This window comes from Poecile atricapillus, chromosome Z (assembly GCF_030490865.1).
Source record: "Poecile atricapillus isolate bPoeAtr1 chromosome Z, bPoeAtr1.hap1, whole genome shotgun sequence".
NCBI classification, from domain to species: Eukaryota; Metazoa; Chordata; class Aves; order Passeriformes; family Paridae; genus Poecile; species Poecile atricapillus.
In genome coordinates this window covers 21,795,812-21,866,829 of record NC_081289.1, presented here as the reverse complement: position 1 = coordinate 21,866,829, position 71,018 = coordinate 21,795,812, and the positions used below count along the sequence as shown (strand labels likewise).

General features: G+C 45.1%; 2 protein-coding genes across 2 annotated transcripts; one reads left to right on the top strand and one right to left on the bottom strand.

The window, feature by feature from the left end:
* Positions 1–25,152: 25,152 nt before the first annotated feature.
* On the bottom strand, positions 25,153–26,224 carry LOC131572862 (achaete-scute homolog 1-like). The gene is made up of 2 exons (XM_058826268.1): positions 25,474–26,224; positions 25,153–25,251 (listed from the first exon to the last, which is right to left on the bottom strand). Exon 1 carries the CDS (start codon positions 26,144–26,146, stop codon positions 25,496–25,498), a length of 651 nt encoding a protein of 216 aa, XP_058682251.1. The 5' UTR covers positions 26,147–26,224; the 3' UTR covers positions 25,153–25,251; positions 25,474–25,495.
* Positions 26,225–35,078: 8,854 nt separating this feature from the next.
* On the top strand, positions 35,079–69,658 carry LOC131573234 (phenylalanine-4-hydroxylase-like). Its single transcript, XM_058826982.1, has 13 exons — positions 35,079–35,224; positions 39,274–39,381; positions 49,151–49,334; positions 54,671–54,759; positions 56,922–56,989; positions 59,301–59,497; positions 59,873–60,008; positions 60,925–60,994; positions 62,467–62,523; positions 63,536–63,631; positions 63,953–64,086; positions 66,169–66,284; positions 66,851–69,658. The coding sequence occupies exons 1-13, from the start codon at positions 35,183–35,185 to the stop codon at positions 66,892–66,894; spliced, it is 1,341 nt and encodes a 446-aa protein (XP_058682965.1). The 5' UTR covers positions 35,079–35,182; the 3' UTR covers positions 66,895–69,658.
* The last annotated feature ends 1,360 nt before the right edge of the window (positions 69,659–71,018 follow it).

Below are 71,018 nucleotides of genomic sequence, written 5' to 3'. Positions count from 1 at the left end.
ACTGTACACAGTATCTGGCACTGTGTTTGTCGTGGAGGATGATTGCAAAGAAATGTAAGAAGTTAGGATGGGTAATAATTGATAGGAGTGTCCTTCCCTGGCTCACATTATACCTCACAAAACAACCAGAAAGCACAAAGGGGAGGGATAGTGGAGGGTCTTTTACTCTGCATGCTTGGCTGAGCCTCAGACAGGGTGAGAGAGATCTTGGCTGCATTGTCAGGGAGTTCAGTGAAAAGACCCTGTTGGCTCTGAATTTGCTAGTTCAAGGCCATGCATGTGTTGACAGGGTGCTGAGCTGAGCCCAAGCGAATACTCCTTGGCTGAGAGGAAAAGCCCATGTGTGTGTCAGGCTGATAAAGCCACTCATCCTGCTGCAAGTGTGTCTGCATGGCAGCATGCTCTCCCACAGAGGGACAGTCCCCCTGAGCACTGTGCTCCGCTGGGCTCTGCCCCCACTTCAAACTGATTTGGGAAAGGGACAATTTGCTTGCTGCAAAAAGGTGGCTGCAAAGCTTTCTTTCTCCCACCTGGTGCCCATTTAAACTGTCAGGTCTATTACAGCTGTGATGGGGTTGTACCTTGGCACATCTACACCCTTATTTCTCATAAGCATTGCTAATTCAAGAAATTCTGGAGGTGTTTATGGATGGCTGAACACCACAGAGCACTCTGAAGGGTCTCATGGTCATTGGACAAAATCCATGCTCTGCACAGCACATTCACAGAAATTCAGAACACCCTTTCTATTGGATGTGTTTTAAAAATCCTAGAGGAATGACCACACAAGGTATCTGAGAATCACAGTTGAACTGTTCCTTTAGTCCCACATCCGCAGTTCTACAAAGCTCAAGGCTTGGCTGGGTGAATACTGCTGTGTAGCACCCAAAATCTGTATTTTCTGGTATCATGAAAGGGGGTGTTGATCAAAAAAAGATATTGACTTGGCACTGAAGATGTTAGATTAGGCTTTCACCTGAGCTCTGTGAACCTTGCAGTACATCTAGACCAATGCAGTGTGAGCAGAGCCTACAGCCAGTGGCTCTCAGGGTGCTGGTGTCACTCAGATCTGCCTGCTGGTCACAGAGTTAATTTCTACATATAGACTGTATGTCATCCGTCTATGAATCTTCTTTTCTAAATATCACCAGACTATCCAATCTTGGTGCTGAAATGGCCTCTTTTGTGCCCAAGTAGTGAGCACTAAGGCTGGAGAACCCCAGCTGTTGTGTCCCAATAACATCAAACGTGCTTTTACCATTACATGTTCATCAAGAACAACAGCCACATTCACCTCAAAGCTAGGAGTGTCATCTCAGCCAGGCCATTGCTTCTGAAGTCTTCACTGGCAAAGGGAGAAGCTGTTTTGTGGGTTCATGCAGGAGCATGAGGAGGTGCAGTGCTGTTATGCCTCATATCACTATGCTGCATGCAAAGTATTAGAAATGTACCTGACAACACTTGGCCATGGCAGGCAAAATGCCTGTGCCTTTGCTGTCCAGAGATGCAGCATGGAAATAAAGCTTTTCTTGATGTGCTCGGCCATAGGAATGTTTTCTAGGTAGGCATGTTTCCTCAGCATTATATATAATTATATACATATATATATATATATATAATATATATATATAAATTATATATAATTATATACATATATATATTATATATATATATATATATATAATAATTATGTATAATATATATAACCATGTGATTATAAAAATATTCCCTTTGAAACCAAAGGGACTTGGCAGGGATTTCGGCTGGTGGATTTTGCGGGAACTGGAAGCATTTCCAGCGTGGTTTTTGCTGTCGCTCCCAGAAGAGTGCGAGCGCGGCGGGCCGGGCGCTGTCCGTGGTGCTGCCCGGCGGAGGCGCGGGGGTGCCCGGGTGGGAGGCGTGAGCGCCTGGGCACGCTTGAGAGCGCACAGGTGTGAGAGTGAGAGAGAGTAGAGGGGCGTGCAGACTGCTCCTGCTGGTGGTGATGTGTTAGATGCATCATGGAATCACAGAATGGGTCGGGCTGGAAGGGACCTCAACGATCATTTAGCAAACACCTTGCCATGGGCGGGGATGCCTCCTGCTAGACCAAATTACTCCAAGGTGCATCCATCCTGGCCTTGGACACTGAGAGGGATGGAACATTCACAACTTCTTTTATAAAACTGGTCCAGTGGCTCACTAGTCTCCTTTTTACAATAAAAATTAAAAATTGTGTCATTTTAACATGATTACACACAGGATCTCAGTTCAACAGTCACAAGTTCCTTAGAGGCCTGCAGTTTTCAAACCTTTCACAAGACAGATAAATCAGTATGGACCAGGGAAAACTGTATGAGTTAGTATTGTCTTCATATCCTTTTACTTCCCCTGCTAGAAATACCACACAGAGACCATCTTAAGAGATTGAAATATTTCAGAAACTTTTGAGTGATTCTGCTGATTATTATTTTTTTTTCTCTGCTTGATTCTGGTAGAGAGCAGGATGTGTCCCATTAGTTATTGTAGTATTTCTGTCATATGATAGTAATGCTGCTGGTTATTTTGACTCTTGCTTTAAAAAAACACCCCTTTTTGCTACAGTCTGCCAAGCTTGATTCTTTCATGTGATTATGGGAATAGGCACCTCCGCCATTTGCAGCCCAGGTATGGAAATTCATATTTAATATTTCTGGGGTACCAGAGAAATCAGTAAAATTGTTGGGCAAAAGCTGTCTTGCAGATGATGAGATATGTTCCATTGCTTCATTTCTGAGCAGCATTTCTTTTGATGCTCATCAGGTAGAAAACTATTCTGGATCTATTCAAGAGGCATGACCTCTTCATTCTGTCATGTTCTGCTGGTGGCAGGTACTTCTTGATGCTCATTCTCTCTTATAGTAGGTAACCTGTGAAGAATACCATTTAGCCCAGAAGGCTTTTCACTGGCAGCAGAATAATGCTCCCCACTGTTAGAATATACAAATGTGGGTTTGAAATTCCATCCCTCCTTGGAGTGGTGGGATGGTTCTTTGTGCAGACCTCATGATTCACAATGTTACTTTGCAACTCGCCCCAGGCAGCAGAGTTACTCAAATGCAATCCCAGCTAAGCCTCAGTGGAGAAGCCCAAACCTTTTTCTGTGTCTCTCTCCATGCGTTTTGATGGTGTCCTATGGTACCAAATCCTTTCCCAGGATCTTAGAGTAAGAAATGTGACAGAACCACTAGGGGCTATTTTGGCTCACAGGATGCCCACAGCAGCTGCTCCAGCTCTGGCCAGCTCTGGAGCACCACAGAGGCAGCTGCTTTGCACTCACTGAGTATCTGGGGGATGTTTTTTCCATTGCCTCGTGCTCTTGGTTTGAACCTTTCAGTGTCTGTAGGCTGACCTTTGCGTACTTACCCTCCTCTTACTGGAGTGAAAGGAACAAGTAGTTCTTGCCCCTTTGTTTCAGAGAGCAGTTCATTGTCCACTCTGTTTTCTAACACAAAATAAATAAGGAAATAATTTCATCATTACTTGTTAGTTTGGCTGTTTTTTAATAGGGATGTAGGGCAGCTGCACGGAGCTTTGAGAGTTTCCTTAGAAAACCCCAGGCCTTAAATAACAGAAGCAAACTCTTGGAGAGGGTAGAGAATGACAATGTACTTCTCCCTCTGTTTGGCAGGACTGGCAAATGGATATATAATGTGCTTCCTAATCACAAGGAATTCTGTCCTGTGATCAATTATTCTTTAATGTCATCACTTTAATAATATGTCATCTTGAATTTGTGACACTGTTGGGCAACACAAATGACCAATGAGGGGGATTTGGCCTGTGTCAGTGAACAGCATCTGCTTAGCCCCATGCCTGCAGAAATGCCTGAGGGAAGGTGTGAGTTTAACTTTGTTCCCTTCCTCGGCAGATTCCTGTTTCTAGGCTGAAAACAAGTACAGGATGTAAGGAAAATCATAAACAACTGAAAAATCCATTCTAATTTACAATTTAATTCAGTTGGGTTTTGTTTTTGTTGGAAAACCAGAAAAAAACCTACCAAAACAAAAGAACAACAAAAAGTCCCAGCCCTTCTAGGATCCCTGAATGCACGAAAGGTATTAATTTAGCTACTTACCTGGCCCATTGCCTAGAAACCTCACACTCCAGTGTTTTCTTCTCCACCACCACCACATCACAAAATGGGTGATTATCCTTACTTTACCAATGGAATCTGAAATAAAAGGAGGCAAACTGTAGGGTCAAATTGCAGGCCAAGGCCCCATCTACTTGGCTTTTCCAGCTTGCCTTTCACTGTAACACACCTCAGTTTATGCCAACAGGACTCTCTTAGCTTCCCCCTTTTCCCCTTCCAGCTGCAACTTTTGTCAAAGTTTAGTAATCAGGGTATGAAAGGTAAATAAGGCTTTCCACCAAAGATCTCTGTCGAGATAAATGCCTCTCCATGAATCAGCCTGACATCAGGAAAACAGCTGAAGACACATTCTGAAGCCTCAGCCCCACAGGATCGTTAGGAATATTACTGTCCCGACCTAATGAGCTACCACTGATCCTAAACAATGTCTAGGACAAAAGACTAGAGGGGGATTGGCTCCCCTCACCCTGCTGCCTGCAGACTTCTGACAACCCATTAAGGTTATAGCTATTCAGCTCTGTTCAGACAGCCCTTTTTTTCTTCTTTTTTTTCCCCCTAACAACTCCCAGCTAATGAGCAGACAGCGTTACTTTTATTTTGTGCAGGGAATGTATGGCTAAATAGGTGTCTGTGCATGGCTCTGGAAATTGGAACGAGATGAGGAAAGCAGAGGAAGAGAGACTGGAGGTCTTTTAGAAATGTCCCCGTCGCCTTCATCTGTCAGGCAGAGACCCTTGGCTGAGGAGTCGTCCCCGCAGGGATGGGTTAGGATTTGAGGCTGAGGCTGTGACATCGGGCTAGCAGAGAGACAGCAGCCCAGTCCTGCTGATCCCTGGTTTTGCAGAAATGGGCAGGGGAGGCAAAGCCAAAAGGCATCTTGGCATGTGCCATCGGCTCTAGACGCTCCTTGGACGCTGCCCTTGCCGTGCGCCTCCATCTACTTTTACTATAAAAATTGCCGAAGGTGCAGCTCTCCCTGTGCCTGCCCCCCCTTTCCCTCCTACTTTACTAAGTGATTGGAGTTGCCCTCTTCCTTTTGCGCCTTCCCACCTCCTTCAAGCTCCCTCTTCAGCGACAAGCAGCATCACTAATTGCTTTTTAGGGTCTCTTTTCTGCTCTCTGTTCAAAATTCATGGGGCATTCCCTGGCCCCATTATGCTCCTTTCTGAACCTTTTCAGCTTCTTTTACAAACTTAGCACTTTCTGTTCTTCTCTTAGCCTTTGCAAAAAAAAAAAAAAAAAAAAAAAAAAAAAAAATTTGGATTTTTTTTTTTTTTTGGCAAGCAGGCCCCCTCCCTCTGCAGCCCCCCCTCCCTGCCAGAAAAGCACACGCACGGGCCCACCTCCCATTGAATGGTGGGCTTTGTGCAGGGAATTTCCGGAACACAGCCCAGGGCTGGAGGCGCAGTGTGAGTGGAGGGGCTTTGGGCAAGGAGCCTCCCTAAGCCCACCCCATTACCACGGTCACTGTTTGCCCATGGCTCTCTAAAAGGACTATTGTTGCCTGTTGCCAGGTATTCCCTAGCAACACTTAAGCCAAGCTGCCTCCTCTATTTATGGCAGAAACTTTTCAATGGTCTCCAAAACACGTGCTTGTCAACTTCAGAGAATACCTTCAAACAGACACAGAGGGGGAAAAAATAATCCCAAGCACTTGCTTTAGTTGAAATATGTGTGTTGGGGGTGTTTTTCGATTTCTTGTCATTTACCTTGGATCAGAAACCCAAACAATTGCAATTTGAAAAAAAAAAAAAATCCCTCCCCATCACCTTCTCCCAGCCCCTGTCCCCTGCACTGCTGAGCCTTTCCACTGGCAGGTGGGTGGGGGTCATTTATTAGATGGACGAGCTTTTGCTACACTTTGAATCTTTTTGCACAAAAGATTGCTTCATTATTTTAAGACAGATTTTCATTTCTTTGTGTGTGCCAGAGCCCTAACAAGAGCCACCATAGTTCTTGTGTTGTCTAGCAGCAAATGACCAATTACCAAGGGGGATGTAGGGTGGGAAGGGGGTCACTAATATACCTGTACAGCATAGACATGGCACCAGCAAGTCACACCGCCAAAGGGTTGAGGTAATCCCGTGTGGTGGATGCACACATCTGTGGATTTATTTCAGGATCTGCATATTCCTATGCCTGCATATCTGCAGTCATTTTGTCCGCTACAGACAGTCAGTGCTTCAGGCAAGTTCAAAGAGGGAACCAAGCTGTTGCATCTCCAAAAAGCTGCATACTATTTTGGTGATCAAATAATGATGTGAGAGAAAAGCTTTTTACAGCAAGTCTCACTTGATAGAAATAGTCTTTGTTCCTTGTGTGATGTCATACGAAGAGTTCCAGCATAAATTGGTGTCTTTTCTTCTATCACATTACTTGCAGATTGTTACTGCTAAAAAGCACTGAAGTCATTGTCACTTTTGGGAAAACCTTATCCGATAAGGCCAAGGTTTACAACGACAGCTGAAGCAATGTGGCATCCAACTCATCCCGAATTTCAATGGACCATGAGCACCTCTGAGCTACCCACCCACGTGTCCATGAAAGCAGTGGCTGCACTCCCAGTGCCATAGAGGACAACACACTGGTGCACTGTCAGCACCATGTCTGGAGTAATAATCTGAAATTTTCCCATCTGCAAATTCACATTGTGTTTCCTGACATGTCCTTTAAAGCTTCAGTATGTTAACATGTCATCCTGGGCCTGGGACCTTTTTCTTAGCCATACCCTCCACGCTGCTGTGGTGGCCCCAAGAGCTGAGCTTTCCAGAGCCATGCAGGAAGGCAGCCTGAGGCAGCTCCCTGTGGAGGGAGCACCATGGAGGCCTTCAGAGCTGAAGCAAAGCCCCAGGAGTGAGATGGGAATTGACAGGGAAATGCTGTGCTGCCGTTTGCTGCTCTCTCTCCCCAATAGATGGCCAGGGTCACAGTTGCCTTTCTTGTTCTGAGCAAGAATCTGAAAATATTGCATAGATGTGACTCATTTTGTATATGACTTTGGGTTGTGACTCTCTGATGAGCAGTGTCAGGTTTTTAGAAAGATTAGAGCACATGACTATATGGTAGTTCTCTTTTATGACCTATAAGTACGGAAGCTACTCAGTCAATGAGAATGCATACTTATTCCAAAATTACATGTGGGTTTTATGATAATACATCTTTTCCCAGACGTGTCTGCCAGTGCCTCTGCAGAGAAGTGAAATATACTATACCATCTTTCTGCACTGGTGCTTCTGCATCTGCCATGGAATAGCTCCTGCTCTCAGCTCAACCTTCAAAACTCAGTTTTGTTTCTGTTTCATAGAAGTACTGTAATTAGAAGATGCTAGATTTCCTCTGTTAACATATTCCCCTGAGGAGTTTGACATTACAGTGAATGTAAATGGTTTCATGAAGTGCAAGATTAGGGCTGTTTAAATAATTGTTGTAATTGGAAATATGTGTATTATTATCTCTCAAGATGTTTTAGATTAAATTAATGAAGTTCACATCTGGAAGAGCAGATATTAACCCTTTCTGTGTTTCTGATCCCTTATCTAGGTAATATGAAGCTCAGATTTCTGGTCCAGCCCCTATAACACAACTGTTCTTAGCTTTGAGAAGTACTGTGTTTTAGCCCTAGATATTTATTCTATTCTATTTTGTCTGGATTACACTGCTTGTCTTAGAGCAAATACATCAAAACCTACCAGCTTGGTCTGTGGAAAGTCTGTCCCATAGTTCCTATTAAACCCAATGGAGTACACAAGACATAATAGAAATTTCTGCCTTGCACTGCATTTAGTTAGCAATTATATAGCAAAATATTTCAGAAGGCCAAGATTTTTATTTCTGGAGCATTCACTGTTGTCCTACTGCTTGTCTAGAGGCAGTGTAGGAAAGAGGCATTCATATTCCTTCTCCAAGTCTCTCCAAAGTTCTTTAGCCCTATGACCCCATTTAACCTATCTGTAGCACATAAAGGTGCTCAAATAACTTTAAAAAAGGCATGGAGAAAGGGATTCTCTATAGAGGGACTGATCACTCAATACTTTCTTCTTGTTTAAAAGGGTTAACTTCTAGCTCTTGCCTTTGCAACTGGCTGACATGCATCCTAAATGTGATTCTGTAAGCTGGGAAAAAAAATTATGGTTCCCAAGTGAACAGAGGGATACAACAACTCTGGGCAAGCTATTCTGTGGACAGGCTTACCTAGGAATAGCTGTGGTCATCCCTGCTTGCCTGTCTCAAATGATACAATTTTCACTTTAAAAGCAACCCATAAAAATGGTGTTTGCAATTGTCAGCCGCTGTTTGCCAATAGCCAGCACAACTGTCTGTTACACCCATTTTGAATAAATGATCTACTAGCTGAGATAGTCACTGTGTGTTAGTTTGGAAACTACTCATTGATATATATGCCAGTGCTTGAAGTGATTCTGGGTGATTCTGGGGCAGATTTCTCAGCTTCTGATGGAATTAAGTTTTCTTGTCTCACTTACATGTGTAAAATTACACACTTGTCCACATTCTTGAGGGTACAAAATATTCTTTCACCAAAGGAGAAGTACGACTTAAGTCACTCTCAGATTCCAAAACACATCAGTTTGCACCTTGAAGACTCCTGCAAAAGTTTCTAACTTCCCTAAGACTTAAATCCCAGCACTTGAACTCTGGCCCTCCAGGAATACTGAGCCATCACTGAAGACCACAGACTTTCCTTCTGAAGCATCTGGACTACAAAAAGATGCCATGAGCAAAGCTCATGCTTATTTCTCCTCTGTCCGTATACAAGTCATTCTTAGAATATAAGGTTTGTCTTTTGCATACCCAGACACCATGGTCTTCAGCCACCCAGACCTCCTCTGGAAAACTCTATCCAGTTCACCTTTAAGCAACAGTTCAAATTAAGGTAACTAAAGAAACAGAGAGGGTGAGAGGTGTGAAATAAGGTTGAGGTCATCACACTGCTCAGCAGGCAGTTGGCTATCTCACAGGAAGCACATCCCACATCTCTAACAGCTGGTTCCAGTAGAAAAGCCAAGGACATGGCTCTAGTGAAGACACTGTGTCTTTTTTAGTGCCATCCTGTACAGAGGATGGTGAAAGTCTGATGCCAGTGGGGACCCTTGCCTTATTCCCATCCAAGTTATTCATATGGACGTGAACATCCCGAGGAAGCAAGCAAAGATGCTTCTAAATTCGAATTAATTTTTTGTTGATTTTTTCGTCTTTCTCAGAATCACCTGTGGGCTCCCAGACAAAATATTTCCTCTGTATAGGCCTGCTCTGACCCTATTTTTATTGTATGAAATTTGCATACTTTTGTTGCTTCCTGACTTCAGTGAAGTCAAAGGAGTCCCAAACAGACTTGGAGACAGCATCTACCCGAGAGGACAGTCACTGATTTTCAGAGGCACAGGCAAGGCTGAGAGCCAGAGGCTATGGTATGCTGAGAGTGAAAGGGCTCCCTGCTGCTGCCTTTGCTTTATCCCCTGAGTCAGGAGGGTGGTTGTCTCACACAGGCCAATGATCCCACTGCAGCAGCCTTTTACCTCTCTGTGGCAGTATCTTCCAGCTAACAGTGGTCTCTGTCCTGCCTAACCCCTACTTTGGGGCTGATAAACCACAGACTAGAAGAGCATCACTAAAAGGTTGTTGACCCTCATCTAGTCCAATCCTTTGCCCTGAAGGCAGTGTCAGCTACACAACCATTCAGAGATTAATAGACTTATATGCACAGCAACACTATCATGGCTGTACAGCAGTCTGCTCACAGCTAATTTTATTTATTTATGTACATATTTGAGGCAAAGATTAGTTTAAAACCTATAAAACGGTAGGGCATCCACAGTGCATAGCTGTGGGTTGACTCATGGCATAAGGATGAAATTCTGGATAAAAAGAGGGTAAATGCTGCTTTGCTTGCTTACATTCATAGCTGGATGTTTCTTACTCCTCTCCCCTATCAGTAGGAAAGGAATGAGAAACTGTAACTGCTCTGAGTCTTCAAGCTGCATATTGTATTTTTCTTGTTTTTGTTACAGTGTTAAAAATGTTGGGTTTTTTTTTAACAGGTGTTCTCCAATACATTGGGCTCTGAGGTTTGTTACCTACAGTGGAATCTAAAAGGCTTTCTTCACAAAGGCTTGGGGACTTCTCTGTCTTCACTCTGGACATAAAGTAAACCCTGATTAATTTGCTTAAGCCTGGATGCAGAGAATCACACTTGTACTTAAATCTGAGACCACGAAGCCTCTCTGCATTCAGGGTCTCAGGGCACTATGTACTTGGACTAGGAGACAAAGTTCTTTGTGGGACTCAATGTTGTTATGAGGCTTCAATACTAGCACAGTGTTTAAAGCTCCCAATCACTTTAATAATAATAATAAAAACAACTGCAACAGTAGCAATAGCATGGACATGGATGGACATGGGTGCATGGACATGCTATATTGCCCCTCTAGTCCTCAATCCCTCTTGCCCACAAAAAAGACAGACAGAAACTAAAACTAGATGAATTATTAAACTGTATGTGACTGCAACCCAGCTAATATGAGAACTCTTTTTGGTCATGGCGGAATTATTTGGGTTTCATGTAATAACTGACAATAGAAACAGGAACATATTTATATTATCCTAAAATTATTTTTTGGAAGATAACTTATGTCTGAAAGACAGACTCCATTAGTAGTTGTCTTCAATTTTCCTTTCTATATTTACTTTTATTCAAAACAACCTTATAAACAGAAGTTAGATTTTCCAAAATCATTATTATTATCAAGGCCTATGCTTTGAAAAAAAGTTTGTAGAGCAGTTTTCTACAGACAGTTTTTAACTGGATACAGATCCAGTTGAAGTCTATAAATAAAACCCATAGCCTATTTCTGAAACTGAAATGGAGACAAAGCTTTCACTTCAAAATCTGCTTAGATTTTCAGATTTCATTTATAGCATGGGTTTCCAAAGATAAACTTTTTTGCTTTCAAACTGCATTAATAGCATTAGGCATCAATTAATCAGATTCAAAATTTGGAAACAAAGAAAGTATTTTGTCTGTATAATCACTGAGAGGCCATATACCAGGATCTTTTCTTACCAGCCTTTTTAATGATTATTTCAGTCCAGGTTTTTGTTTTTTTTTTTTTTTTTTTTAAAGGAACCGCTAAAATCTAGGCTTTGAATTTTGTAAATGAGCCCGCTGCCCAACGCACTTCTCAGCAAGATAAGGGCAGAATGGCATTTGCAGAAATGTTTAGCTATCTCTCTAACAATCCTGCTTGGTTGTGGGCCCCTTGGTAACAGCTTGGCAAATCTGCAAAAGGAATGCGACTATATAGTTTGTGTGTGGATTGTTGAGTCATTATAGCCTCCAAATTGCACAGCAGATCATTAATCATAGGCCAAGATAGGCAATCACTGCAGAAACCTGATGAAAAGGCTCCAGAATAATGCCTGCTAAATCATGTTTAACATGCAGACCTTGCCTGCGCAGATATGGAAAGGGGGAGGTAAGGAAAAAAAATTATTCCCCTTTTAGGAAAGAAAACTTCTACTTATCTTTGATTTGCATTCAGCCCTCCCTCAATAGTCCTTAAGCCTGTTATTTAATTCATTTTGGTGCCAGGTCCCATCACAAAGCGAAAACCCTAACCAGGACCTATGCAGTCTATGACCTCCAAACCCCCTGTCTTTTCTTGTCAGTTCTATGTCATTTGTGCAGTTGAACTCCACCAATTTGAAATGCTGACCTCTTCCATAGACAACCTTATTCTCCTTGAGTGAAAGAAAGGGCCAAGGCCTACAAACCACTCAAGCGAGAGATGGCAAGAAAAGAGAAAAGTGGTTGACTCGTAAATCAATTTCCACAGCCCACCCAAAACCCACATGAACAATAACAATGGTATTTTTAAAAAGTTGTGCTGTTGTGGTTTTCTTAATTGAGCTTATTCTTTTTAGAAAAATTTTTGAGCAAAGCAAAATTGTTTGTTCAGGGTGGAAAATTAGGCCAGATCTTGCTCCCGATCCACTTCAGACCAGGGTATATTTATATCAAACCTCCTTTCCCACCTGTCATCTGCACAAAAAAGGAGAATAGCCTCACAACAGGTCTTTGTCTGCACTGGAAGAGGTGGCAATATCTAAAGAAAGGGAAACATTTGGGGCATAAATATGTCTGTGCAGCACCAGTATGCAGGCAGAGCGATGGTACCTGTCTTTGTGCCACACAGCCTGCCCACATGGAGATAGCTGCGCAGTTCTGTCTTTGGGCCCTGCCAGCCCCAAGTGTGTGTCTGTGGCCTGTCCCAAGCCCCTGGTGTCCTGTGAACAAGAAGAACATGCACATGTAAGGGCTGCATCACACCAAGTGCACGCACTGCCAGTACAGACACGCAGGCGGGCGTGCAGGCAAAGAAGCCAGGGAGAAATCTACCATCACACAGTGAGGCAAAGTTTTAAAGACCCATATTACACTCCCTGGGGGTCTGATTCTGCCTGTGTTGCTCTCTCAGGAAGGTTTCCTACTCCTCAGGTGGTCTCATTGGATTCAATAGCTGTATCTTTGAAGAGCAGATGCAGAAATTGCCTGGAGCATACCATGCCCCAGGCCCCCATCCCATTAGCATCTTTACGCTTTTCAGAGGCCTGAATCTGGCTGTGCTGTTTCTTACTGCAAAGTCACATCTCTGAGTTTAAGTCTGGGACAGCCTTAAAAAAGCATTTCTCATCTTCTCAGAGGGAAATAGACCCTCTTCCCTTCCGGACCTGCATTTCTCACTCCTGCTCTCCCAAGATCATAATCTTCTGTAGCATGGGATGACTTGTTAGTGTCTCAGCAGAGGCAGATCCAGCCCTTAGGCTGAACATAAAAAATGAATCTTTTAAATTTTCTCATTGATTTGGTTTAGTTTTATATACATCCAAAGCTTAGAGTCACTTACAGCAGGTTTATGGCATGGCAGGAAAGATCTCTGGGAGGAATTAAATACAGTATCACTGCCTTGGCTCCTCACATCCTTGAGCTGAACTACACTGAAGGTAGCATCACCATGTGCTTCCCTTTTGTTATTTTTTTCCTTCTACCTCTGGCATTGACCCTTTCTGGGCTATTCAAACCTTCCCTTCAGCCTCGCTTTCTTGAAACAGAATGATGGAACTTTATGATCTGAACATGCTTGATACCTTACAAGCAAAATACAGTGTGATGTGTTGTTATGAAAGTTGGAAAGTTACTCCATCAGAAAAGAAATACCTACAATGGCAGACTAACTCCTCCAAGGAACCTGGCCTATTGCATTGGATTTTCTCAAAATTTCTGTGAAAATGCTGGTGGGATGTGGTCAATGGGAGGAATTCCTCATCTGGGAGAGCAGATGCTCCGAAGGAATCTGCCTGTGGAGCCTGCTCAGCCAACATGCCCCCATCAGGTCTGTGCCTGCTTGCCCTGGGGCTTACCAGCTCCGAGCCCTTGGGCAGAAGGGAGATTTGGAGCTGTTTATCCCACTTGACCCTCCATACAGATGACCTTCCATCATCTGGGGCCAGCTAATGCTAAGCAGTAAATTAAATTCAGTGGCATGCTGTCTCGGTTCTCAATGGCGTTTTAGTGCAAGTGTCGGAGCCCATAGAGCAGGGCTCATTACACGCTGCTGCAGCAGCTGGAGCTGGGGGGTGTCAAGCTCATTACCTTTTATAATATGCCCACCGATGGAGCTAGGTGTGCTCTAGATGGATTTGTCAGAGGCCAGCACTTTTGTCTGGGGGTGAAGCATTGCGTTAATCTGACAGGCAAGGCTCCACATTATGCAAAAGGAAGAATTCAACAGGAAACAGATGCGTCTGGATAAAAATTAATCAATGTTTTTGCAACCTGCACCTCTGAATGCAGCATCTGTAGCACTAGGAAGAATTTATTCTCTCCTCCCTCAAATCTTTTCCTCAGCAAACCAAAGCTTATGGTAAGCAGTTTGCAAAGTTTGACTCCAGTTCTGTGAAATCCTTATGTGTTACTGAAGTTTTCAGCAATAATATTGTTGATTTTCTTTGTCAGCCTTGTGTACATCATTGTCATGCCCAACAATTCAGAGATTATTTTGTTCCTGGATTTTTGAAGTAATGCACCAAAATCTTTATTTTACTGCTCTTCTTACTATTCTAGCATACACTTCCGTTCCAAGCTTACCTTCCAACAGTGTTTTGGTTGGAATGCATTACAACATGTTTCAGTAGTCAATGTGCATTCAACTAATTTGCTATACTCCAGAAAAAAATGTGACATGTCTGTAAGGAAGAGAAAAAGGCAAAATCAATGAAGATAACTGGTGGTGCCCAGACTCCCTGGATAGATAAGGCATATCTTGTATCCATTCATTAAAATCTAGATCTTTGGGGGAAAAGAACCTCAGATGTATAACAACAAAGTCAGAAGAACAGGGCCTGCAGAGAGTCCCTTGCTGTGGCTACTGTCCATACGGCACCACAGCGGAGAGCTGAACTGGAAAATTTGAGTATAACACATTTGTCATTGCAGACTGTCTTCCTGGGAGCTTTGTTTCTTAAGATTTTTAAGGATAAAAAGCTCTTTCTGAAATTCGGAGCTCGTTAGTACTTATTGATTACAGCCACTGGGTTACTGATGGTGTACAATGTCTCTACTAGAGGAGTAAGAAAAGTTTACAGAGCTAGGAGGAGGTGAGCTCAAGGGAATGCACTGACATTGTACACCTTGTCCTTCCAGTGCCCCCTGATTCACATTTCTCACATCCCTGTTAGAAGAGGTGGGCTGCTGTATCATAGGGGGGAATTTTACACAGGCCCAACACTAGGGCAGACCATTTTAATTTCCTGTTTTCTTAGAAAGGGAGATGGCAAGGATATCTGTGAGTGGTCTCAATTACAGCAGCAGCAGCTAGCAGGAGTGCAGCATGCATTTAACAGTGGTGTTAATAAGGCACATGCTCCTGGTTGTGTCTCACACAAGTAGTTGCTCAGCCCCTGCTTCTTTTCATGCTGTGGTGTCATCTGGCACAGCTAGATCCTTGTTTGGGTTATTTAATTGCTTCTTTGCCTGCCTTATGCAAACTCCATTTGTAGCTGGGCTTTTGGGCACTCGGACCCATGACTGCACTGCATTTAGTAAGCACTCTGCTCTGTCTGTAGGCAGTATTTCACACAGTCACCCAGTGACTTTATTCAGTTTGCTGGTCCCCAAAGTTATTGTCACTCTGCATCATTTACCAATGCAATTTTCACAAACAAAATTAGTCATTGCAATGTATAGGTGTATGGAAGCTGTCCCACTCTGGAAGAATTCATTAAAATTCCCATAATAGTCTCCTTGTCAGGACTCTTGCCTGCTGTCTGGGAAGTATTTCAACAAGTCTGTCCTACTGTTGTGTTAATTAAACATTGTTCTATTTATAAATGCTCTGTTGGTCAGTAGCAGCTCCCCACACAGAGAGAGAGGCTTAGTGGTAACTAAAAGTGAAGTGCCAAGAAGACGGGGGTTGGCCATGCAGGGAAGCCAAGGGACAACCCAGACTGAGCAAAGTGCCCCTCTTGGATTTGTCATTGTCACCTGCCCTGGGGCTGCAGTGGTCTTCTGACATTTAACTTGGAGTAGGGGAGGAGGGAAGGAGGTTTGCTCACTGCTTTCTCCAGGAGCTATTTATTTCTGTTTGTCTGTACATTATAATTTCTTCATAGTGATTGCCACAGGGTCTTGGAGAAGGCGAAAATATATTGAAAATACACCTGCCTTCAGAAAGAGACCAAGTAGCTGAATTAAGGATAAAGCCATTATCCTCCTGTGTTTGTTTCACACTCCTGAAAGTCCTCTCTACAAGCTTTTCTGCTTGCACAAACACATTTCTACTGACATATACATGAACACGAGAAGAGGGACCTGCAAGAGCCCTGGGGTGCCGCTGGCTGCTATGGAATAGTCTGGGGCTGGCAGTGCCTGGTGTCAGGAGGATCTTCTCAGCATTGCTCTTTCTATATGCTCCCATTTTACACATCAGAACCCTGCCCTGTGCTGTACACAGCACTGCAGTTTGCTAGGGCCCCCTCTCCCTGTCATGATTTCTCTGACTTTCCACCACAGCATCTTACACTGCATCCTCTGACACTGCAGGTTCATGCCATCCTCCTTTCTGCACTTGTAGAAACAATTGTCAGCATTTGTACCCAGCATTATTTTCTACAGGTTTGCTGGCCTCAGAGGCAGAATTTGGCCACCATCCTCACCAGTAAATCCCTAAGGGGCAGAAGCCAAATCTTGGTGAAGACCAGGGGGATTTGGGATTCAGGTAGGTAGTACCTGTTATTAGATATTTCTGAAGGCTTCATCTGTGCTTTCTTCTTGGTTTCCTGGTCTCCTTCCAACCCACAGTTGTTCTCAATATACAGTGCTAGTGAGAGATGTGGGAATGCCTACATGAAGATGTTTACAAATGGGTATTTACCCTGGAAGCCGTTTCAAGCATAACTCTTAATCTCCCAGATATGAGAAGTGGGAGGTCAAAGAGGTAGAAGAGAAGGAAGCAAAAAATTGAGAGCAGAAAGTATAAAGTTCTGCCAGGCTTATCCATGGATATACATCTGTCTAGAACCTTAATTGGCTGCTGAATTCCAACTTCAAATCATCGAGCATGCAAAATCTGTGAGAACCACGCAAAGCTCTGGAGTTCATCTGAGCAGCAACACAGTTGGGAAGAGGTGGAAGTATGGAGGTTGTGCCTCTTTGGTTTTTGGTTTTTTTTCAATACCTCCTGCTTGACAGGATAGTTACTGAAATTGTCCTTTCTAAGTCAGGGCTCATAACCAGGCAGGCCCACATGATGTGCATTAGAGCAACCTAAAATGAGATTTGCTGTGAAACATAAAACAAGATGAAGCAAAATGTGTCCCACTGCCTGTTGTACCAGACTTCTGGATCAGCTGCTCCAAATGGAGTCTGTATGGCACAGAGGAATATATACACGTTTATATGTGCAAGTAAAAGAAACTGCAAGTAAAATCTTGGGTCTTCAAAGAATGCCCTTCATCTGAAAGTCTCAAAGGGCTGGTTATTAGTGGGTAAAGTGACCCTTTGCTTGTAAACCAACTGTCTAATACTTTTCCATTTATTCTCTTAAAGCTAGTGATATCCCACAGAGACACAGTAGTGGATGTAGGCAGGACTGTAGGTTTTGTGTCCTACCATCATTTGCTGCTGAATCCCCTGAGAAGCAAAAGCAAAGATCTCCTGCACAGAGAGAGACTAAAGTAGGTCCTTAAATGTGACTGCCACTTGAGAGGCAGGCTGGCTTCCTGCCCTGCTCAGGGAAACCTCCATTACCCTCTTGCAGGGTGGGGAACCTCTCTGTCCTGTTGCCCAGTCTGTGTTTGTCCTGGATGTGATGCAGGACTTCGCTCTCCAGCACTGCCAGGCGGGTGCCTTTCAGGAGCACTGTGTTCACATCTACAAGTGCACACATGAATTATTGTTTACTCAATAACAAATCAAACAAATTCTTTCCTATTCAGAGCAGACCACAATGATAAAGAGAGCTGATTTCCACTATTATGAGTACCGATTGATGTCTTCCCTTCTCTTGACTGTCTTTATTTCACATACAGGTGGCTTTTCTTTTTCTTTTTTTCTTTTTCATTTGAATATGTCATCACCACTTAATTAGCAATGCGTTGTTACCTGAAAGTAAGAACAAACCTATCTTAGGCCATATGGCAGGGTTTTAATCTGCACTGTCACGGTATAATCATGTCAAAATGGCTTCCTTTTTCAGTCAAAACTGCATTTCACACTTTACTAATATGGGGCTTTTCCTTTCCTGTTCCAGACTAATATAGCCCTACCAGTCCAGCAAGTGCAAATTAAAATAGATCCAAGCTGTGACCAGTAGCAGGAGGGGAGAGTGAGCAAGAGCGTGGTGTGACTGATGGGGAGGGAGGAGGACCCCATCCCAGAACTGGAACCTGTACTCTTTCTGTGATCTGCTTCTGTGAAATTGGACCAAATGAGTTTGAGCTCCATTTAGGAAGACAATTCCCCTCCCCTAGAGCCAAGGCCTGGATTATGCCACTGGGGCCAGTTGCAGGGGGTCTTTGTGAAATTTACCTTTCCTTCCCCTGTGCTATTGGGAATATATAGAAGCAGAAAGCAAGAAAGCTACGTGTTTGTGCAAAGCAGCAGTGACCAGCAGAAAACTTTGCAACTGACTGCTGTAGCTGTTTACAGGGTCTAAGAGAAGACTGAAATACATAGTTCGGTGGGTGGCATTTTCAAAGGAATTATACTCCTAAACAACTTACAGGTAGCATATTGGACAACACATGGATATTTACTCTGATGTTTTAGGATACTTAGCTGTCCTTTTCTGGGTAGTAGACAAAGACCAAAAACTGCACTGAATCCTGCTTGCAGTGGGATGAAAGGAAACACAGGTTGTTTGTTTCCCAGAAAAATGAAGCAGACTATTAGTGTGCATGGGCTCTCCCCACAGCACCTTGCACAAAGCAGGGTCTGGGTCAGATGCCCCCTTGCTCTTGCCAGTTTTCTCATGTTCTCCCAATGCTGCATATCCCCAGGCATCTGTGAGGAGCTACTTATGATCTCTGTTTAGCACTTGCAGATCTCAGGTTAAAATGGATTAGTCAGGACAAAGTCATAGCCAGCAATGAATCTAGATAGCTTCAGTCCATAATCAACGCCCTTAGCTTCCCATGACTGCATTTTTACCCATATTATACCTCTGTAATTAGAATAGTAGGTAATAGGTAGCCAGATAAAGGGAGAAAAAGTATCTCTTGAAACTTCTCCCCTCTCCTACCAGTTGCTTGTGTTTCTCCAAGACAGAAGTGTCAGAGCCAGTGAAAGACTCAGCGCCCTGTGAGGCTTTTCTTCCATGTACATCCTTCAAGGGACATATCTGGCTCCAAAGCCAAAGGAGATCCCTGCCTTCTCTGAAGGACACCAGCAAGTAGTACCATTTCACCTGGATGTACTGTGCTGCTCCAGGGTGTGTATGGGATGGAGGGCTGGGGTTCCTGTCCCCAAGGTTAGAGTTTCCTCCCCACAGGATGTATAGGAATCACACATCTCTCTAACCATGGACAATCTGATGTCTTTCACATGCTGTCTGAACTGTGTTGCTGAATCCCTTTAGAGATATAATCCCTGGAACACCTCAGATTGGATGGTTGGAGGTACTCCTTTGCTTCAGTCACTTTGTATACTGCTGGAATTTCATTTTTTTCAACCCCCATATGAATACTACAATGCATAGCAGCAATCTCCCCCATTCTATCCCACCCAGCAGAAGGCTGAATAGAGAAGCTGCTCAGTGCTGATCTGCTCCTTATCAGTTATTAACATATACATGTATTTGCAATGAGACAACAAAGGCAAAAAGGGCAAAAGAAAAAAAAAAAGAATTTAAGTGATGGTCTGAGGTTTTGCTCACAGTAAGAGATGAACCAGAGCTCTCTTGTTATTTAAATGACTGGTAAAACTCTGTGCTTTGGCCAGGAAAGTCAAAGTCTAGATGTTCACTTACGGAAATCAACATCAGTGCAGGGGAAGATTTAAATATTTTAGTGTCCTTGTCAGTAGGTATTTAACTAGGGAAAAGGACTCGAGCATATGGGTAGTTGATCTGTCTAGTCAAAACTGTACATTTGAAACACATTTTCCCAAAAAATTCTAAAGAGTGAGACAGCTCTGGTGCTATACATAAGCACAGCTCTGACATGAGGTCCTTCAGCCCAGCTGCAGGCTGGTTGCACCATGCATCTGCACGATTACAGACATGGAAGCTCAGAAATGCGGCTGGAGGGAGAAGAAAGCACAAAGTGGTAACAGCTCTGCTGGGCTGCTGTTTCACCAGGTACCTCGTGCTTTGCAGGAAAGAGTTGAAGGTGTAAAGGGATGGTGTGAGTGCGTGCACGTGTGTGTGTATGTGTGTGCAGTGGTCCTGAGAACAAATCTAATTCTGGAGCATGAAACAGAAGGATGAATATCAAGCTGCAGGTCCTTTCCCCTTCTTTTTCCAGCTTTTGGATGAACTGCAAAGCCGAGGGGGACTGTTAACTGCCTGGGCCTGTCCATTTGTCTCTCTCTCTTTACTTCTCTGTCTCTAACCCCGCCTCCCTCTCCCTCCTGCAGCTCCGGAGGGTGGAGGTGCGATTCGCTATGCCCGTTTTTTATTTCCAGCACGCTTGACAGGCTGGGCGAGGAAGGCGTTAATGTTTTCTGACAGGCCCCCTCTAATTGTTGGAGCTTTTCTTCTCTGCCTTTTCTGTGAAATTCTGACTTAGGCGAGCAGCATAACAAAATGCTCTGGCATTGAAATGTGCGCTTGCACTATACTGGGCTCGGGGAAACAGCATTATTCATGAAGATTTTCAGCTGTTTTTGTCTTTTAACTAACCTTTGAGTTTGATCAGAGGCTAGCCGGGCTCCCTTTCTCAAAAGGCGGTCTTGGCAACCCGACAATGGAGCCAAACTGTTTTCCCTGTTAAAGAGATAACTATGCCGTTGAGTTGGTACATGGGGGAAATTAATCTTCAGGCGCATACAAATGATAGCTTTACCTCGGTCTGCAATCGCCTGCATGGGATTATTAATAGGACGGGGGTAAGGAGCAGGAGAAACTCAGACTGGGGCAGGGAACTTAAAAAAAAAAAAAAAAAAGAAAATTCGCAACCCCAAGCCCATCATCCCTTTTGATTGTATAAAGCCTGCGATTGATTCTTCACCACTTGCCTTTTGCAGCAGGAATTAGCCCCGCATTGTGCGGCCTGACACGCTAAGAACTCGCTCGCTTGGGAGCTCGAAGTTGCTGCGCTCTGGGATGAACCGGGAGGGGGACGGGGTAGGGGTGCGACCGTGGGGGCGCTTCTCCCCTCTCCCCTTTCCAAGAGGCGAGGAGCAGGGAGACGCAGAATCGCCCCACACTTCAAGTCGAGCTAATCCCTGAATGCACTGAGTAATACGCGCTGCATTACGGAGCGGCGAGCCAGGGCGTCCCGTGTGTGCCCCCCTCCCCCGTTCCCCTCCCGGCCGCGCCCGCCTTTCCTTGGGCAGGTGCCCGCTCCCCTCGCGTGCTGCCGGCCGCAGCCGCCGGCGGGCCGGGGCAGCGCGGAGCGGCGCGGGGCGGGCAGCGCGGGCGGGCGGGCGGCAGCTGCGGCGGGCGCACGCCGCCCCCGAGCCCCGCGGGCCCCCGCCGAGCCGCCGCCGCCGGGATAAAGGCTGAGGCACGACACGCGCGGGGACAGCGCTGCCCGCTGCCTGCCCGGCCCCCGCCGCCCCCCCGCCTGCCCCTGCGAGCCCGCACACAAAAGGCAGGACCTGCGCCGTGGGGAGGGGCAGGAAAGAAAAAAGGAAGAAGGAGGGGGGACAAACAAACAAATTAAAAAGGGGAAAAAAAAAAAAAAAAAGGGAAAAGGAAAAAGAGAGAGAGGGGGAAAAAAAAGGATTTTTAGAACAGGGAAAGGACCCCCGGGCTCCCCAAAAGCCAGTGCTAGCGGAGCTGGGTGCGGGTCGGCGCCTCTCTCTGAGGGGAAGGTGAGAGAAGGGCTGGGGACAAGAGGAGGCTCAAAGGGGGCCCCACATCCCTTCCCGGGGACAGGGCCTGGGGGGCTTCCCCCTCCATTCTTACCCGTGCGGGAGGGCTGGAGGGTGCGGAGGCTCCGCGGGACCGGCCCTGCTCCCGCGTGCGGGAAAAAGTTTGGGCATGAGATGGCATCACGGGGGCGGGGGGCAGCGGCCGAGCAGGAATGGGGAGTGAGGGCAAACCACCCCACGGCACGGGGAGGCTCCTCCGGCCCCCGCCCGGCTCCGCGGATCCCGCGGGCCGTGGTGTGGGGAGGCGGGGGCAGCGCTGCCTACCTCCGCGGGCCTCGCCTGCTACCCGAGGGTCTTGGCTTGGAGGAGGGCACACGCTCTGCCAGAGGCATTTGTCACCGGGACGCTTTTCGTGCCTTACAATAAATAAACACACAGGTAGATTAATAAATCCGTGGCCAAGCGACCTTCGTCTGCACGCATATCCCCTCTCTGCTCCTCTTCCCCCACCCCCCACCAAATCCTGAGTAGTTCTAAAACTTATACTGCGCCCAAAGAAGTCCCTGATTTATGGAGTTTACTAATGCTAACTGAATACTGTCTGTCAGGCAGCGCTGAAAGGCTCTCCGCGCTAATACAAGAAAAGGCTTTGTGTTGCTAAGCGATTAGAGCAGATGTAATGAGATTTACCCCAATCCTGCTTTGCCCTTTCCCTATCTTCAGTAAAATTGTGTGTGTGTGTTTTCTTTCTTTCTTTCTTTCTGGAGGGGGCTGAGGGGAAAAGGGAGGGAGGAGGTGGTGAATTTCTGAGCCTGTCTTATACATTGTAGCGAACAACAGCGTAACTTTGCCTTTAGTTTAATGAGTCTGGATATTTACTATTCAGAAGTGAGCAAAAAAGAACACCTGTCTACACAAGGAAGAGAAATTTCGCCTTTGTAACAGAATGAAACATTATCCTAATGTTATATTCATAGCTATAAATTACTCGCTACACTTTCTTTGCATACCTTATCTGTACACTTGCAAAAGTGGGTAAATAAAAAGGGAGATGCTGTAAAGGGACAGCGGATGGCGGCATATAACGGTTATTATTTTCATAACTAAACATTAGTTCCACGAGCGGTTAAAACAATGAGTGTTTGTGCTAAAGTAATGAGGGATTTCGTGACCCCAGCGTGTCCCGTCCTCCCGTCCCGTCCTCCCCCTCCCCTCCCCCTCCCCCCGCGATTAAATCACGTATTGATCATTTCAGGGCGTGGGGGGAGGAGGCGAAGGGCCAAACGTGTGTATACTTTTAAAGCAATGCAGGAAGGACTGTGCACTGACATACACACGTATAAATGTCCATGTGTGCATATATATGCTTGTATATTTAACTAGCTCTTGTTACACACACATAGAGGGAAAATTCCGGGCTCCTCCACCCGAGTTTTTTCCTCTTCTTTCTTAAAAATAGCGCATCCCTCGCAACTCGACGGCACATTTGTAGCGGAGTGGACTAGTTTTTTTTTTTTCTTTGTAACTCCGTACGGCACACTGGCTCTCCCCGGTCTTTGTTGGTTTTCTTTTTTTTTTTTTTTTTTTTTTTTTTTTTGTAAAATGCATTTTGAGCTTTGCTTTCCGCTTGGCTTGGTGCACGCAAACTGAATTTGCAAGTGATGCAGGAGCCAGGCGAAAAGAAGGCGAATTCTGGTCACGTCCTTGCTAACTGACAACAAGCAGGCTAGCCAAAAAAAAAAAAAAAAAGAAGCGGAGAATAGGGGGAAGAGTCCAATTTCTTTTTGAGTCTTGGTAATTGGCTACTTTTACAGGCGGATCACGCTATTTAGGCAGAATAACAAGTTTGGAAAGACTAATATCTCTACGCTTCCACCGATTTCTACTACTTCATTTATTTATTTAATTTTATCTCCCTTCTCCTCTCGCTTCCCGTCTTCTCCGCGACGGTTTTATTTCCCCAGCCAGTGTGTTCGCAGCGCCCCGTGTTTTGGGTGGCGGCGGCTGTGCCATCCCCCGCGTTTTCCTGCCCCGTTGGGTCAGAGGCGCGGAGGAGGACAGGGTCACGCCGCCGAAACGCGGGATGGAGCGCCCTCTTTTTTTAAGACTTGGGCTTTTGGGGGAATTCTGTAATGTGCAGTGATTTCAGGAAGGACAATGCAATCATTAATCATCCCCCCGCCTTTTGATTTGGATACACATTTGCAACACAGAAGGGCAAGAAAACAATGGTGATAGCGCTAGATCTTTGCATTTTTATATAGAGATAAAGATATATATGTTACATCCATCAGATACAAACACTTCATATGCAACTTAGCTCCGGTATAACATCGGTTAACATTCTGTCCTTACATTCATCGTTGCCAATGGCAGAAAGAAAAAAAAAAATTGCATGCGGTAGGCAGCTGATCATTTTAATTAAAAAAAAGTTTTATTATGAAACTAGATTGTATAAAATAGGGTTATACAGGACCTTTGTAAGTTTGTAATAAAACAGTAAGAAAAGGCAGTGGTGTGGGGGGGGCTTGTTTGTTGCTTGTCTGGTTTTTCTTTTTTTCTCCTTTTTTTTCCTTTTTCTCCCAAAAGGCAGCATATGAAAACAGCTACCGTTTTGCGTTTGGACAATAGCTGCATAAACTTTGTTCACTTTGAACATTGTTTAATGACATTATTAATACATTAACAAAGTTTCTATAAAGTAAGACACATTGGTGCTAAAGTACATCTGGAGGAAATCCAAGTCCTTTACAAAACCACATACAAAAATGGCAGTTGTAAGGTAACGTTGACTACGAGTCTAAACATGAGGAGGTAATAAGCATTACATATTAAAAAAAGTATCAAGATATACACATTTTAAACCATTTGTACAAAACCTCTATAAATCTCTCTCTCTCTTATGTACAAAAATAGCTTAATATATCCCCAACCGGGTTAGGATAGATACAAATAGATTTTCTCATCATAAAAAAATTCACAAAAAAAAAGATTGGAAGCATTCTATGATGGAAACGAGAGGAAAAGCTTGGATCGAGGGGAGGGAGAGGCACGGGGAGATGGGGGGCTGACGGGGATCCAGGGACTTCTTTGAGTACAGCATAGCTTAACTTCAGCATCACCACAGACATCGGTAAACTAACTTTGTCCACAGGTGATGAACGCCAGTGTCTGAAGGGCCGCGGCGGCGGCGAGGTGCGAAGATGGGCCGCCTCTCTGCTGAGGAGGAGGAAGAGGAAGAGCTCCTCCGCCGGCCGAGGAGCGCAGCGCCCTTTCCCGCTTCCCGGGGCTCCCTCGCCGGACACACCCGCTCCTCCGGGGCGCAGTCCGTGGCAGTGCGACGGAGTGCAAAGGCCGGCCGGTCTCCGGGGCCGGGGCCGACCGCCCCGACCGCCCCCGCTGCGCGCAGCGCTGTGCCCGCCCGCCGAGAGACGTGCCCGCACCGCCCTCCGACGGCAGGGGAGCTGGAGCGCAACAGGTTCTTTTCCTGCGTGGATTTTTGTCTCTCTGTGTGTGACCTGTTTTTGTGGGGGTGGTTTTTTTTTTTTTGGTTTTTGTTTGTTTGTTTCTTTTCCCTTTTGCAACTGTCCTGTAACAATAAAAGAGAGAAGAGATGAGAGCTGCGCCGGGAGCAGTGCAGCGTCGGGCCGCAGAGCCGCTCGTAAGTACCGCGGGACAAGCGGCGCCCGCCCGAGGGGCAGCCCCGGCTGCGGCCCCTGCCCCTGCCCCGGCGGCTGCGGCCCCGCCGCCCCGAGTCCGTCCCCCCGCTATCCGCCCCGGCCTCCCCCGGGCCTCCGCGGCGCCTACCCACCTGCCGGGAGGGCGGCCGGCCTTCAGAACCAGCTTGTGAAGTCGAGAAGCTCCTGCTCCTCGGGGCTGAGCGGGTCGTAGGAGCCCTCGTCGGAGGAGTAGGAGGAGACGGGGGAGCCCGCCATGGAGTTCATGTCGTGGGAGTAGCTGGGCGAGATGGTGGGCGAGAGGACGCCTGCCTGGAAGGCGGCGCTGACGGCGTCATGCTCGTCGAGCAGCTGCTGCAGGGCGCGGATGTACTCGACGGCGGAGCGGAGCGTCTCCACCTTGCTCATCTTCTTGTTGGCAGCGCCGTTGGGGACGTGCTCCCGCAGCGTGGCGAAGCCCAGGTTCACCAGCTTCACCCGGTTGCGCTCCCGCTCGTTGCGCCGCGCCACGGCGGCCGGCTGCTGCTGCGGCAGGCTGTACCCGAAGCCGCTGAAGTTGAGCCTCCTCTTGCAGCGCATCAGCTCCGGCGAGGCCGAGCGCTGCCGCTTGGCCGCCCGCGGCGCCGAGGGCTTGCCGCCCGGGGAGGGCTGCCCGCCCGCCGGGCTGAGCTGCGGCGGTGGCGCTCCCGGGGGCGGCCCCGGAGGGGCGGCGGCGGCGGCCACCGCCGCGGCGAAGAAGCACGCCGGCTGCAGGAAGGGCGGCTGCCCGGCGGCGCTGGACATCCTGGCGGGGCTGCCGCTGGCCATAGGCGAGGGGGAGTCCTGCGAGGCGGGGGCGCCCGAGTGACGGTCGGTCCCCGTCCCCCCACCACCACCACAAAAAAAACCCAAAAAACAAACAAGCAAACAAACAAACAAAAAAAAAAAAAACCCAAAAAAGAAAACAGAAAGAAAAAATCGAAAAAGAGAAAAAGAAAAAACTTTAAATTTAAAATTTAAAAAAAAAAAAAAATGAGCTAGGCAACAGACGACAGGGGAAAGGGGAAGCGGAGACTAACGGGAGCGGACGGCAGAGCCGGGCGGGCGGCGGGGACGGCGGGCGGCTCTGCCCGCCCCCCTCCCTCTCGCCCTCCGTGCGGCGGCCGCGGGGAGGCTCGTGGCGCTCGCGTGTGCGCAGGCTGCTTTGCAAAGCCCCTTTTGCAAAAAAGTGGCTGAGGATTGTGTCTCTTATAAGGGGCGGACGGGGCTCGCCCCCCCCTTCTCCTACACACACACACACACGCACACACACACACACACACACACGCACGCACACAGAGACAAACCTCCCCCCGCCACCCCCCGCGCTCACACACACACACACACCCTGCACCTTGCGCTTTCCACGCTCCCCAGCTTTGCCGGCCGCGATGCGCGGAGCGCCGCCGCCTTTTCAGCGCGGGACACGCACACCCACACAGACAGACAGACAGACAGACAGACACACACGCACACACACACACACACACGAGCCCCCACGCCCCCCGCCGCACACGCGCTGGCTGCCGCGCGGCCCCGCCTCCCCCCGCCGCCCCCGCCCCGCGCGCCGCCCCCGCCGCTCGCGGGTTTGTTGTCGCAAGTGCGTGCGCCCGGCGCGTGCCGCGCTCCCGGCCCTGAGCAAACACCCGCGCCGGGGCGCCGCGCGGGCCGGGGGCGGGGCGGGGGCGGCGCGCGTGGGCGCCGCGGGGGGGGGGGGGGGGGGGCGGTGCAGGGGCGGGAAAGCGTGAGGGAGAAAGGGAAAGGGGGGAGCCCTGCCCGCCGAGGGGTGTCCGAGACGGGGTGCGGAGCCGGCTGAGGGAGAGGCAGCGGGTGACTCCCGGCGGAGCCCCCGCGTGTGCGGGGCATCCCCTGCTGGGGCCACCTCAGCGGCACCTGCCGGGGTTTGGAGGGGAGGGAGAGCCGCGCTGCGGGATGTGTAGGCACGGAGATGTCCCGTGGCGTGGGCAGGCAAAGCGGTGCTCGCCCGCGGGAGGAGCGCCCCTGCCATTGCGAGATGCGGCGCGTTCGGGGAAACTTCGTGTGCGGGACATCGGCTTCTGCTTGTCCCTAGAGAGCACCGGGATGCCTGGTATCGCTCCCTTCGCTCACCGAGCGCTGCCAGGCTGGACTCCGTGAGTGTCCGAGCCCCACCGCCGGAGGCTGTCGTCTCCTCCCGCTTCCAGCGGCCGGAGCCGCGTGTGCCCGGCGCCGCGCACGCCCCGGACGGGCTGATGGCTCTATTAGCCAGCGACAACGGCGGGTGAGCCGCGCTGGGTGATAGGAGGGCGGCTGAGAGCAGAGCAGGGTAGAGGCTTCTCGGGAGAAGTCACCTCGAATTACTCCTCTGGAATGTTGAGCGCCACAGGATGAGCCTTCAGGAGAGAAAGGACAAGCCGCTCTTGGGCACGTCCGACGCGCAGGGTCCAGCACGGGGAGGGAGGAGGCTTGCCTCATAAAGTAAGGGTGTTTCGGGCAGAGCTGGCAGGTGTGGGGTCAGCCCGCCGTTCTGCCAGATCCCATTTCCCAGGTCACACAGTCTGCTTGTTGGGCCCGGGGAAGCCACAGAGCCCCCGCTCCTCCTGCAGCACCCTGCAAAGTGAAAGTATGTCACCAGCTTTCCAAGCAAGCAATGGCATTGGCCTGTAACTGGGGAGCCAGGCTATACGTGGCCTATTTTCCAGGGGAAATTATTGCTGCTCCCAGGTGAAGTCTCAGTTGTGGTTCAGGACTAAATGAGGAAAAGCAGCACTGAGGTGCTGGGAGTTTGAGGCTGGTGTGCTTTGGGGTCACACTGACCCTTGGGGCTGCAAGGATGAAGGCAGCCTGGGGAGTCATGGACAGGCTCAGCACTGGGAGAATGCTGATCAGGGCATTCTGTCCCTGTCCTCCTGCCTTTCAGGGATCCATGTATTTCTGAATTCTTTAGCACATTTTCTGCCTTCTACTCTGTCTCATTTCCACTTCTCTCTGCACCTTTCCATCCTGTAAAGTTAGATGTGTGTGCTCTCTAACCCACTAAAAAGAGCAGAGCCATGGTACGACAGCCTTGCCATGGTGATATGTCTCTAGAAAGTCCCTGGCAGGTGGCTTTAATCCCTGGTATGAGTACCAGCTCCTAAAGCTTCCAAAGCATGGAACGAGGTGACCTGCACAGTCCATGTTAAAGTTTCAGTGGAAATGACTGCAAAAGTAATCCCTGTGCTGTTGTTGACCTCGATTACAGCAGCCTGGAGCTGCAGAAATGATTTCTCATCTGCCCCTGGATCTCTGACACTGGCTGTGTGTGTGAGTTTAAGAAGTGCTAATCAGAAACATAGGACAGGAGAGCCTCAATGTGCACCTGCTAGCTAGAATTTTTATGATTTTTTTTAACATGTCAGCTTTAAAGGTGCTTGTGATGAAAAATGTGAAGTAGTTCTGTGTGGTCATATTTATTTTGGGGCCTCTTCACTGATCGCTGACCTGTTTCTGACTTCTAGCCTACTGGGAAAGGAGAAATTACATGGGAAATGTTTTAACTTATTTTATCCACTCCTGGGCACAACAGCCAGACCCTAGCAGGATAAAATGTTTGCTTGTATTTCCTGTTTGGGGAACTCTCCTTGTTCAGTACCAGGTCTCCTGGATGGTTTTTTCAACATCCCTTGTCTGATGTCAGAACGGACTGCACTGGAAGCAGTTGTTGCATCACCAGCTCTGCATTGTGACTTTGGGAAGCGCGAACAGAAATATCAAAGTAATTGCAGCCCTGTAAACTATATATACATATATATATTTAAACAGAGTAATTCTTCTTGGGGCAGCCCACTTCCAGAACTGGTATAGAAACACCGTATAGGGACATTCCTGCCCCTTTTCCTGGAAGAGGCAGAATGAGATTGGAGTTTCTGGGTCCCTTCTTCTCCAGTTTCAGAGGGCTCTTAAAAAGGCAAAGCCTGTGATTCCCAGAGGTCACCGAGTGTAACTCACGTAATTGTGCCTCTGTGGTCCTGTGGCCATTTGGCTACCCTGGGTCATGGTATGTGTTTGTGTGGGGGGATGGATGAGGGGGTCAGAGCCTTTTCCTCCCTTGTCTCTTTCCTCCCACTGCCAGTGGGAAACAAACTCACCCGTCATTTCTGAGGTAATTCCAATCTCAGCAGCTCCTCTGTGTGCTCACTGCACAGAGTAAGGGCTCTGGGGCTCTGCTCACTGTGCAGAGTAAGGGACCAGATTCCTAGATAATAAATATCGTTCCAAGGTCCCCCACCTTCACCCACTCCTATGCACAGTCCTGCACCTGCGCCTTAAAATTCTTAATTCTAATATAATGATAAATAACCCTTGCTCTTTTCATTTGCCACTTTTATTTCTGTCTTATTTATTTATTTATTTATTAATCTTGAACTGTCGTTATTTTCTAGTGACTTTTTGTGTGCTTAAATTGTAGCCACACTCATGAGGTCTTTTGAAGTCCTTGCTTTTTTTTTTTTTTTTTTTTTTTTAAAAAAAAAAAAACAACAACCAAACTCTAGTATGCTTTTTTTTTTTTTTTTCTTGCCACTTCTTTTCTGTTTTAAAGGCCATTTACGTTATGATTAAATGCTGTCTTGGAAAAGCAGAACGAAAGTCGTTAATCTATATAGATCTTCAAAGAATTGATACATTCGGGACTTCTGTAGGATTTGTTACACTCCATTTTGTTACAGTAGGCAGCTCGTCTGGATTTGGGCACATGTGTTTCTCTCCCTCCCCTCGCCCTCCCCCTCGCCTTTCCAGCTTCCCCCCCAAGAGTGAAAATAAAGTAAAAGGTCTTTCATGGTAAACAAAACCAGCTTATTCTCCACATAGAACACATGAATAGCTGGAAAAAAAAACTTACAATAAATGGTGCATTTTTTTCTCTGCTGGGTATAGCATTCAAGATCAGTCCAGTATTCAAGAAGCAGTCCATTTTTTGCTCAGCAAGAGAGTTTAGAAAAGAAGCGTGGGGTCTATTCAAGGATCTTTTCCCCCTTCACAATTGCTGGGCTTTATGAAACCTATCTTCCATGCCTTGTCAGAGTATTTCTGGGGACCAATTAGTGCTTTGTTGCAAGGCTTCTTTGCTGAATCTTTGAGCAGCAAGAAAAAGCTCTCTTGAGTCTCCCCTTATTTTGACTATTTCAGTCATTACTCAGTGTAATAATTAATATGACAACTGGACGCTGAAGTTTGTATAGAAACACCTCGGCTGCAGGAGAGAGCGTGCAGTGGGTGGTAACAAGCTACAGATCAGACCGAGAAGCCACACACACAAGGAAGGGGGAAAAAAGAGAGGGAGAGAGAATAATGAATGAAAAGAAAGAGAGAAAGAATAAAGATAAATAAATAGTTGGTGCGGCCTGAAGAAACATAATACAGACTTGTAAAGAAAAAAAAAAAAGGCACTTAGAATGGAGTGGGGCAGGGGGAGTTGTCAACCCCAGAGAGGTAAACTTATTTTGAAGCAGTTTCCATGTGAATAGAATTTTCAAAATTTGCTACTTTCAGAAGTTAGAAAAGTGATTTTCTCCTGAAAAGGCAAGATGTTCCTTCGGATAAATAATTTTTACAGACCGTTTTGTTTGAACTTTTGCATACTTGATAAAGTCTAATGCCTCTTCCTAAGCATCCCTTTATGAAAATAAGAACTGAACCGTGAAACCTTATTCTTGAGTAATTGTTGCCCATCCTGCCCAGGGTGGAGAAGGCTGGTTATCCGGGTAGCAAGTTCGAGTTTTCTTGGTGTTGTATCATCTAAGAGAGGAATAAAGCCTGCGCCCCAATGAAGAATTAAAAATGACGTTTGATCAGGGACACTCCTGAATTCTCCTCGAAAGGCGTCTTGGGATAAACACTCATCACTTTGCAGACATTTCTTGGGCTGCCAATTAGTGCATAATAAATAATTAGAAGTTTTAAGCATATTAGATACAGCTCATGCTAATGAGCTACATCAGGTCTTGTGCTAACCTGAAGTGACAGTTTGCATATAGGGCTGAAAAAAAAAAAAAAAAACAAACTGGAAAAAAGAAAAAAAAAAAACCCAAAACAAAAACCCAAAACCAAACCAGCCACCGAGGCAGCTTTTCCCCCGCGGTCCCGTCCCGCTCGCCCCTCAGCAGCTCCCGCGGGTCCAGCCGGGCGGTGCCGCCCGCTCTCCCCTGCCCTCCTCGCCCGCCGGGTGGCCCCATTGTGCGGCCACGAGTTGTGCGTCCGTCACAGCCCCGGGGGATAAATCACACCGAGCTGCCCTCCCGCACACCCCCCAGCGCCGCTTTTTGGAGAGCCGAGTTTCTTGGGTGGGAGGTGGTTTGTTCCCGGCTCCTCCGAGGCGGTGATCCCTGGCAGGAGGGACAGGAGAGGGTTTGGGTGATGCCTGCGCGGGCTGGGAAGCCGATCCCCCGCTGGTCCCGGCGAGGGCAGGCAGAGGGGACAGGGGGGTCCCCGCTCCCGCCAGCCGCCTCTGCCGTGAGGACACAGTGCCACCTCCCGGCCACCAGCGCCCAGCAGTGAAGAAGCCAGGGAGATCCGGGGGGGGGATTGTAGCCTGGAGGTGTCAGGGAGCCCGGCTCTGCAGTAAGAGGGGATACGGCTGCGCGGCTTTGCCCGCACGATGCAGGGGGAAGTGCGAGGAAATGCTGCTTGTTTGTGGTGTAAACGAGAGCTACAGCACCCTGAGACCTCTGGTAAATGCACGCACGATATTGATAAGGGAGATGTGCCCCTGACATGCACACACACACAAACTACCTAAGATACTCGTGAATCCTCATCTGGAAACTTTTTCCACAAGCTTCTCTTTTCGCTAGAAAATCCCCCTTCCACTGCTCACTGCTCCCTCACTGCTCCCTCACATGCACTGGGACATCCTGAACCAGCAGGGAAGGCAGGGAGCCTCCGGCCAAGGATAGGCCCAGTGTCCTGGCAGGAGAAGGGACATCCTCACCCAGACACAGAGACTCACAGCTCCAGGGAAGCTGCCACTCTGCAAACGGGCGGCAAAGAGCAGTCTGAAGAGCAGCCAAAGTCCATGGCCCCTTGAACTCGCATCGTGCTGGCCAGGGGAGACTGCCAACTTCAGTGCAAAGAGCTCTGTGAGCTGTGGCTGAGAGCACAGCCAGAAAGGACTACACATGGTGTGTGCATACACAAAGAAAGTGCGTTTTGGAGGGAGAACACATGTTTTTAGGCAAAGGCAAGGTGGGACATCAGTGCATATCTTCATATGGTTGAAAGGAGAGGGAGTGCACGGTGCTGCAGCAGAAGTCAGGACTAAGACTTAAAGCTGAGGTGCTCACATTTGCTCGGGAATCAGGCACATGAGGGAACCTGAAACACAAGTGGGAAAACCTGTTTGGCAGTGTCACTGCAGGGGGATGAACGCATGCTTGGCGTGCTGAAGTAGTACTTCAAAGAGGACAGGGAAGACCCAGCAGTTTGGACTCTGAAAGGGCCCAAGGTAACAGCTGCTGATGCAACTGCATATTCCTAGAGTAACATCACTGGGCTCACACATACTCACACACCCCTGTGTACCACTTTGCTCCAAAACAAGAGAATTTGGGAATTCCTCCTGGCAGGATGGAGCCTTGTTTCCTCCAGCCAGTGTCTTTTGTGACCAGGCAACCTCTGACAGAGCAGACTGATTAAACAGTGAACTGGTGGCAATATACCGGTGGTATTATTATGATTGTGTAACAACAGGGTTAAGAGATAGTCCTGCAAAATAAATACAAAAAGCAGGGGGTAGGAGGCAAAATAGATAATGACAAAGATTTGGCATGAGTAGTATTTTGGGTATTTGATATTTCACTTTGTCTTGCCACTACCATTGGGTAGAGAGCGAACAGGTATAAGAAAAGGGATGGAGAAAGGGAAGGAACAAAGACCCAAAGCATGTAAAAGCCACAAAGAAGTAAAAGAGATATAAAAGACTAGTGTAAAGAGAAGGAATAAGGAAAGAAAGAGGAAGGCACAGAGGAAAGAATAGTTTATCTCACTGAAAAATACATCAGGTGGCAAGGCATGGTGTGTGGGGAAAGTAAACAAGACTAGTTGCTGGAGTCTGTCTTGTCCTGCACATGGGCTCTAATCAGAGTTGTCACCATTCTCATCTCGTTGTTTTTTTTTCCAATGTAGCCTTCATGTATCTGTGTCATGGATAGGGCTGTGCCTTGTGCCGCACAAACACAGGACACAAAAGACTGGCTATTTAATGAATTCACTGGCTGAGTAGTTAAAAAAAACAGTAGTTTTTCTACTCCTGGCAATTACTGAGGATACTTTCTCCTACTGCTCTGTCTTTCCTTGCCCCATCCTACTGTCATATGAGCAGTGTCCAGTGTGTTTAGTGTGCATCATATTTGGCTATCTTGACCTGCCAGTCCATAACACAGGCTTGCTGATCACTTCAGAAATAACTTTCTATCCCTACAGGCAGTTTCAGGATGCACAAAGAAGTAGTTCTTCTGAAAACGGTATGTATTTGTACCCAAAGCACTGAGTTACTGCAGATGCATATTATATAATTGATAATTTCAGTGGGATGAGTTCTGACTCCACAGTCATGGGATCCAACACAGATTTGGACTGAGAACCGTGGAAATGGCTCCACTCAGTTTCCCCACTGTAAGGCTGCTGGGTTTTTTTCATATGAACAATTTACAGTAAGTCTTTGCTAGTGTTCACCACTAGCACATGCAGAGGTGTGTGTAGTAGAGCTTCCCTCAAGGAAAAAATAACTGTAAAGAGAATTTGTCTTCATCATGAAAATACAGCAAGATTACCCACCTTGGCACAATTTGTCTCAGTAAGACTTCACCTTCCCAAATAGCAAGATACTTGTCTAGTTGCTTCATTTTTTCACCTGCCTTCTGATCCTGGGCTACAGTTTTCTAATTTCCTTTACCCCCTTTGGTGATTCTTATTAAGCCAAATCTGGGCTCTTCCATATCAGTACTGTACTCACCTGAAATCATTTATATGTCCGACACCCTATGCAAGCACGTGTACATCATCTGCAGTCCTTCCACGCCTTCCTGCCCTGGAGCTCTCACCTACTCTTTCTTTCTCCTTTTCCTCCTTTACCTTCTTTCCTTTCCCCATGCTCAGGCTCATATCCCAGTGTGAGGTTCATGCAGCTAACTCCTAATTCATGTTTCCCTTGTACTGGGTGTCTCACTCCAGTGTCTGGTGAGCGGGGTGGTGGCTGCTGCTCTCTAACCTCTTTGGAAGCAGTCCCAGAGGCCCTATTAAAGGACAAATCCCTCAGCTGCTGTGCCTTGTCAGAGCCTTCCATGGCTGATGTTTGACATCCAAAGAACACATCCTGGAGAATATCTGATGTCTGTCCAAGGGAAGTGACTCCGATGGGAAACCCACCTGAGGCTGAACACGCAGCTGCAGTCGGAAGGAACGGGCTGGAGGCTGAACTGAAAACGATGTGTTGACGTGAAAAAATGAAAACAGCTGATGTTGATCAGGAGGAGGAAGGCTGTTAATTCAGAGCATGCTGCTCCTCCACGTTGGGTGCAGATAGAAACAATCTGCTGTAGGGCTGCTGCAGGCAGGCGTGGGGCTCACAGGGGATGGCCAGCGTGGAGCGGCGGGTTGGTGTGCCAGGGGTGGGTGGGGGGGGCGTGCAGGGAGAACGCCCCCTTGGCACGCTGTCCAGGGGAGGGAGCTGGGGAAGGGGGTGGTTTTGCCTTGCTTGCTCCACTTTAAATACCTTTGCACAGATTTCTGGCCACTGCAGTTAGGTTTGAAGGCTTCACCTGCTGTATTGAAGGGGCCTCCTGCTGTGGGCATTGCTGGCTCTGCAACATGGACTCACAGCACTGCAAAATGAATGGTGACTCTTTCCTGGTAAGTGAGGGGGTCTGTGCCTGCTTTACGTAGAGGTGGAGGGATGTCCTGCCTCACTCCTGCACTCCTATGCTTGTCCTCCACTGTCTGAGAGGCAGTGTGACCCAAGAGGGGAAGAATCAAGGTGGCCTCTTGTGATGCTTTGCTATACCTGAACAGTTTTGGCAGCCCCCATACTCGTCTGCTGTTAATTGTGCTCACAGAAAGGCAGTGAGAATGCAAACAAACATTGCAACAGTATCCTTGCATACATGGCAAAAAACCAAAGCATCAGAAAAGACCAGAAGCTTACTGGAGGTCTTAAACGTGTGTGATGTAAGAAAGCTGTCTTATTTTGTTAAAGGAAAATAGATAAAGTTATGTGTTCTTCTGGTGGAGCTTTTTGTTAAATTTTGGGACTCTCTTGTCCTCTTTTTAAGTGGTTACTGACTGACTTTGAACTCTTTACTTTGGGAAATACAGGAAAGACCTGAAGTTCATGCCTTTGAATACAGGCATTGATGTTACTGCAGGGGCAAGTGATGTAACCTGAGGCCAGCATAGTTAATTATTAGGATAAAATTCTGCACTTGTGTGTCCTAGCTGAAGCTAGAGACAAGCTGCATCAGATATGCAAAAAAAGTGGCTTCTATTTTTTTATAAGAGCAGAGATGCCTCTATTCCTACTGCTTTGTGTGCTGAGGCTGAACTCCCACAATATTTCTCTAGGGTCTCACCTTGCTGCTTAGCCAAGCTGTGTAATTGCTTGGTTCCAATGAACTGCAGTGATCAGCATTTAAATGCCTGAAGAAATCTGACTTGGAAAGTAGTTCTATGTTCATAAGTAACTTGGAAATCTTTTAATTTGAAGTATTCCCCCCCCACCCCCTCCCCCATGTTGCATATCTAGTAAGTTTGAAATGTACAGCAGACTGATGAAAATTTGTGATCCTGCAAATTACAAGAAAAGCTTTCTCAGGCTTTATCAGTGTTGGAATTCACTCTAAAGGGCTTTAGCTAAATATCTCAGCAATGGATTAGAAGGCTGACAAGATTGTGTTATTGACCCCTAATACTGCCACCTGTGTCACAATGGCAATACCAGTCTATGTGCAAAGTGGCTAACTAAAATGCAGGCTTGTTGTGAGGTAAATTGCATCTACATAACACTTTCTTTGAGATTGTATTAGGTCCAGGGATGGTTGTTCATGCTCATTAACTAGTTATCATTTTATTTCCTGGAAAAAAACAGAGCTGGAAGAAAATCAGAGCTGAATTTACTGCACACTATAAAGCACATATACATATCACAGAAGCAATGTTTCTACTATATTTCTTCAACTCTAAATCATAATCACAATAGTAACAGAAGAGTAGTACTACCCCAAAGCTGCAATTCCTCCATGTATGTTGAGGAATGAGAAGTTAAAGTCCAAAATAAGAATGGAAAAACTGATCAACAGTTAAAATATGCATAAGTACTACAAAAAGCTCAACAATAATGTGAGTTGGCTGTGCTTTTGCTGCTATCACCTCCAGTGCATGTGCTGAGGTTTATTGTCTGCAGTGTGTATTGATGCAGGCTGCCTCCTTATATACTGACAAGAACTGGGTACCAAGAAAACAATCATTTTAGTCTTCTCCCCCTTTGCAATTAAAGATGTCACCTCTGTGACAGGCTCAGGCATGGACTGATGCTTGTTAAAAGGTCTTCCAGGGAACTGAGTGCATATGCAGATGTGCAAGAAGTTGAGCAAGTATGAGGCTGTTTACAGCACTAGTGCCTACTCCCTACTACAGTGTGCCTTTCTCTTGAGCACCAATATAAATCAATTTACAAGAATGGGAAAATGACTGAGGACAGATTGAAAGCAGCTGATCTCAACAAATCAAGGCTAGTGACCAATGAGTTTTGAAAGGTTTTTTTAAGGCTATTTTTGTGTAGTCTCATTGTACAAGGAGATCAGAATTACCTTGCAGGACTTCAACTTTGCATTATATCTCTTGCAAGTATCCAAACCACAAATTCCTCATTTGTCACACACATTCAAGTCAAGCTGTCATATAAGTTGGTCCTCACAGCATGACTTGGCAAGAATATGTTAAATATATAACTGCATGATTTTTAGAGCAGTTTCATTGCAGACAGTGAAAACCAAAATCTCGATCCATTGAACAGACAGTGGTGGAGCCAGTTCTGTCCTTAAGATCAGTTTTGGCTGTGGTGGGTGAAAACAGAAGGAAAAATCAATGCACGGACAGTATTTGAGATGACAGCTTTGGTCACGCTAACATAAAATTTCAGTACTACAGACATTTGTTTTGACTTTTGCCAGACTCCTGTCATCGTTTTCCCTTGTGGTTGCTTGAGGTGTAAATGGGTTTCATTAGCCAGCTGACACATCACTTCCAGCTGCTTTTCCTCTTGGTCCTCCCCATGTAGGAGCTGGGCTGACTCCCTGGCTGGATGAGGACTCAGGAGACACACAGATGCTGCAGGAAGTGTCACAACTGAACAGGTGGCAATCTTCCTTCTGGTGCATAAAGCCAGCACTTCTACTACAGTTCCCACTAGAGGTCCCTCATAAAGCTGGAAGACATTTGGAAAACCTTTTCAGCCTCTGGAAACAAAGCTGGATAGAAAAATGTGTGGCCAGTCTGTTAGCAGCTTCCTTGGAGATAGCTTGAAGAATCAGCATTATTTACTTTACAAAAGAGGGCAGCTCTTCATAGCTCTGCCTCAGGAAATGTAGGCCCACCAAGAACTTTATGGCTTCAGGGCAGCTGGGTTTGATTATTAATTTGTCTTCTGAAAAGGCTATCTCTACTGAGGACAATATTTTGGAACTGGGACTCTTTTTACTCTGATTTATATGTTTAATTGTGTAATAGCCATAATGAGGGCAAGCTCTGCCCAAAAATACAGATCTTTATAAGGAATATTTGAATGAGTACCTTGAATCAAGCTTTAGTCCAGGACTTGTTACACCAGGACTCAATCTGTGTTGCAGATGTCTGGTGTGATCTTTGAAATGCCAACCACAAGCAATCTGTCCAAGGCCAGTAAAAGTTTTTTTTTAAAAATGAAATAAACAAGCAAATGAGATATTAATGTGGCCTCCAAAAGTTTGTGGTGGTTGTGCATCAAATTTTCTCTGATATCAGAAAAATTAAGTACCATGCCAAGTACCCAGCTTTTAAGATCTGCCTCTACTCCAGGGCTCAGTTTAATCTTTCTGAAGTGGTGAAATAGCTCTTCCCTGCTTAACAGGGCTTTTGTGAAAAGAAACACATGTAGAGACATGCAAAAACATTCTAGTAATGAGAACCATGAAAATAACAAAAATAAACCTTTGAGAGTACTGGAAATTTCCTTTTGGAATTTGCACAGCAGAAAATCAATAAGAAAAAGGGAACAAATATAAATGAAAACACATCTTGGCCTAATTGAATCTTTACTCATTATGGGATTTAGGGAAGGTCTGTTTGCTCCAATAATTTTTTTTTTTCCCTTTGGTTTTCTTTGCTTGATGCTGTTATTTTGTTTTAAAAATCACCTTCCATCCTTCCTGTGACTACTGCCTCTCTCTTGGGGGTACCTGGAAGGAACAAGCAGAACTGAAGGGAAACACAGATCATGGTCTGCATCTCTGCACAGAGCACATCTACATTACTCTGCTTAACCCTGAGTGCTGATGGAAGGGAAGCCTGAGGGAAGGACTCTGCACTGTAGCTGAAACTGAAATGCAGTAATATTTTCAATCCTCCCTGAGGGGTGAAGTGAGGCAAGGATGGTATTAGGCTTATTTGCGTGTTCTTTTTGACTACCTTGCTCTCATGAGGGCTTCAGTTTGAGGGAAGGGATTTGTGTCCCTGCCACCATAAATCAGAGCAGCCCCACAGCTGCTCTGCTTCTCGCAGCAACAGTTGCCTTGATTCCCACTTAGAGCTGTTTTATACCCTCTTTACCTCACTGGTGCTGTGCAAGAGGGAAACGGAGAAAGGCAAAACTGACTCCTAGGGTGAATGGTAGTAATTTTTATTTGTGTATTTTTTTCCTTTCCTTTCAGGAATCTAGGTACATTGAAGACTCCCCCAATAAAAATGGTGTGATTTCTTTGATTTTCTCTCTGAAAGAAGAAGTCGGGGCATTGGCTAAAGTCCTGCGAACATTTGAGGTAAAGATTTTCCTTCAGGTCTTTACAATTGTGCATTGCAACCACATTTTCTTGGGGTCTTGGAGATTTGGTTTGTGGTTCTATTTCATTGCTATTACAGGGGAAAGTAGCTTGCATTTCTTTTCTGGGCTTAAAATCCCTTAAAGTCTTGGAGAAGAGGTAGCTTTTTTAAACTAAAATCTCTACTTTTAACTGACACAAGAGTGGGAAAAATGCATTTTTTCCGCTTAAGAGGGAAATATTTAATTATAACTGCTGTAGTAAGAGGTAGGAGTAAGTTGGGCTGTGACCTAAGATTGACTTAAAACAAAATAATTTGCCTTTGAACTTGTAAGGCAAACATAACCTGCATGTGAGCCATGCAGCTCACATTGCACAAGGTGATTCTGCTGGGGGCAGCTCTTAGCTCTTGTCCACCTCAATAAATCTGATATAAAAATTTCTACCATCTCCCACTTTCAGTACTTCTACAGAGTGGGTAGAGGGTGCCTACAGAACAGCATAAAATGACAATGTTTTTTTTTACACCAGTGGGACTCAGTAACTTATGCTGAGTGATTTGAAAAGCTTTAGGGGAAAAAAGGAGCCATTTACCTTTCAGGACATTGTGTGCCTATTTATTCTTGCAGAAATATTTCCCAGATGTCATGAATATTGTTTGAAAAGCACGAAACCCTTGCAATTCAGGATGGTTGTGTTGCAACACATACAACTGTGTACTCTGTGCTCCCAAGCAAATACACTTTTATATTGGTTCTGTGGCTTTTTTTTTTGTTTTTTTTTTTTTTGTTTTTTTTGCGTAATAGTTGTGCCTGAAAACAGAAATTTCTTTCTAAAAAGTTGTGGCCTGCATATTTTCCATTCTTAAATTGAATTTACCAGGAAATGAAAGGTTATGTGTTATGGGTACAAAAGAAAAATAGGCCATATTTGATTCACTAAGATAAAAGGAAAGTCACACTAACAACAGAAGAGCAAGTCTAAATCTACGAACTGACCAGTAAAGTCCTGCAAAATGTCCATGTCAGTGATGTGCATGTCTGTAAGTGAATTAATGAGACCAGATAGTCTCTCATTAAATGCATTGCTGTCTACTAACTAAATTGCTGCCAGCTCTAAAGAAAAAAATTGTAGAGGAGCTAGTATAGGAAAGAGAGAAGTAACCAATTCTTGGATGTGACTTTTCTTGCCCCAAAGCAGATACCTAAACTAGGCCATCTGAGTCATGTTTTTTCCCAGTGACCCTGATTGCAGCTGAGAGGTTGGGACTCAGTTGGTTTTCCATCCCAACAAAGCCAGTTCTTTCTGTGCTAAATTGCAGCCTCCTCCAGCATCAGGACTTGACAAGAGACCTGGCATAGCTGCTCTTATATCAGTTTTACATTTGGCATTGCAGTGGGGAAACGGATGGGTGGGTGGATGGGATTTAATGGTATGAGAACATCTCCTCAGGGCTGTTGTTAGCGAATTCCTGGTGTGAACCAGCTGCCTTTGGGCTCTTGTAACTCCATTCCAAGGACTGCACAGAGGTGTAGTCCTTACATGCCCAGCTGTCCACATACATGCCCAGCTGAGATAACCTTCCCCCTTTTCCACCCGGGCCATAGCTATGGTGCCTCAGAGAAACAGACTTTGTGCCCAGTGACATCCACAGCACAGACACAGAAAGTGGTGATATGCAGGTGAAGAGTGGAAACAAACAGAACTTCAGGGAATTGTTTTGTCTTGTACTCCTTCACTGCATAATAACATTAACTGTGAGATGCTACAGGAGTTAGCTCAGATTCTCTGTGGGTGGGCTCCTTGGGCAGGGAGATACCCAGCCTTGTCCCCTGGTTTGTGCCATCAGCTTGTTGCTGGCTTGTGGAAATGCAGTGGGTTTGTCTCAGAGGGGCCCCACAGGAGGAGATGTGAGGATGAGCTCCAGCTGTCATTGACTCACACAGCCACATGCAGAAGGAAAAGGGAAAACTGACAAGCCACAAATAGGATCAGACTGTTTCCAGGAGCAGCTGTGGTGCTGCAATTATTGACTTCGTGGAGGGGGTCCACACCTTGTGCAGCTGCTGGTGCTGATGGCCACGTGTTGCATGTCTGTAAACTTTCTGCTCCTTGTTGAGGCTGGGAGCTGCCCAGACTCTTGGTACCTCCCTGGGCACTCATGCATGGGAATGCAGGGAGTGAGCGCAGCTCAACTCTCTTCTCCCAGTTCGGATTTGGGAGTGATTAAGGGACACTGCCTCCAGCAGTGGCTTTGACAATTTTGCCTCTTTTCTAGACAGTCTGTAAAACTAGTCTGGAATATTATGGGGAGAGGAGGAGTGTTGAATGAGCTGTAAATATAAAAGACTTGAAAATTTGCCCTCTCTCCCAGGGAAGGAATCATGGAAGTAAGATCCAGGCTGAGTCATAGGGAATTAAGGGGATATCTAAAGGAAGGAGTGATCTTGAGCTGCCATCAGCACACAGGATGTCTTTCTGTAGAGAAGGTTTCTGTATGGACCTGGGAAGGTTCATCCCCTCTTTGGTTTATGAAGTGGAAAAAAAAAAATCTGGGACTATTGTTCAGCCACTCTTGAGTCCCTTCCTGGGATGCACATCCTGCCCATGTCCCACTCCTGTGCAGGGGTGAAATTGCCCAGATTTAGCCCATCACAGCTTGTTCTCCATGGGTAGCAAGAGCCCAAAAGGTGTGCTCTAGGCTGGGTCTGCCCCTGGATATGATGAAGTCCAAGACTTCTGGCTCATCAAGCATTATGGCAGGTAGAATCTCTACTCACCCACAGAGCAAACCACCCAGGAAAGGAATTGGTGTCCAGCCATGGCCCAGATGGAAGGGGTAAGCCCCCATTATGGGAGCCAGGATGGACTGAAGGTAGGGGAGCCTCCCCCAGGTAGGTGGAAGCTCAAGGCTAGAGACTACAGAGTGTTCATGGCACAGAATTATGTCCTCTGAGACACCAAGTTTAAGAGAATTTCAATGTGTTTTGTGGAAAAAGTAATGTTTGTCCTACTCAAACATCCTTCAGGTTGCTCATGCAGTTGGTAGAGTACTGCATGCTCTCACATTTGTTTTTTGCCCAAAGACCCAAACTCTAGTTTTCTGTTCATGTCCCAGTTGCACACAAGTATGTGGCTACAGTGACAACTTTTGTTTTTCCTGTTTAGCTTGAATGTTTTTTCTTGATCTCCTCAATGAACTCAGCTCTTTTTTTTCTGTTGGCTTTATGTCCAAAAAATATTTGATTATTTCCAATTTTTTCTCATGTTTACTCAGTTTAGGAAGACTCATGTGAACACCAACCTCAGTAGGATTCTAAGCTTTTCTGATCCCTGGCTCTTGTCCCTTCTCTCTCCTTAGCAAATCTTTGTCTGACTGCATGAATCTGTTCCTCCTGGACTGCTCTATGCCACTGCTGGCAGTACAGCCCCTGCAGCCACTTCTTCACCTGTCCTGTGGAGAGATGTGTCTGCAGGGCCAGATTCACACTGTGATGTGCTGTAAAGTGCTAGCAGCTCAATCATGCTCAGCAATAAGCAGATTGCTAAAACTGATTCCACTTTGCTTCTGCGCTGACTGCTCTGTTTGTGTATTGGGATGTGGCTGACATTCACTTTTTGCTTGTCAAACCCAATTGTTTTGTACTTGAAAAGTCCCTTTGTCACCTCTGTCCTCATTGAGGCTTGAGGGTGGCTGTAGGGACAGCACAAACCCACCAGCAGGGTCTTCACACCAGCTTCACTTTAATGGGATCTGCTGTACTCTGAGGTACTCCTTGGTGCAGCCCTGTGCTTGTTTGTGTTGTAGAAGATGACAGCTAGGTAGCCAAAAATAGAATAAGTACCTTCATCTAAAACAGAACAGCACACATGAGTAAAATATCATGCTTAAAATCAGGAAGACAGAACAGTCATCGTGAAATTTGTTTCTTTTTTTAATTCACTGGACACATCAAATATGTTCTGAATATAAGCTGAGGCGAAAAAAAGGAGAAATCTTCTAGGTTTTTTATCAAAACAGAAAAAGCAAAACTGAGCACCTTGACCCAAGTGTTACACGTAGTAGAAATATTTGTTTCTCTGTAGTGATAAAAGCCTATTGAAATTGAGGTAGCCCTTTAAACAACAAAGTTCATTCTGAAAGAAAAAAAAAAAAGAAAACCCCACATTGTTCCCCCTCAAAGATTGCCTTTTCTGTAGTTAAATTCATCATTAAAAAGATCAGAAATAAGGATTTTCATATAAAAAAGGATTGCCTTCAGTTTCAACTGCAGATTCTACACATAAATCTGTGAATACACTGATCTTTTCTGAAGTTCTTTTTCTGATGAATTTACAAGTAGTAAATCATCAGCTGTTTTAGGTGGCAAACATTGGGATACATTAAAAGCTTGCTCAACCCATTGTCAGAGAGCAGCCTTCTATCTTTTCCTCACTGATTGGACCTTCTCAGATACAGAGCAGGACTTCAGTGAAAGGTACAGCCATCAGTGGGTAGGGCTCTAGCTCAAAAGCAAAAAATAAAAAGTTGATTTGCACTAGGTACTCCTGCTCCCAGAGTAAGTTACTGTCCCATGGGGATAAGTTCCTGCTCCTGGAAGGATGGGATGGGAGTAAGAGGCTGTACAAAAGGAGACCTGGCACTTTCAGAGTCAGCAGAGGTAACTGCTCTGCTTCTGTTTAGGAACTTTATTCTGCAAGAAGTCCTACGTGACTGTTATCTCTTTGTCCCCTGGGAAGGTATTGGCTCTGTGGTGGTTGTTTCCAAATCAGGGGAAGAAAACAGTCACTTTGGCCAGGGGGTGTGTTGGGAGTGCCTACAGCGATAGGTGAACAGGCCAGGCTTGCCTCTACCACAAGACTGTTTTTTCATTACGCTGTACATATGCACAGCAATGATAATTTCATTACACTCTTCCAAATCCACATCCTTGGTCTTATCCCTCCTTTTCCTACGGCCACAAGAACGGGACTTCTTGATCTAAAGAACCAACATGGGTTTAAAGAGAGGAGTGTCCTCTTCACAGGTACTTATGTAATGTCACATGCTGTCACGTTTTTGGTTTGTCCTGCTCCACGTGTTTTGTAGCAGATTCTACTTCAAGCCTCATGCTGAATTTCAGGGCTGGAGTAGGAGTGCTGAGGGATGGACACCAGGGGCTGCTCCAGGCCAGCTGCCCTCTCGTGCTCTTTGCTGGCAGTGACCTCTTCTAGGACACTTTTCCTCCAGGAGTTTGGAAGGAAGACCCTAGCAGCTGGGAAGGAGAAGATGGGGAAGCACTGTCTCCAGATGAGAAGCAGGGTCTTGGGCAGTAAAGCTGAATCAAATGGCTGTCTTTGCCTTTGCTTTGAGAATCCATGGCTGAAGGCACCACTGTAACTTTCTAAGTCCTCTGATACATGAAAATTAAGCACTGAGTTTATACTTGTGCTTCTGAAAGTGTCCTCCCTCATGAAACCCTAAACTATACCATGGCAAGGATTAAAAGAACACGTAATCTCTTTCTCTTTGGTACCAGAAAGTGCAAGTAAAATCTTTCTTTTGGGAGATTTTTACCCAAATTCTCACTTAATGTTTATTAGTGTGGTCAAAAGTTCTTCATTTGGTAACAGTGTGTCTCCTGATGAAGCCAAGCTGAATTGACAACAGTCATGAAAACCAACTGCAGCTGGATTCACAGCTGTACTTAGTTTTAGAACCAGCTATAGGAGCATTTAGTAATTAGTGAACAGAAGGATGAGTGAGTTTCACAGGAAGTAGTAACTCATAATATTTTCAGAAAATATCCGTCCCTACTGAAAGCTTCCCTGTGTAGCTATGAACATCCAACTTTCCTTTTCCAGTAACCAGGCCATTAAACAGAGGGTGGGACTAAATTCTCTTGGCAGTGACCTCAGTGAGACTGCCGGTGTAGTGCAACACCAGTCTGGTTTTCTCTTGCTGGTGTGGGGCAGCTGCAGCATAGGCGGTACTCAGTAAAGATGGAATAACTGGAATAACCTGGGCAAGGGGCTGGAGCTGCTTCACAGACTCTGAAAGGGAGCCAAGGCTGAAATCCAGCACTGTGAGGTAAGGCAGGAAGGGACATGGGCAATCTCCTCCCTGCATCCACTATTGTTTCTGTTTTAAATTGATATTTGCATCGCTGCCCCCTTCTAACTCGGTTAGAACTAATTCTAACTTGATTTTGGAGCTCCAAGAACGTCTTGAGACTTCCTTCTCTAATGGGCAGTGATAGAGGTTGATTTGGGTGTTAAAATAACAAAAGCTGAGTTTTCTGCCCCTAGGAGTGAGGGTTTTAAGAAAAAAGAACCCTACAGCAGACATATGATTGTATGACAGCATGTGTCCATAGGGGAGAGACTCAGCCTCTCCCATGGTCACAAACCTGAAGATGAAGGAGAGAAGTCCCAACCTGCTCTCCAAGTTCCTTGCAGCTGCAAGGGGTGGTGGGATGAATTCAGCAAAGACATGTCTAATCTCGCTCCATGGGCTCATCTGATTCCCACCAGCTCTAAAATAGGAAGGGCAGAAGAGATCCATGTTCATAATTCAGGTGGCAATCCAGCCACAAATATGTGACAGTTGACGTCTTCCAAAGGTGTTAGGTTCCATCAACAAAAAATAGCTCATAAAAATGGAACAACTTTTATTAGCTGACTTTTGAAGACATACATTGTCAAGTGGTCAATCTCTACTAAAAAAACAGATAGAGATTGAAAACTGCTTAAAATGTACAACTAAACCAAAAAAATTATCTCTATTCTCCTTTCTCAGGTAACTATTTGTCTCCAGAAGTTGGAGCTTTAAAGAAAACATCAGCTATTGGGAGAAATGTGATGCAATAGCAAGATTTGGCAACATCAAGGATACAAAAAAGTCCTGAACAATGTGAAACTATGAAGATTAAACACTAGATGGAGTAGTTGGACTAGAATGAAATTGAGACTTGTATTGTAAAGCAACTCTAGTAACAGAGCCACTGTAAATATTTTGAAATCAAGGGTTTAGTAGCAAGGCACAGCACGCAAGAACATATTTTTCCAGGAGTGCCAGTTCAGGGAATTGGATATATGCTGCTGGATTCTTGCTCTTAAAATAGTCACCAGAAGGGTTCTCCCTTCAGTTTCTCTGCTGTGAAGTTCTGAAGTCTCAGCACAAAGAGGTAACAAAGAGGTTGGCTCTGTACATTGCTGAGTGGCAGATACCCCTCAAATAAACAGCAAAGCAGCTTGTTACTCTGTGGGAAGGTGTTCTGCTTCTCTCAGGTGTAAGGAAGGAGGTAACTTTCTTTGTGGGCTCCTTCTTCCATGGGCTCTTTCCTCCATCTTCTTTTCCCCCCACCTCTTTGTCTCACAGTCTTAGGTTGTGATAGTTTGAGAGGTATTGGTAGTCCTGCTGCCTTAAGCATGTCTCGTGCCCACCCTGCAGTTTATCTCTTCATTCCCAGCCCCTGAATCATTCCATTCATTTTGGGGGCATTGCTGTCTGTGCAGCTGCTCACTGAGCCCAGCTGGAGAGCTGGTACAGTAGAAGAATCACCTGATCAAAAAACAAAAGGATATAGTTTAAGGAGCTTTCAGCCCAGAGAAGAGAAGGTGCTGGAGTGATCTTATTGTGGCCCTCAAGTACTCAGAGGGGTCCTATAAGGAAGAAAGATGGGGACAGAGTTTTAGCAAGGCCTTTTGTGATGGCACGTGGGATAATGGTTTTAAACTAAAAAGTGTAGATCCAGAGTAGGTATAAGGAAGTAAACTTTTAGGATGAGGATGCTGAGACACAGCAAAAGCGAAGCAGCTCCCTGTGCCTGCTCTCTGTCAGGAGCTCCCAGTGCCTCACCACACGGATGGGACAATGTGCAGTCTGTTTGGGAAATGGCTTTGGAGGCCTAAAACAAACTGTCCCTGGGGCCAAGGACAGTGCTGCCCATTCTCTCCCAAGAACAGCATCTCTGGAGAGCAGCAGTTGGTGAATGTGCTTTTGACCTTTTCAACTTATTGTATTGGTATCTAGCCAAACAGTTTGAGTTCATCTGTAGTGTGCCATGCTCAGGGAACAGAGTAATGACATATATGTTTCCTACCAAGGAATAAACTGCCTTTTGTGGAGGAGTAAATCAGTCCTTTGCTGCTGATTGCCAGATGCCCTCCAGCGCTGTGCAAGCACTGAGAGGAGCAAAGAAAACCCTAAAGAGGCTTAGAAAGAGGGATGTACAGTTAAAAAATCTTCCCTTTTTCTTCCTTGTAGGTCAAAAGTAGAACCTCACAGTGTTACTTTGTGGAAGAAATCCTGACCCCGCTGTAGCAGGAGATTAGACGTTGACACCAGCAGGGCCATCCCTTTACCCCATGGAGTTTGAAGTCATCTTTATCTTGAAAGACAAAAACCAAAAGTTTCTCCAGGGATGCTGATCACCATGTGTCAGCCCCTCTTGACTCTTCTCTGGGTAATGATTCTATGATTCTGTGGCTTCAGGCCAGGCCTGGCCCAGATTTCTTCCAGAGATTTGTGTATTCCTCCCAGGGGACAGAAGTCCAGACCTGGCCATGGCATGCTGTGTCTGCAGCACCAGTGTGAGTGACAGGAAGGTCAGGTGGCAAAATCAATGCCTATAGAAGCCTGTTTAAAAGGTTTTTCTAAAAAAAAAAAAAAAAAGGAAAAAAACTAGTGTTTTCATATTCAAATTATAGTGCTCAGTAAAACATTGAGTTCAGTTAACAGGGGTAGACTTTTCTTTTGGACTTTCTGGTTTTGTTTTGTTTTGTGTTTTTTTTCCTGAATTTTTTTGTTCAACTGCTTACTTGCAGTTGCAACTTACACATCAACATGGCAGCATGTCTGAGGTCAGGCTCCCACTGGCTACAGTCGTCAATGCTATGGGTGCCAATGGTCTCTTTCTTCAGAGCTAGGAGACACTGCTGATGGTTAGCAAAGATATTTGGTGAGACAGAGCTCGAATTTCTGAGATAAGAAAATCCTTCTCTGTGAGGGTGATTAGGCTCATGAGCAGTTGCTCAGAGAGACTGAAGAGTCTCAAAACTTGACTGGACATAGCCCTGGGCAATCTGCTCAGGCAACCTGAGCAGATTATTGTACTTGCTGATCTCCAGAGGTCCCATTCAACATCACCAACTCTGTGGTTTAGAACATCATCTTTTTATTTGTACAAATGTAGGCTGCCTTTTTTGGTGCAGATCCATGTTTCCCTTTGGATCTTTGCCCAGCAGCTGCTCACAGCACTGGAAACTGTGTAGGTGGCCTTGCAGGTGACTGTGCAGAGGTTTGGCAGAAGCTTATCTCACAGGGTGCCCAGCTGCCTGCTCATCTAGTCTTCTGTCAAGATGCTCATCAAGACAGCATTCAGTTTCCCATGAGAGGATGCTCTACAGGTGGAATGCCTCCTTCCTGTGTTGAACCTGGGGAAATGTCTCTGTCAACACAGACAAGCTCTCATTATGTGCTTGAGGTACTGGAGTTGCCATTTACAATAGAAAGCCTGTTTACAGCTTGTATTCTGCTTCCACCTTCCTCTAAGCCTTCAGTAGTGCCTAGTCTTTGTGATGGTGCTCTGTACAAGGGTGAATCCCACATATTTCTCATTCTTCCTTTCTGTTTCTCTCTCTGTTGTTGAAGTCCTCAAGTCCAGTGGCCGCTTTTGAGTTATTCGGATGGTACAGTATGCTTTGTTGACTGACACATGTATTTATTCAGTCTTTGTCTTATTCCTTCCCCCATGAACTGTGGGATCAAAATTTCTCCTTCTTATAGGAAAAAGGTATAAACTTGACCCACATTGAGTCCCGACCTTCCCGTCTCAACAAAGATGAGTATGAATTCTTCATTAACTTGGAAGGCAAGAATGTCCCAGCACTGGACAAGATCATCAAATCCTTGAGAAGTGATATTGGAGCAACAGTCCATGAGCTTTCACGAACAAAGAAGAAGGACACTGGTAAGGATATGCTGACAAGGTTAACATTGACACAGACTATTTATGTCACATACACATGAAATTACTTTTTTTTTTCCTGCAGTAAAGGAGATCCTCTTGGGTCTTTATGATTACATTTCTCTCTCTCTGTTTTTTCTATACTAAAAGTTTTTCATTGGAGATTTTATGTCAGTGTAAATTTTTACAACGATTCTGACTAGAAATCAAAAATGGGAAACTAGGGAGGCTTCACCACCCACTTTGGTGAGAACAGGACTATCTTGCTATTACTGTAAGAAATCCCAGGGAGGTCAGTTGCAGTTCTGCCTTCTGAGGGAAATAAGGAAAGATTTTGTGAGTTGTTCATGCTCGTAATTCTCAGAGATTTGCTGGAGTTGAGGCTGCTTGGTGCAGTGGTGGCTGCCCAGCAGATAGTCTGAGACAGACTTAAATGCCTTTTCAGATAACAGATGTGATTTTAATAGGATTTCAGACTTTAAATACTTTAGGTCTGGATCTTCCTCTTCCTCCCTAGGAGCAACATGAAAGACCATTAATACCTTCTTGAGATCAGTGCTCGTAATCCTTTTACCGTTTCCTTTGTGTCCTACCCATGACATTACATTTGAAGATGAAAAAGAAGAAGGCAGATTCTCTTTGGAGTCAGTTTTCTCCATTCATAGACAAAGGGACAAAAGGTTGATTAGGTGATTTATGATCATGTTAGATTGAAGAGGTTCACTTTTGGGGGCTTTTTTATTTTCAGAAGAAAGATGGAGGACCTACTAGGGCTTAACATTAATTTTTCTAGTTACTATGAAGAAGTTAATAATAAATTTTACTAAATAATAAAGTTGTCTTTAAACATATGCCAGAATCAGACAGAGATACAGCTCTAAATATCATCCGGGAAAGTCTTGTGTGTGAAATTCTGACCTCACAGAAGTCAAAACTCCTGTGGTCAGCTGTAGGATTAGGATTTCACTGCATGTTACTGTGTTGATCAAAGGAGTTTTTGAGCTAGATTATCCTGTCAGTGCTTCAAAAAGGGACTTTATCCTCTTCTGTCTGAGAGGATAACTTGTATTTGTTAGTTTCAGAAATAGTATAAAATGGGAACAATTTATTACTGAGGAGAGGAAGATTGATATTTCTTTTTTCCCTTTCTCATTTTTTTTTTTTTTTTTAAATTTCAACTCAACTCCTCTCATGAGTAATAAGGGTCCAGTCCAGTCAAACTGAAATCCCCAAAGGACCATATTTTGAAAGGTCAAACAAGCCCTGCTTAGGGGATGAACTGTGGGTGGCAAATCCTGGGCAGAGGCAGCTACAAGGGCAGTGTGAGATGGGAACAGCCCGAGCTGTAGGAAGTGTGGTGAGATGCTGTCCTTTATCAGCGATGGCATTAACAAATAACAGGCTTTGTGCTGCATTTTAGGCCAGCTTGTCTTTCAAATGTATTCTCCTGGCAAATCTGGTCACAGTCCACAGACATGCTTGTGTGAAATCTTATTCCCAAAACACAGAACAAGAGCACTATGCCTCCAGGGAGCAAAATCTCAGACAGATGGTTTATGGGGATGTTGCCACACTCGTCTCAGTGGGCAGGTAAAGGCTGGGAAGGTTTTTCTTCCAGAGGCAGTCTGGAATCCCATGGGACTGATTCTTTTACTGCTGCCTAAGATGCTCTTATTTCTTCCCTGCTAAAGATTTTGCTCCTGCTCATGATTTGAGGAAGAAAAACTGTATTTTTCTGTTTCCTGTGGGAAGTACACAGTCCCTTTCTTGGGGCACTGCTTTGTGGGCACTCAGAGGAAACTTCTTTATTCTGCCTCTTCTATATAGCTCAGTGGTAAACACTGTGTGTATGTGTTTTCTTGGGCTAGGGATAAAGGAATGGCTTTTTTTTTCTTTTTCTTTTTTTTTTTTTTTTGGGTCACTTTAGCTGCTTTTAGTAGTTTGTCTCAACTAAATGCAAAATTTAATCGGCACATTCAAATATCGGTTTTGATGATACAGTTACACAGTTGCAAATATCGGATTTGGATCACCAGTGAAATTTTAGGTGAGAGTAGGCCAGCAAAGTGCTCCAAATCCAAATGTAGCTTTAGAACTTCAGACGAGAAGTCAGTTCCTGGGCCAAAAGCTCTTTGTGTAGATGGAAAGATTTGTTGTAAAATCACAGTGCATCACTTAATGTCTCTTTGTGAAAAACAAGATGGGTGTCTGCAGTCTACTTGGAGCCCATGAATAAAAGTAATTAAATATTATTCTGTTGCAGCATTAGGGATATGCAATTTATTGCATTTCTGAAACAAGCTGGGAGCTGAGGATCTGTAGGGGCCTTGTTTGCTAGACCCTGAGGCTGGCCAGAGCATTTGAGACTGTTTAAAAAAGGGCTAAACCTGGGCCTTGAACTGCTATAAATTGCATAGACCTGTCTTTGACCCTCCTCACAATGGTCCAAGTGGAGGATTCTGCAGAAGTCCTCGCCCCTGCTTTGCTGCCTCTCATATAAATGGCTTATTAGCATTCTGCTCAGCGTTTGACCCCATGGTAATTTGGTCACCACTTGGGTGTCCAGCACCATCCCATAAATGCTGCTGCTTCACTTACAGACAAATCAATATTTATTACTGATCAGCCCACGTTTGCTCCTCAGACCTTCACAGAGGGCCAGTGTTGCAAGAGCTCGCCCTGGCAATTCATTAATGGCTGTGCAGACAGACAGCGAGTCTGGCAAATGGGCGGGAGGAGGATGTTGCAAACAAAATATGGGACAGATTTAGCTGGGGGTAATTTGATTTGATCTTTTGAATAGTTTCTGGGAGGGCTGGGGACAGCATCCTGGCACATCACATCTAGGCAGAAGACCCACCAGTAGCCTTTTTTCACCCTGGACCTCGATGTGAGGGCTGTATGGACTTTATGAAGTGTTTGCCTCAGAACTGTGTTCAAAGTTGTTGATTCTTGCTTCCTTAAGAGCCGAGAAAGCTCAGGACTTTCCAGGACCCAACAGCATAACAACTTACACTGGTGCAAGCAGCACTAAGTCTCCTTGGGGATTTCCCTTTCACAGCCCACCACTTTAATCCAACTCTGCAAGCTCAGAGCTGCTCTCGTTCAGCTGCTGCTGGTGTTTGGGTAGGCAGGATCAGGACTTCATGCCAGGAAGATAAGTTGCTGCTCCTGTGTAGGGGAAAAGCAAGTCACCCATTTCCACGCCCAGACCTGACACCACGTCAGCCTGGAGTCAGTTTTTCCTCAAGTCTTTAATGAGGTCTGCACCAAGTACTAAGGCAATCTTGAGAATAAAATATTTAATGAAATAAGTCAGTATGGAAGGTAAGTCAGCAATGGTTCAAACCCTGCCCAGTGAGACCTCTCTAATTCAGGCCAGCAAAGCCCTGCAGACATCACTGCTGAAATCCAGTGCAGACTTCAGCCCCCACCAATTTTCTACACAGCCTGGACCCTTCAGGTCATGGTGCATCCCTGAGAAGAGTGGTTTTCTCTACAGCACTGACAAATCCTTTGCTGTGGGGCTGCCAGGCAGCTTTTTTTTCCCCAGTGCCTAACACAAAACCATTCACCAGTGTGCCTAACCCCAGGCTGGTAGTGGGGAGTCTGAAGCCCAATGAAGCAATTCCCCACCATCACACTAAGCTCAGTGATACAGCCAGGAGATAAACCCAGATAGAAAATGGGCAGGACATGGTGTATGTAGTAACCATGGATCAAATGGGTCTCTATGGATCAAACACACCTTTTTTTTACTCCCCCCTGTGACTAGTTTAAGTGAAGGGGTTGGAGGTGCAGGAAACTTTCTAACAGAGAGGGGAGAGAGAGTTTCTCGAGCAGCTAAGAGCTGTTTCTCGAGCGGCACATCTAGCAGCAGAGAAACCCATTTGGGGACCTTCCTGGGTCTGCTGCTGCCATCTAGTGACTTGCTCAGGTCTGGTTTCTCGGGCAAAGAGAAGCCTGCGCATCCCGGAGAGAGGCAGACCAAATCCCGCTTCTGCTGGGTTGGGAGAAGGCACGGCCGGGGGTACCGCTGAGCCCCGCGGCGGGTCCCTGCACCCCGGCAAGCTCCGGCAGCTTCCTGGCCAGCAGCCGCCTGGGCTCCCGGCATGGAGCCAGGCTGGAGATGGGACAGCAGTCAGGGGAGTGGGCTCTCTCTCCCTCTCTCTGCCTGGGGCTGAGCAGCGGCCCCCAAAGCGAGCCCTGTAGAGCCGCTGTTGCTGCTCCAGCGCCTCGGTGCAGGTGCCCGGCAGAAACCCACCGCTGTGAGCACGGCTGGATAGTCCTGGAGACAGAGATCCTCTTATGCTGTAGGTGGTCCAGCAGGTCTGGGGTGAGCCCCATCACCAAGGCAAGGTGGAGAACTCATTCAGCAGCTGCTGGCCGAGGATCAGGTTCACTTGGCACAGCCCCCAAAATAAGATGGGGAGATAAGGCCCAGCGTGGGCACTCCCAGCTGAGCAGAGAGCCACAGAGGGGAATCAGCTGTTTTCCAAGCACTGGCTGAGCAAACAACACCCATTAGTACAAGAAAGCTTCAATGAATTGCAAACTTTTTACTGATAGAGGCTGCCCCTGTTCAGTCCTTGTATTGAATTGCTGTGAAGATGCTTGACTTACTCTTTTCTTATCTCAACACATCACATCTGGAAATCCCTGTGATTCCTCTTTGTCCTTCACCTGATGTCCTTCTGTAACGAGAGGGTCACATAGGCATTACACTCTGTGTGGCCAACACAGTCCCTTCTCACATGCTTGCTGTGCCTGAGACAGTGCACACAGAAAATGAGTTGCAAGGCAGTAGAGAACCAGACCAAGGAAGTTAATCAAATTAATGCATTATTGTGTAATGACTGCAGTGACGTGACACTAGTCTGAGGTATTAGGATGCCATTTATAGTTTTGTTTCAGAATCCTAGCTCAAGTGGGTCTTAGAGTGTTTCAGACAGTCCAAAAATTCTTTATCCTTATTGTGGGGTTTCTTTTTGTTCCCTTGAAAGGGATTATTCTGGCTTATTGTGAAAATTTTCTGCATTTTGATAAGCCAAGAGACCAGAAGTAATAAACAGAACATCATAAACATTACAAGCTAGCTCTGCACCAAGGGTCAGATGCTCTTGATGTTCTGTATTCTTCCAACAGTGTAAAACAGTCACAAACTCAAGTCAGTTTCCTTGGTTTGTTCTTGTTTCCTACTATGGGGGAAAGGATTGAAAGAATTTAGCCCCTTGCCTATGGTTCTTTATATATATGATGAAAGGATGAAAATGTCAGAAGGCAGCCCAAAATCAAGTAACAAAGAGGATACCAGTCTATATTTATTTTCTGTTTTGCAGTACCATGGTTCCCAAGAAGTATCCAGGAGCTGGACAGGTTTGCCAATCAGATCCTAAGCTATGGAGCAGAATTGGATGCTGATCATCCTGTAAGAATTATTTTTAGCTTTTTTTTCCAATTATTGGCACTGATGTTTCTCTCATTTATATGTGCTTCCTTTAGTACAGATCTAGTAGACTGAATCTCACATGGTACAGGACAAGAAGGCTACCACATTTCTAGGGTTACAATCAGCCCAATCCCTGGTTATGGAATAAATCAAACCAAAGGCTGTTGTAATTGAGCAAATGCCAGGAGATCTTAAAAGTTGTTGTGGTTTTCAGAGCACAGGGCCACTGCAGGGACACATCTAGTCTTCCCAGGAGGCTCTGATGTAGTAGTGATTTCAGGCTCACTTTACGTATCACTAACAAGAAAAAGAAGCAACATATCATAGCCCAGAGAAAGAAAGACTTTTTTCATCCTTGATTATGTACACATGACTTAGCTCCGTGTATTGTTATGTGGATGCTAAATCTCACACGGTACTTTTATGGTGAAACACAACAAAAGAAAAGGTTCTTGGTTCAAAAAGTTTGTGGTTTAAATGGTAGCATCAGAAAGTTTTTTTCATTGACTTAGCTGATAAAAAAATTTGTTTTGTGGTTTTTTGGTTGTTCAGATACAAGAATATTTTCTGCCTCTATTCCCTCTCCAAGCAAACAACAACTTATTTTCATTTGTCAAAACACGCTGAGTTCCATGCAGTGCACCAGAAATTGCTGCTATTAGTTTAATTGAGATAGGGTGATTATAAATAAATTACATGCAGCGCACCAAAAATTGCTGCTATTAGTTTAATTGAGATGGGGTGATTAGTTATTCACTACCTATTGCTTAATTCGAGACGTGTTATGTACCATGCACAATGATTCATGATGTTCACTGTGGTCATATGAAAGGCAGAATGAAAGGAGGTACACTGAGCCAATGGCCCCCTTGTGTGTCATGCGGGAATAGACCAAGATTGTATGTGAAAAAAGAACCAGAAGAAAAGAAAAAAATATATAAAAAGGAATGAAGCATCTCTCCTCCGGTTCCTAGAATTAGTTAGTGAGCACTTGTGCCTTAAAAAAGAAAGCCAGCTGCTGGGGTAAACAGGCGTGACAGTCCACAGAGTGCAGAAAAAGAGAAATTAAAGTAGACCGTGTTTTTAGTAGCTAAGTGATGCATGGAATTTAATAACAATGACCTCCATGACAGGTTAATCTTGAACAGTGCATTTTTTTTCAGCCATTGGTTACCTCTTTTTGATTCACACCCTTGAATTTACACTCCACTGCAGCTGCCTCCTGTACTTGGTTGTGTTTTATGGCCCCTCAGTCCAGTTGTGCCATTCAGCACTAAGAGAAATGTTTATGGACTGCTGCAGCACCCAGGAGCTGTTCCAATTTGTCCTGCAGAAGGGCATCCTGGCTTGGAAGGAGGATGTTTCTGCATTCCAGCTGGTGAAGGCACTCCTAGTCCTGAGGATCTTTTAATCTAAACAGCAGGCACACTGGGGTAGAAGAATGGTTATCCCAGATGAAGATTTAGAGGTTTTATTTCTTATCCTTGGGTTTGTTGCTAATTAGCTGCAAAGGTCAAGCTCCCAGCCACAAGGTCTATTAGGCAGTCTTTGTAGTCATTAATTGTCTTCAAATGGTTGAATTTGTACTACAAGTAGGGTTTTTTGGCCTGCTAAATGGCTACTGATCCTCCAGCAGTTGGAAAATGAGCACTTTTAAGCGTGGTTCATGATGAAAATCTGCCTAAAAGGTCCGATTGAATCGATGTTTGTGTTTCTAATGTGTTTTGATTCTGCTCCTCTATAGCAGCCCAGCTGTGCCAGGGACAGCAGCAAGCTCCACGGGAAACCAGAAGGGCATGGTTATCCAAGCACTGATAATTCTGGGTTGCTCTCGCCAGGAGCACCTCATTGTTGCTGTAAAGGAACAGTTTACCTATATTATAGGAAATGAGAATGAGAAAACGAAAAGGCTTGGGGGACGAGGGGTGGAGAGGAGCTGTGGCTGAGTGGCTGCTCCGGCGGCTCTGCAGCCCGGGAGGGAGCGGTGCCCTGCGGGAGCGGAGCCTGGCAGAACGGAGGCAGCTTTCCCACCGACCTTGCTGCACTTGCATGCACCAGCCACACCCGAGGGTGCTCTCTGGGAGGAAGGCTCTTCACCTTTTGCACTTAGGCGTGGGCTGACCGTGGCCATTTCTCTTCAGGGGTTCAAAGATCCCGTGTACCGGGCCCGGAGGAAGGAGTTTGCAGATATCGCCTACAACTACAGACAGTGAGTGCCCACGGCATGGGCAGAAAGCAAGCCCTCATCTCCTGCCCTCTCCTAGGCTGCTCACCCTGCTGGCCAGCCCTGCTTTTCCACAAGCATCCTCCTGCTGTTGGCTTTTCTCTGCCATGTGTTTAAATCTTCCCGTTCGTGCATTTATCCCCAAATCGCAGCAAAACAAAAGTAAATTGTTCCAGGCACACGTTCAGAGGAGACATCTCCCTTCTCTCCCCACAACACCCCTCTTTCCCAGCTTTGTTCTCTAATTGAGCAGCAGACTGTTGCTACTACAAAGACCTGAGCATTGAATAAATCTGGTATTCCCCATTGAACTGGGGCTGAGGGAGGAGTGCCTATCATTAACATTAAAGCAGGATCTGCATACACTATTAAAATAATGAGTAGCTTATGGTTCTGCTGCTAATCCTGTGTCTGTTACCCTACTTTTATCATGCCTAATCCAGCTGCAATCAGCAATTTAGGCTTTCATTTCCCAAGAAAAATAAATTAATAGAGATGATAAATTCAGTCAGAACAGGCTTATTTGATTGCTTTCAATGATCAGATCTGAAGGAAAAAAAAAAAAATATGTTCCCGGAGACACTCACATGTATAGGTCAATACTATTGGGCCTGATTCTTGCTGGACTGGTAAAAAGTGTGTTTGCAAAGAAAAAATTAACATATATTGTAAATCTTGGGCTATGCTTTGCACAGGATCAAAAGATAGCCCCTGAGCCAAAGAGCTAATAATCAAAAAATAAGAGACAAAATAGGACTGGTAGGTGGAAAGTACAAAGTGTCAGGTGAAAAAAAGTCTGAAATCCAGTTTATAGCTAGAAAATTTGGATAAGATTTGGTGTCCAGATGTGAACAGATCTATTGTCCATTCTTTGATATCCCACAGAAGATACAGAGAAGTGGGCAGGAGAGGCACAACCAAAGTTATCAGGCTTCACTGAAAAAGCAAGGGTTCTTAAGTAGTGAAGGTGCTACACAGCTGCAACAGTGAGATGGGTCAGTGCTTGCTTGTGTTGTATTCTTCCTAATATTAATTTAATCTTTTTCTGTATCCCTTCTTTTGCATCTGTTCTGTCCTTTTCCTTTGTGCTGTTTGTCTCTACTTCTCCTTTGCTATTTTGCCTCCTCTCGTGATAGATTTACCCACTGTTTTTGTTGAATGTTCAATTTCCCTGACTTCTCTTTTCTTTGCTTTTAGCTTGCCTTTTCCCTCTGCCTTACTTTGCTTCTGGCCCCATTGACCCTAGAAAATTTTTTTAATTAAAATTTGAAAGGTTTTTAAGACAGAGCTTCCCCCTGTAGCCCTGGAAAGTGGTTGAGAATTATTTAGGAGTGCTGTAGGAACAAAAAATCCCCCAGCAATCTTCATAATTCAACGTGTTTAAAGCTCCACAGATCAAGGAGAACTGATATAGAGAGACAGAAAGTGATGGTTCTCCAGAGGAGCTGCCCTGAGGCTCAAGAAAAAAATGAGGGAGTGGGAGATGGTGGGGTGTCATCAAGAGTTTTACAATGGATCTCTGGAGCTTGGAAAGCTTCAGAGTTATTCTAGCAGTGCTGTTAACCCTATTAAGTTACTTAAACCCCTTTGATTTTTCAAAGCTGCTGGGTTCACCTATGACCTTAACATTATTGCTAAGAAGTTGGTTATTCACAGGAGGCCAAACTGCACTGCTAGTGATGTACAACTCCTGTTAGCTTCAACTAAGCACATGGAGGCCTGAGGGTGGGATTTAACTCATAAGTACTCCTTACAATTATAAAGTCCAACTGGCTGAAGTCTGTGCCTCTTATGGCACAGAGAACAGATCAGAATTTCTCTGCCACTGCAACAGAGTTTTATGGATCTGATGGTTTCATGTGTTTACAAAAATAATTAATATAATGCTCACTACAGCAAGTAAAACAGCTCCTTCATATCTAGAAGGAAAATAAATTGGAATCAACAGCCAGCAAGTATTTTAGAAGAATGCCTTTAAAAGACAAAAAAAGCACTGATTTATTTTTAACACAATAATGCAAGGAGCATTGTCTAAAGGCCATTATCTCAGCCAAGATCAGTAGAGTCCTTTCCAGCCAGTGCCTAGGGACAAGTGAGGCTCCTTTTGCACCTGCGTGGCAGCCCAAAAGCATCTCCCCTCCTGCACCAGCAGCTCCTGGCCAGCCCTAGTAAAGCTGCAACATGAAGAACATTTACATGTTTTGTAAATGGCAAGTGGGAAAAGACAAAGAGCATGATGTTGATGGAATAGGACATTTTCTGTGGCTGCTATTGAGGGTATCCATTTTCTTTCTAGTGGCCAACCGATTCCTCGTGTCACCTATACAGAAGAAGAAAAGAAAACTTGGGGCACTGTCTTCAGGGAGCTGAAGAGTCTGTATCCAACTCATGCTTGCTATGAACACAACCACGTGTTCCCACTGCTGGAGAAGTACTGTGGCTATAGGGAGGACAATATTCCCCAGCTTGAAGATGTTTCAAATTTCTTGCAGAGTAAGTTCAAAGCACCTAAAAGAACCAAATGAAATGAAAGGTCTCAACCATCAGTGGGGGGTGGTGCTTCCAGAGAAGGAAAAACAATCCCTGATTTATCAAAGGTTCCCTATGATGTTTGGGCGCATCACTTAGCCTGTGTCCCAGGTCCTTCTCTAATGCTTCCAGGGGTACAATGGGACAGATGCTCAGATACTGTGCTGGTGGTATACCTGGGCAGAAAATTGCTTGCAATTAAACTCTATTTAACATAAGGAGATTAAAAAAAAAACCCCAAATCAACCATCAACAAACTTTTCCTGCTGTGAGGAGTCTGGAGAAGGCTAAATCAAACATATCAGCTGTTTTTAAGATGCTGTCTCTCTGTCCCTTCAGGCTGCACTGGGTTTCGGCTGCGCCCTGTTGCAGGCTTGCTCTCCTCTCGGGATTTCCTGGCTGGGCTGGCGTTCCGAGTGTTCCACTCTACGCAGTACATCCGCCATGGCTCCAAGCCCATGTACACCCCAGAGCCGTAAGTACTCTGGCACACCGAGGGTGTAAAGCTGGAGCACACCAGCAGCAGGGTCAGTCCAGCTGGGAATAACTGCAAGGGACTCTGCAGCACTCCTGGGAGCAGAGCTAAGGGAGAGCAGCCAAGGCACTGCTCTCTTCTGAAAACACATATGCAGTGTTTCTAGTCTGTTCAACAGTCTGCATCCACTTCTGCAAGTTCTCCTGGGGCAGATGAGATCATTTTGCTAGTGAAGGCTTGCTTGTGTGGTGGCTGGGATGCAAGAGAGCAGTGCACAAGGGCATTTGGCTAAGCTATTAGCACTCAAGTAGTGCAGCAAGGACTCAACCTGTTGCAAGCAAGCTCCTGGCAGTAAGATAGGAGAAGCCCAGACCATTTAACCCATCTCTTTTTAATTTTTGGAGTGTTTCTCTCTGTCCCTGTCCATTGTCCTTTTCCACTTGCCATTTTTAAAACAGATTGCTTATTGTGCTTCATATTGTTGCAATTCCTCCTTGTTTTTTTTTTTGCTTCCTACTTTTCACAAACTCTTTTCCCTTTCTTTTTTTCTCTTTTTGATTTTTCTTGTTTTCCTTCCTCCTTACCCCATTGTCATCATGCCAGGTTGAAATGTCTTCCACAGACTTGGCCTTTTTGGACATCTTACCCCCTTCCCATCACTTCCCTGTATTTGAAAAAATCCAACAGTCCCTGCTGCTGAGGGATGTATGACACAAAAAATACAAAACCCCTGGGATTTGCATGCCTTTCCATCACAAGAAAAGCTTCAGAGGAAAATGTTTTCCTGTGAATGATATCTGCTTTGTAGGAGCAAATGCACTGCACTCTTGACTGTGTGCTGGCTCTAGGGCATTTTTTCCAGCATTTCTGGACTTTTCCTGAATCACAGTTATTCAGATGTCATGTTTTCCTGCAGTGATATTTGTCATGAGCTGCTAGGACACGTGCCGCTTTTTGCTGATCCCAGTTTTGCTCAGTTCTCCCAGGTAAGTTACTTGGAGGTTATATTATTTATATAGTCAAACACACAGTAATTCAGAGCATGATCCAAGAGCTGTGAAGGGTGATGAAGAGTCACCTTTAAGCATACTGTGTAAGAGTGGCCAAGATGGCTTGTTTATTGCTTGAAATCTGGACACAATTCACATAGGTGAAATCATAAAGTCCCACTCCAAGCATGATCTTGAGTGAGTTGCTTTTTGACAGGTGCTGTGAAGCCATCATCTTAAAACCTCCCTGCAGATGTTGATCCTTCTGAGTGAAGTCACGTAGCTCATGAGTCAGATGGATTATTACCTCACCATGATATTCAAATGTTAGGGAAAGTGGAGATTTTGTTTTGTTTTCTGTTGAAGTGACATTGGAGGCTGAGTAAAGTGAGGAACTGTCTCAGCTGTTAACATGGGAGAAGGCTGGAGAGGAGATTCCTTTTTGGTAGTGTTAATGTCTCTGGAAAAGAAGCCAAGGCCTGGTGAAGCAGTAAACTTTTGGCTGCATCCTACCAGAAAACATGGAAATACATGAAGACAGAAAGGCATAAAGACAGAAAGACTGACAGATGAAAGAGAGAAACAGAGGAGGGAGAGGGAGAAAAAAGAAAGGAAAGAAGGTTAAAAGAAAGAAGGAAAGAAAAGGCAAGAAGTAAGAAAAAGGGAATGGAGGGAGAGAACGTAGGCTTAATGTAACATCTCAAAAGACAAAAGTCAGTGTGATCTAATTAGTAAGTTCTCAGTATTGTCTTCAGGCTTAGCCCTTTCCCAGAACTGGTGTTTCCTTCCAGATAAGCCCTACTGTACCTTGGCTTACTAGGATTTGACATGGTGAGAAGCTGGTCCAATGCCTGTGCTGTGTGTGGGGGGAACCCTCTGACTTTTGCACTGTGCAGTCCTCAGTAGAGCAAATCGAGAAAGGAACCTGGTTATATGTGGTCTCATATGTGTGTTTTAAATCCAACTGTTGCATGCCTCCTGGAAAAATCTTTAGCTCCCAAGGTATGAATAAGCTCTTTCAAATCATGCCCTGTCATTCAGAAAAAAACAGCTCATTCAAGCCTCCAGGAAAGCTCCTTTAATCAGGACCCATCAAAACAAAGAGGAATATATAAGGTGTGTAGGTGTGATTGATTTGCCTCCTTTTGTCCCTATCATGCTCTCAGATGTTCATTGTAGACTTGATCAAAAGCCTGTCAAAGCAAGAGGAAAATTTTATTTGACCTCAACGGGCTTTGTACCAGGCACAAAGGATCATGCCTTGTAAATGACATTTGGACAAGACTCTTTGTTCATTTTTGGAGAGATTTCTGGTTTAAAATTGATCTTGCATGATAGGAACATGTCCTGTAAACATTTGTGTGTGGCAGTAAGCAATGGTAACATTTAAAATGTGAGCAATTACATAAGACGGGGCAGGAAGAATGTTTGCAATAAACAGCTTGAAGAATAATGGTTTATTGTTACAGGAAATTGGACTGGCATCTCTGGGTGCTCCAGATGATTTCATCGAGAAACTTGCTACGGTAATTTAATAAATGAGAGCTCAATTTTCCAAAGCACCCTGTGTTGTCTTAATTCTGCTGCCACTGAAGTCACTGATAGAACTCCCATAGAGCTGAATGGGATCAGAGTGAAGACCATGATTGGAAAACCCCACCCTGAAACAGTTGCACTAAAGGAAAATAGCTTTGGCACCCCTTATTCAAAGTGACAGTTGTGATTAAACACAGAAGCCCAAACTAGATTTCCTCCAGCACAAACATATTGGGCAAGAAAAGATTATATGTTACTACATCCCCACAGGAAATTTCAAGAGGCAGCTTCTGTATTTGTTTTACCTTCAAGCATCTCTTCCACTTCGCCAGGCAGGCAATATCCTCTGTAGTCAGCATAGATCACCTGGGTGTTACTCTGAGACTACTGAGACCCAGGGCTGCAAACTTTGAACAAAACCAGGGATCCTCCTCTGAGATTAGTGTCCCCAGTGCCAAATGGAGGCCATCTGGGCAAAGAATTCCACCAGCTTCGACACTTCTGATAGATGGGGCAGTTTTTTCTGAGCCAGGGCAGGTATCCCTTCAAAAGGACAGACCCAGGAGTCAAATTAGGCCACACTCCATCTTCATTCCCTACGGCACCAACAGCGCCTGCTCACGCCCCTGCTGCAGTCAGATGCCCTGTGTGAAGCAGAACTCTAATTTTTCTAAACTAAGGTTCAAACTTCCAGGGTTGGCCAGCCAAAGGAAAGCTTTATTGCTATAATTTCATTGTCCCTGCTGACAAAGATAAGCACAGTAAAACACAGCTTTGTTTGTCATGGAACTGAACTGATTCTCAGAAAGAATCTAGTGCTGTGCTTCTCCCAGGAGAAGAATTTTAGTCTGAATTCAGACATTTATTGCATTTATACACTTCAATTTGACACAGGGCAACATTTTGCATAGAAATGAAAACCCCAGATGTATTCAAATAAATGGTGTACACATATTACTTTTTATCAAGGAGTTGTAAGTTTCTGTCTCATTTTCTTTCCAGGTTTATTGGTTTACAGTGGAGTTTGGACTATGTAAGGAAGGAGATTCTCTCAAGGCATATGGTGCAGGGCTTCTGTCTTCATTTGGGGAGCTGCAGGTGTGTTCTAGAAAAATATTTCAAATATGTTTATAATTATTCAGATTTATTTTTGAAATGTCTTTGGATCTTTGGTTTTGCTTCATACTTTGTGCATAGATGTAGCATGAAATGTAGTATTTCATTATAGAGCTCTGATATATGTGTAGGTGTATGGATGCACAGGGAACTCACATCCCCTTCTTTCCCAGTAAGTGACTTTATCACTGTATACCACAGGAGCAACTCTTCCCTGTCTGAAATGGGGTGGCTCTTTATTTCTTTCATAGCAAATTCGAACACTCTTACACTGAAATAAATTTCTTACCTTTTTGTTCATAGTATTGTTTATCAAGTAAGCCTGAGATTCAGCCTCTTGTCCTGGAGAAGACTTCTGTGCAGAAGTACCCTGTTACTGAGTTCCAGCCTATCTACTATGTTGCTGAAAGTTTTAAAGATGCAAAAGAAAAACTAAGGTACTCCAGTCATTCCAGAGAAGAACCCATTCTTTCCTGCTGCAAATACAGTGAATCTCATTGCCATAATGGGTCTCGGGTTGACAATCATGTTTTGAGAGGCATTAGAAAAATTTGTGCAATACTTAATGATAACAAACATTTTATATCCTCAGAATCTTGGGGAAAAATGAGTAGTAACAGGAATATACCTTATGCATGAAGACAAGAATTTGTCCTAAGTGTAACTAAGAGCTTCGTCTGTCTAACCAAAATGCAACAAAAAAAAATTCTGTTCAGCTGCAGTGATACCAACATTTAAGGTCAAATCTGGCTAACTAATGCAAACCAAGTAACTTTGCCATTACTAGAATTAGCAGTTCTTGTAAAAAAACCAAAAATATCTTGTATTATCTACTCCTTTTTCTCTGAAGTTATGTCCAGGTTCAGCTCTGATTCTTCAAATGGGAATGGCTCAGCTTGTGTTGGTGTTTGTCTTGGTTTTCACCTTGACAGCATTCCTATTCCTGTTAAAACACCAACACACCACCATATTTCTGGGTGTTAGTCAAGCCACTGGGAGTTAACCTGGGTTCACACTCAACATGTTTTTCACTTGGAGATGCTGGACTTGTTCCAGACCTGCAGTCCCTTATCTTCCTCTATCATTCACAGATAAATTGTGTTACATCCCAAGATACTCTGCTACCTCAGGGTCCCCAGCTCTGAGGTCTTCCTAGCTCTCTCCCCTGCTGCTTCCTTAATTGTCATAAGTCTGAAGCTTTTCCTTGTGCCCTTTTCTCTGGGGAAATACCTGGGAAAGATGGCATTCTCTTCTGGGCTGTGCTTTCCACTTGAGGAAGTGGAAAATCCTGCTTTACTTAGCTGAAACAAAATATCTTGGAGCTTTTTTTCACTCGTTTCAGTGACCTAATTGAAAAAATGGTTAAAATAGAAGTTCTGGGGGTTGGTCTAGTGCCTGTGTTAGTGACTTGAATCTAGACATGCATGTTTGTGGGTCACAGAATACCTTTCTGAAAAATTATTCTGAGATTGACCTAAAAGATCTCAGTTTAAGGCATTCGTCTTCTAACTGGGATCTTCAGATGAGATTTAGGAAAGCCATCTTCTAATGTGATCTCTCCTCTTAGAAAAAATAGACCAATGCTGCTAAATTCATCATAGTCAATGTAATATTTTTTCACTCTCACACCTAGTGACCTGCCCATACTGAATTCTGATTGAGACAATGTCCTTAGCTGGTGATAATAAGGTTTAAACTGAAGAAGCTTTGTGGGGGTGGCATCCAGCATATTCCACTGTTCTAGTTGTATGGGATTTACCCTGCTGAGTCACAGTCTGTGTAGTATGGCTCCATAATCAACTCCTGCGTGCTTCCCTTCCTCTTTCAGCAATAACTTCAGTAATCCAAAGCAGATATATAAGCCAGTATCCTGCTGGGGTCTACAAGGAGCCTGGAACAATAGCTCTGACCATCTCATCCCATTCAGAGCCCTTCTTTCCACAGTTCTGTGGTTATGCAAATTAGTATTTTTCCCAAGACACCAAAATCTTAATGATTCTGACATGGATTTAACTATTTTGCAACAGAGAATGCTGCTTCATTCCCTTAGCTACCGTCTAGCTCTTAAATTCCCTGAAAGCTACCAGGTAATTTAAGAGCTAGAACATGTCAGAAGTTAGGTCTCTGCTTGCTCCTTGGCATGCCAGGATAGACCCTTGGCCTTAATTCTCCTGGAGCTCACACTTGGATTAGAATTCCTACATTTTGCAGTAACGAAAGGAAGATGAGGTTTTCAAGCTCGGCAGATCCCAGTTGCTACATAGCTGGCCTGTACCAGGAGCAGTGTTGCCATGCCAATAGCTTAGTTAGTCTTATTCAGAAAAAAACAGGTGGTAAGGACAAATGCAGTTACAAGGGAGCTGCAGAACACTGTAGGTCTCAGATCAGTCAGTAGGAATTTCAGTTATTTCCTCCCATAGATTTTCTTATCCTCACAATCAACAAATGCACAGACCAAGAAAAGAGTTAGGGAAAAAAAATAAATTCAACTGTACATTTGTTTATGTTTTTTCCCTCAGGAAATTTGCTCAAACAATCCCTCGTCCTTTCTCTGTTCGCTATAATCCCTACACACAGAGGATTGAAGTCTTGGACAATGCAAAGCAGCTGAAGAACTTAGCTGACACCATCAATAGTAAGGAACTGCAGATTTGTTACCTTGAATTCCTCAAAACTTGGGCCAGAAATAGGAACCACAAGATGGATTCCATCTGGTTGCATTTAATGCTCTGAGCCTATCCAAGATAAGGCAGCATACATCTTCTTTCTCGTGAAAAAATTACTTCCCAATTCCAGCCAAGCTTCAACAAGCTTGACTGTAACTTGTTAAATCTGAAAAACCCATTTTTGGGGGAGATGCTAGAAAAAGTCAGATGGCCTTGAGGTGGATCCTGACATGTGGCTCTAGCTGTTTTCAGTAAGGAGGAGAAGGAGAAGCATAGCTTCCTCATCTTCCCCCTCACATTGGCTGGCCTGCTGAGAGCCAGCTCCTCTGATCCTGTGAGCCAGCCTCCTATGGCTAATGAAGGCAAAGGATGACTCTGCAGACCTAACTCCATAAGAACCTAATAAACGTGTCCAGTTCAGTGCTTCCCTGCTCACCTCATTCTTTAAGAGAATGGATATAAAGCGTAAAAACATACAGGAGTGTTAGAAATGTGTTGGTTCTGGAATTAACTACTCTGATTATTTCCTTTGCAGGTGAGATTGGGATCCTTTGCAATGCCCTCCAGAAGATCAAATGAAGATTTGCTGTAACCTGCTAGTGACTAGAAGCTATCATGTGCAAGTGCCAGTCTTGATCTAGCCTCAGTCTATTATCTTCTAGTGTACTGCATTAATACTTATATATCTTAATTGTTAGAGATTAGCAGAGAAACAGACATCTATAGGAGACCCTCAACTCTTCTGGCCTTCAGACACTAATCCATTTTTTTCTCACTAATGTATAAAAATTATCTTTTTCCTGGGAATCTGGAAGAAGTCTGTATACATTTTGTGCCAAAGGCTAGCAGAAGGAGATCTTCCCCATGCAGAGCTATAATCTGCTGAACCCATGAGGTCTGAGACCAGGGGTGGGATGTCAATGATGAACAGAGTGATGCCTTCTCTCACAGTCACTCTCCCCTCAGTGCTTCCCAGTTGTCCAAGATTCCCATGGAGTCTGAAACTCTATACCTTTTGGGGTATACAGGGAGATTTTTCAGGGTACAAAGGGAGATTTCTCTTCATGGACATATGCAGCTACTCACAGTGGACGGCTGATGTGTGAAGGCCACATTTTTTTGTGTGTGTGTCCTTCCCTGAGAGGTATCTCTTAACTTTCTGGTCTCACAAGGTGGAAACCAGCACCTTGGAAATGGAGAGGAAGAAGCCTGTTACAGTGCAGCTGAAGATGACAGAGCCTCCCAACTCCGAACTCACTGCATCTGTGGCTAGAGTCCCCACCAAAGCCATGGAAGACCTGGGTCAGCTCTGTCCCAGTCTAACAGCATTCAAACCCAAACATGTTCTCTTTCAAGACAGGTCCTAAGTAACACCACCTTTTTGTATCTCCACTGCCCGTCTGAGCTTTAATCTCCCTTTTTTTAGGTGAAAGCAGTTTTGTTTTTCCTGGAGTATATGTCAGCTGAGTCAGCAAACGGAACCAAAGGTGACTCCAGCTTAACTCAATGGCTGAGCATGGACAGAGGAGTTTTGCTGTTCAGGAAGCTGTTTCTGTATTTATCCAATAAATTTCACTCAAATCATCTAAATGCCCTCTTGGACTGGTTCACATTTTAGAGTGTTGCCTTGTAGCTCCCTGGTTGAAGGAGGGGACTTGGCATTGGAACAGAATGGAGCAAAGCGAAGCTGAGCAACATTTCCAGCTTGAAACAATTTTGCATCATGACACTAACATGGCTCAGGGGTCACATTTCTGTTAGAGGATTGAAAGATGGAGAGGGATTTTAAGGCTCATGAGTCTCATACCTGCCATAGTACTAATTTTCTATTTATGGTTCGAAAATCAATACTGCTTTAATGTAAGCATCATCCTTTAGGAAGATAAGAAAGTACAGTTCTTTTCATTATATATAGTGGGTAATAACATTAATCTAAGATTACCAGCTGGAACCCTTTTCAATAGACATATGCTTATGCAAAATGGTATCATTTTGGTGCTTTGAAGTAACCTTTTTTATCTCAGCATCTTTTTATTCCTTTTTTTTTTTTTCTCATCACATTGTCTCTCTAGATCTTTCAATCCCACTTGACATGTATTTTCAGTGTGAAAGTAGCCCATATGATATTATGTTATATTATAATATAATAGGACCCATGAGGTAACTGTATGCTACAAAGAGACAATTTCATCCCTAGGGTAAAGTCTTTCAAACTAATCCTCAGACAGCTTTCCAAGCTCCTCTGCTTCTGGCTGTTGGTATGAATGACAGGGGCGATAGTTCTACAGTGATATTGAGAGCCCAAGACTCATGATTTTCTTTTATGTGCAAGTGGAATGGTTAGAGACTATTGATGCCACATGTCTGGTTCTCTGTCCTTTAATGCAGGTTTAAATGAGCAATAGCTCCAGCCAAAGCAGCGTAGCATGGCTGCTCAGCAAGACAGATGAGAAAAAATTAAATGTTCAGCATTTTAAAAGCAGAGGAAATGTATGCAAAGTAGATTTTCACGCAGAACAAGTAATCTTGTACATAAGTACTTTAAATACTACAAATAAATCACATTTTAAATAGTACTCCTTAATGGGTGACTTCTTATTTCCAGGTTTAAAGAAAGTTCCAGCTATGTAGGAAAATGCTTTTTGCGTTATCTGACCAGTGTAAATCCTCCTTGTATGGTAACCACTCAAGTCTACCAGAATTAAATACCCAGGTAGGACGGGATGCCCATCTGAGTTGCTCCCCAGCACAGAAAAAGTTTCTCTCACACTGGCTGGTTGTTACTCATCCAGCCAAGATTATGAGCCTGAAAGAAACCCTTCCCAATGTGTGCCCTTACTTAGAAATGCACAACAAAGCCCAGCTTGCTCTACTTTTGCATACTCCATAAGTCTTGGAGTGCTACTCTGAGTAACCTATCCCCAGCTAAGCTTTTAAGTAACCTTCCTCTCTTCTGTCCCACTATGATGACATTTCTTGGTGTCCTCATCTCCAGCTCAGTTTCAGATGATCAAAGAAGGTTTTTGTGAGACCCTTTCCTGTACAGGGACATTGGCCCTGGCCAATGGTTGTGATGGAGGGAGGACTTTTTGGCACAGGTGGACTCCTCTGCATGTCTTAAGATGCCTACATCTGACAGCAGCCTTGGAGAAGGGACCAAAGAATTCCCCAAAGAATGCAGAAATTGTTGAAAATGGGATTAAGCACAGGAGCAGTCCACAGGAATGCATTTTGGACCTCCCTCTGCTGCTTCAAACCATGCTGGCAGCTGTCAGAGAAGACATTTTGATGTTCAGATGTAACCATCTAAATTAACCTAAATAAACTAAAAATATTAATCCTGCATCCATCTCAAATGAGTGGTGCTTTGCTCATACAGGATAAAGATACCAGCAATGGTACCAGATGAAAAAAGGGGCAGGTTGTTTGTGGTGATCAGACAGGGCCTTCTTCTCCTGTGCTCAGCTTTGCCACCACTGCTGGTGGGGGGAAGTGGGAAGAGGGTTTTTTCCTCTCGTAGTCCATTTCTCCACCCAACTAATTCAGTTGCAGCTGCCATTCAACCACCTCTGAGGTGCTCCCTTGCCCTCCTGGAGTCACCTGGGACACAAGGCAGGCCTGGAGGGTGCTGCAGTGTGCATGAGGGATGGGTTCTGAGTCAGGGGTGGGCTCTGCATGGCAGACAGTGGCCTGCCCCATGGCCCCTGGGCATGGCTGGGACACCCCTCTTCCCAGGCCAGCACTCACCACACCCTGCAAAGCCCCCTGCACCTGAGGTCTGCAGGAGCCAACATTCCTCAGGATGCTGAGACCTCCCTCCTGGGCATGGTGCTGCGAAGTTAGCCTTGGGTTTGTCAGTCAGTAGGGAAATAGATAAGGAAATCAAGACCTTCCCAGTGCTCTCTCTTAGCCCAAGAGAAAACTGGTGCTGTCATGATCTCTAGAAGACAAAATTTTGTTTATCTTCCACAGCTAGGGAAGAAGTAAGAGCACAAAAGAGCACTTAGGGGTGTGACTGAGCCAGGATAAGCTCAGGGACACATAAAAAATGGCTCCATCTGCAAAGGGAAGCCAGAGGGGTGGTCTTATCTCTGGACCTGCAGATGGCCTCCCCAGGGGGTCTGTTACACTGTAACTTGAGATTATGAAAATATGGGTGCTCATATCCAGAAATGTTCTTTTTGATGTCAAGTGTAAGGGAAGGGAAGATGTGCCTGCCCTGTCAGGACCAGCGCTGAATTCCCCTAGAGCTTGTCCTGCCACCCACAGCAAAATGTGACCCTAGTCTTTTTGAGAGCCTGTTTCACTGGAGATAAAACCAGGACAGAAGCAAGCTCCAATGGAGGAACAGAGACTGGAACACTTCTCTCTCACAGGGGTAGGGTAGAACAGGTTCAGATCCTGTGGGTAGGAACAGCTCAGAAGTAAGCAATGAGTTCTGACTCTGGCTGAGGTCTCTCTGGCGCTCCTGGAACTGTGTCTGTGCAGAAGAGACAACACTTGGATTGGGCTGTGATTTGGGAGAAGAGCCCATTGGTTCACAGGGGTTATAAACGATACAGAGAGAGTGCCAGTGAGGTAAGAGAAAGTGGGGATGAAGGACAGTCTCAGACATTGTGCAGGTCAGTCCAGACTGGGAGATGTAAATGGAGCTCGGGCTAATTGCCTCTCCACAAAGGAACCCCTATCCAGGGCTGAGCAGC

Coding starts and splice junctions, on each gene's coding strand:
- LOC131573234 (XM_058826982.1), top strand. CDS start 35,183: ATGGACTCACAGCACTGCAAAATGAATGGTGACTCTTTCCTG. Junction 54,760..56,921: donor AATTGGATGCTGATCATCCT/GTAAGAATTATT, acceptor ATTTCTCTTCAG/GGGTTCAAAGATCCCGTGTA. Junction 60,009..60,924: donor CCCATGTACACCCCAGAGCC/GTAAGTACTCTG, acceptor GTTTTCCTGCAG/TGATATTTGTCATGAGCTGC.
- LOC131572862 (XM_058826268.1), bottom strand. CDS start 26,146: ATGGCCAGCGGCAGCCCCGCCAGGATGTCCAGCGCCGCCGGGCAGCCG.